At 32.2% G+C, this 51008-nt stretch overlaps 2 protein-coding genes across 10 annotated transcripts; both read right to left on the bottom strand.

Annotated features, from left to right (window-relative positions):
- Window positions 1-14352: 14352 nt before the first annotated feature.
- Window positions 14353-23144, bottom strand: LOC103498249 (uncharacterized). 6 transcript variants are annotated; one of them, XM_051080605.1, is made up of 10 exons: window positions 23126-23144; window positions 22764-22983; window positions 22607-22678; window positions 19629-22519; window positions 19303-19424; window positions 18418-18529; window positions 16767-16981; window positions 16225-16349; window positions 15960-16130; window positions 14353-14557 (listed from the first exon to the last, which is right to left on the bottom strand). In XM_051080605.1, exon 4 carries the CDS (start codon window positions 22420-22422, stop codon window positions 19702-19704), a length of 2721 nt encoding a protein of 906 aa, XP_050936562.1. In that variant the 5' UTR covers window positions 22423-22519; window positions 22607-22678; window positions 22764-22983; window positions 23126-23144; the 3' UTR covers window positions 14353-14557; window positions 15960-16130; window positions 16225-16349; window positions 16767-16981; window positions 18418-18529; window positions 19303-19424; window positions 19629-19701. The 6 variants fall into 6 exon arrangements, with proteins under 6 accessions (XP_050936562.1, XP_008459007.2, XP_016902363.2 ...); XM_008460785.3 differs by lacking the exon at window positions 23126-23144 and having other exon boundaries at window positions 22764-23107; XM_017046874.2 differs by lacking the exon at window positions 23126-23144 and having other exon boundaries at window positions 16500-16981; window positions 22764-23070.
- Window positions 23145-33251: 10107 nt separating this feature from the next.
- On the bottom strand, window positions 33252-44206 carry LOC103498248 (calcium permeable stress-gated cation channel 1-like). Of its 4 annotated transcripts, XM_008460783.3 has the most exons (13): window positions 43865-44206; window positions 43505-43724; window positions 42640-42988; window positions 39642-39800; window positions 38829-38964; window positions 37609-37710; window positions 37214-37333; window positions 37042-37122; window positions 36097-36437; window positions 35751-35996; window positions 34887-35211; window positions 34474-34707; window positions 33252-33816 (listed from the first exon to the last, which is right to left on the bottom strand). In XM_008460783.3, exons 3-13 carry the CDS (start codon window positions 42951-42953, stop codon window positions 33553-33555), a joined length of 2322 nt encoding a protein of 773 aa, XP_008459005.2. In that variant the 5' UTR covers window positions 42954-42988; window positions 43505-43724; window positions 43865-44206; the 3' UTR covers window positions 33252-33552. The 4 variants fall into 4 exon arrangements, with proteins under 4 accessions (XP_008459005.2, XP_008459006.2, XP_050936558.1 ...); XM_008460784.3 differs by lacking the exon at window positions 43505-43724 and having other exon boundaries at window positions 43865-44051; XM_051080601.1 differs by having other exon boundaries at window positions 43505-43877.
- Window positions 44207-51008: the final 6802 nt, after the last annotated feature.

Below are 51008 nucleotides of genomic sequence, written 5' to 3'. Positions count from 1 at the left end.
AGATATTCCAAATACACATTTCCACGTTGGTCATCTTCTTTAATTTAAGATTAAGATATTTTCTTAAAATTGACTAAAAAGTATCTAGATCTAATTGCTTCTGTTCTAGCCGTAAGTATTTTTAACCTTTAAAAAAGTTTAATCAGTATTAATGTAACTTAAAAAATATTTTTTAAACAAAATATATTAAGTACTAACGGTATAAAAAGAACAATAAAATCTAAGATAATTTTCTATAATTTAGTTAGAAAACAAGATCTTTATTAGCTAAAATTAAAATATTCAGATAAGATTGATAGGAACTCAAAGATTGACTCAATTGAATAATTTAATAAAAAAAATTACATACTTAATTAAACATAATTCAATATCAAGATTTATTCAACGTTTCTTTTCCAACCCACAACCGTTGAAGTTGAACTAAAAGAAGAATATACTAAAATAATTTTAATTTATTCCTTTTTGCAAAACAAATCCCTTATTATAGATTAATTTAATTAAAAAGTTAAAAATAAAAAGAGGGATTAATTAAAGACTTTAAATTTTTTATTTTTTTATAGGGAGAAGTTTGGGAGATTATGGAAAGGAGTTTGTACACTTAAATAGGGTGTTATATGTGGGAATTATGGATAGGAGTTTGTTTAGAGATTATGGATAAATGGGATGTTATGAAAACCCTAAAACTAGGACTACCATAACATGTGCCTCAAACAAGGGATTGGGTTATACCACTCCAATCCTTCCAACACCCACCTAAAACAGCTCCTTTCATTATTTTATATACTTAAAATCAGTTCAGAAGCATATTCAATAAATTTAAAATCTGAATTTTATTTTAAAATGTCTACGATGATATTTTAATTTCTATTATTTGCTTGTTTATTTGTGGATATTTTTAAAATGACATAACAAAGTATTACTTAATTTGAATATTGTCAGATGCATTACATTAAAATCTAATCACTTAAATTTTAAAATAGCATCTACCATCTATTAATATATCTAGCTTTTAATTATCAGATAATTTATTTCATTATCGATTGACTTTATAATTATTAGTTAAATTACATATTGGTAAACTAATGAATAAGAACTACTAACAAGATTATAAATATACATGTATACATATTATTTTTTATTAAAGTAACTAATGCTATATGTTTGGTTACTAAAAATTCAAATTTTAATTTTAATTTTTTCTAAAGTTTGAAAATAATTTTAGAAAGATTTCAAGTAGAGTTAAATATTGGTCGATATTATAGAAGGTGATGCTTTAATAAAATATTATAAAGTTTTGGTCAAAACTTTATTATCTAGATCCACCTAATCACTAGTTCGAATTCCTTGCTATAATAAAATGAAAAGAAAAAAGGAAGTTGATCTGTATCTATTGGACCATCAAGGTATGAATCAAAAACTTTAATGATTAGCCAGCAGAGTGTTATGATATAAAAATAAAGTTAGCTATCATATGATAACTAAATTATTATTGTTTTATTCATTTATAGGTTATTAAAAAATAAGTGATTTTTTTTAAAATAATAATAATAACAACAAATTTTGACAATGATTCAATGTTAAGTTATACAATGTCATTATAAGCTTTACTATATAATTAAAATATTATCTATTCAAATTATCTTCGGATATTATATAAAAATAAAGAAATGATAATTATTTCTATCCATAATACTTAGGATGGAGAAATTGAATTATACAAGATTTTTCCCAATTATATATATATAATAAGTGATAGATTTTAGACATGCATAGCGGAAATCAGATATGAGTTTCACTCTAATTACTAAGACTAACATACATAGTTTTAAACCCTAAATTAATTGAAATTAGGGTTTTGAGTATACTTACATTTGAAACTCTGATTGTTGCTGGAACCATCACTAAGGTTGACCTGCTATCCTCTGGACTTAAAACCGAGTTATGAGGCCCATTGGATGAAGAAAACGAGAGAGAGAAAATGATAGAAATAAAGAAGAATTGGACCCTTCTTTTCTTTTATAATTAAGTGAGAAAAAAGAACTAGAAATGCAATTTCATAAGAGAGCCCAAAACTCCAATCCATGAACTTGAAAAGCCCTGTTTATAAGAAAATTACATGCAATATCAAAGTCAAACAACTCAAAATCCACTTTCTTTAGTACACTTTTTGTCTTCATCAAATGTCAACACATAGCCCACTAGTGTTAGTGGAATGATCCAACGAATTGTTGGATTTTTCCACTAACTTTGGTCAAAGGGCAAAATGGTCATTTGGTCAAAAGTCAAACTTTAACTTTTCCAAACTAAAAGTTAACATTTTGACTTTTTACCATTTTATCCATCTTTACTAATTTCGACCTTCCGAGCATGAATCCGCATTTATTTTCTCAGGATTCAAATCACATTTAAATATATTGACGGTCAAAGTTTGACTTTTGGTTTGACTTTTCAAAGTCAAAAGTCAACATTTTGACTTTTTACAACTTTGATTATTTCCATCATTTTTTAGCTTTCGAGTATGAATCCACATTCATATATTTAATATTTAAATCCCAATTAATGAATCCGCATTCATATATTTAATATTTAAATCCCAATTACACATAAAACTCTATCTCTAATTTTGATAACCGATGGTTATATCACATATACTTGTCGATTTCTCTCTCTTCACCTAATCGAACAATTCAGCTCATTCCATCATACTATTATAAGCTTAATCTATATGAGCTAGCAGGGGAGCCTAATGAACCTATAGATTATGGGCTCTAACATTCCAAGATTAACTGGCTAAACTCTTTTAGACCGAGATAATCAACATTAGTTAACTAACGGGTCATTTCATTAAAGTTTCGTAGCTGCACTCCTCTCACTATAGATATATTTGTGTCCATATGATATAATCATGATCAGTAAATTAATCATTCACAAGTTGTTTGTAACCTTGACTGAGTCAAAATATCGTTTTACCACCGAGACTACATCTTGCTCCATAAGTCCCACTGATCTACTATTGAACAATTAGTTTAAGGTTCAACCTATGAACCGAATCACTTTCGGGCCAATGAAAAGGTGGATCCCTTTGTTCAAGACTTGGATTCAGTCCTTAAGGGAATAACCTATCTACTAACCCTGAAGTGAGTAGAAGTGAATTCTGTCTTGCACCCTATATCTCCAGCTATTCACCTGGTTTTACCTCTAAAATGGAAGGCTTATTGAGCCAGCGCAAATGAGTTGCCATCACTTATGTAGATCAAAGGATAAACTTGTGTAAACATGAGTTCATAGTTAGCTTAAGATTAAGATTAAGTTACCTAGGTCATCAATAATAAAATAGTCAGTTTTAAATAGTAAACGACGTTATAATATAAAAGTGACTATTTCATGGTTTAGTCCTATCTAAACTCTTTACATAGTATAGGATGCCCCCACTTTTATGTCTCTACATGAACAATTCAAGATCACATTATTTGTACTAACTATAAAGCGGGTCGCATCCATAGTGTCCTTAAAATAAGGTGTCCAATCTTATTTGTATATTATAGACTGTTTAGGCTACATACTCGAAATTGATCCACGTTTATGTTTCTACATAAAGTTCAAGTTTACTCAAAATAGCCTCGGAACTTTAGTTTATTGGATTTAAGATTATAGTATTTAATTTCACTAATAATTTCTCAATAACGACCTTATTGAATAGAATATGATTACAAACTACGAGTTTTAGGATATTAATTCCAACAAATTAAACTCTAGCTTGGACTAAAACTCCTTGTAGGATAAAACAAAGTTGAATTTAACCATGAGAGAGAAAATACAAATGAGTACAATAAACATATGAATATAATAAACTAGGGCACATGCCCAATAAGTCTCCCACTTGTCCTAGTTTACAAACATCGTAGACCTAAACTCTGTAGGTGACCATCGAACACTTAGTCGTGAGGGCTTTTGTAAAAGGATTCACTATGTTTTACTCGGAAGGTATCTGGCTTACTACAACGTCACCACAATGTACAACTTTTCTGATAAGATGGTACTTGCGTTCGATATGCTTTCTCTATTTATGGCTTCTAGGTTCTCTTGAATTTGCAATTACACCACTATTGTCACAATATAAAGTGACTGGCAGACGTATATTTGGAATAACTTCTACATCTGTCAAGAATTTTCTTAGCCAAATTGCTTCCTTTGTCACTTCGTAAGCTGCTACGTATTCAGCTTCCATTGTGGAATCGACTATACAAGTTTTCTTTACGCTTCTCCACATTACTACTTCATTTATAGTGAATATTGATCCTGATATAGACTTTCTAACATCTTTATTAGTTTGGAAATCAAAATCAATGTATCCAGTAAGGATCATATTCTTAGTACCATGCACAAGCATGTAATATTGTGTTCTTCTAAGATATTTTAGAATATTCTTAATGGTCGTCTAGTGATCACGTCCGAGGTTGGACAAATACCGACTGACCATCCTTACTGAGTAGCAAATGTCAAGTCTCATACATAATATTGCGTACATTAAACTCCCAACAATAGAAGCATAAGAAATATTTCTTATATTCTCAACCTCTTAAGGTGTCTTAGGACATTTCTTTGACAAAAGAATTCCACATTTGTATGGCAATAGACCCTTTTTGGGAGTCTACATCTTATATCTAAACAACATTTTGTCTATATAAGATGCTTGAGACATGACCAATGTTTTGTTTTTACGGTTCCAAATAATTTCTCGATGTCATTAAGATAACTCACATCATTCTCAATGAGTAGAATATCTTTGACATACAAAACTAAGAATGCTATAGAGGAATTGACGATTTTTTTGTAAACACGAGGCTCGTCAACATTTTTCTCAAAGCCATAAGACTTGCTCAAGGCTTGTCAACATTTTGCTTCAAATCATAAATGGATTTTTTAAGCTTACAAACCTTTTGTTCTTGACCTTGTTTTATAAACTCATCTGGTTGATCCATATAGATACTCTCATCAATATTGTCATTCAAAAATGTTGTCTTGACATCCATCTGCCAAATTTCATAATCATAAAAAGTGGTGATGGATAAGAGTATTCTAATTGACTCAAGCATGAAAACGGGAGAGAAAGTTTCTTCGTAGTCCACTCCATCTCTCTGGGTATAACCCTTTGATACAAGTCGAGCCTTAAAAGTCTATACTTTATCGATTTGGTCTCGTTTTCTTTTGTAGATCCATTTACAACCAATTGGTTTTACGTTATTAGGTTATCTACTAAAGTCCAGTACATTGACTCCATTTTGAGGTCCATGGCTTTGATCCATTGGTCATGGTCCATATCATCTATTGCTTGTTTATAGGTTAATGGATCCTCTATGTCATCATTAGGTATAACGATATGAGTTTCAATTAAACCCAAGTAGCAATCAGGATGATGAACAACCCTTCCACTACGTCGAGGTTCTCTCAACTCTTGAGAAGGATGTGATTGACTAAATTCCTAGTTTTATCAACTACTTTAGTGGATGAACTAGGTTTATTTGTAACATTTTTGGAAATCTCATTTAATACTAGTTCACTATGAGTTTGATGATCCCTAATGTGGTTTTCCTCTGAGAATGTGGCATTTTTCAATACAAATACTTTATTTTCTTGAGGATCATAAAACAGACCACCTCTTGATTTCTTTGGATAACCTATGAATAGACATAATTTTGAACGATGTTCTAATTTCTTAGGATTTTGTTCCAACACATGTGCTGAACATCCCCAAATTCTAAAGTGACATAAGCTTCCTTCACGCCCTTTCAAAAGCTCATAATGTATTTCTGAAACACTTGTAGAGGGAACGTTATTCAAAATATAGACATGTGTCTCTAAAGCATGCATATCCCCAAAAAGAATCTGCCAATTGAACAAAACTCATCATAAAGTGAATCATGTCTAATAGTGTTTTATTTCTTCTTTATGGTACATCATTCTGCTGAGGCATACTAGGTGTAAAGAGTTGTGACTAGATTCTGTGTTTTATCAAATAGTCTTGGAATCTTAAGTCCATGTACTCTTTACCTCGATCTAATCGAAGTATCTTTATTGTTTTACCTAATTCGTTCTCAACTTCAGCCTTATATTCTTTGAACTTTTCAAGAGAATCATACATGTGATGCATTAGGTAAACTTGACCGTACCTCGAATAATCATCAATAAAACTACTGAAATTTCGTACCCTTTCGAGCTTGGACATTCATTGGTCCACAAAGGTCCAAATGTACGGGCTCTAAAGGTACTTTGGCTCTAAGACCTTTTCCACTAAAAAATCTCTTTGATAATTTTTCCTTCAAGACAAGATTCACATAGAGGTGAAGGGTTATCTTCTAACTAATTTAGAAATCCACTTTTAACTAATCACCCAATCCTATTGAGATTTATGTGACCAAGTCTTAAGTGCCATAAATAGGCGTTAGAAGAAATTTTCTGTCTTTTATTCTGAGTTTCAGTTGTTCTAAACATTTCAGTATTTAAGACAAAGTTTGTTCTAATTGGTTTTAACTTATATAAGTTGTTTTCAAGTATAGCAAAACATATTTGAATACCTTTACAAAAAATGAATGCTTCATTAATTTCCAAAGATATTTTATACATATGTTCCAAGATACAAGAGATAGATATCAAGTTCCTCTTCATTTGAGGTACATACAAAACATTTTTAAGTAGTAGATATCTGTCTTTAAAAAATAACTTCAGATCTCCCACTTCTTCAGCTGAGACTACCTCTTCTGTTCCAACCTTGAGAGTAATCTCGTCTTCTGCAAGCCTCTTTCAAGAACTAGTTTCCTAAAATGAGAAGCAAATATGGTTAGTGGCTCCTGAATCTAATATTCAAGTTGAAGTATCATATTCCACTAAGTATGTTTCAACAACTAGTAAATCGTATTTACCCTGTGCCGCTTTCTCTGTTTTCTTCTCAGCAAGGTACTTTGGGCAATTCCTTTTCCAATGTTCATCCTAGTTGCAATGGAAACATTTTCCTTTATCTATACCTTTTTTTTCCTTGCTCGTCATGGAAGTCTTCCTCTTTTCCTTCTTCTTCATTTGAGCTTTAGGTTTTGAGGGTCCAACTTTGTTTTTAAAGACGATCCTCTTAAAAAACTTTAAACTTCTTTTAGGTGGTAGCAACATTTACTTCCACTTCTTTTTCCTTACTTAAAGTAAGAGCTTTGAACCGTTAAAGCTCATTAAGAAGAGTGGTTAAGTTGAACTCTATCTTATTTAGTGATGCACTTGTTTGAAACTGTATGAAACTCTTCAGAAGAGATTGAAAGATAAAGCTAACCTGTTTAGCCTCATCAATAGGCTCACCATTCACCTCAGCGATGTTAAAGTGCATCACCATGTCTAGGACATGTTCTCTAATAAAGGCCCCTTCCTTCATCCGCTTTGTGTAAATGTGTTTAATTACTTCATCTCTTAGAGAGTATGATGGTTGCTCAAACATCTCCCTTAATGAGTCCATAATTGCTTTAGTCGTGGCTAAGGATTCATGTTCCTTTCCTCCGACATAAGACCACCAGGGAGAGATTTCTCAACCCCTTCATTGGACAGACTTGCTTTAGTAACAATTTCTTGGTATTTCAGGAGGACTTCGGCGAAGGCTTGCTTTCCAGACATGATTAGTACGAAAGATAGGGGAAATGAAATGAAGTTTAAAGCTTGGAAAATGAAAACTTACGAATTTCACCAAAGAAGATGATTGGAAATTGGAAAGCTTGAAGGCTTGAAGGATTTGTTAAGCTAAAAAGTTCCAAAATCAGGTTTAAGGAGGGTTTAAATAGGCGTGGTTAACTGTGGTTAAGGTTTGGCTTACCACGTGGTTAGCATCATGCATTTTATTTGAGATGTGACGTTCTGACATAACGGTTCGTTTCTCAAGGGTGACGTAATCATTACTTTTAAAAATTTTAATTTTTAAAAGAACTGAAGTGTTTTATATTCATTGAAACCCTAATTACTTCAAATGAAACCCTACACTCAATCACACCTTGCGAGAAGATCAAAACGCCTAATACATTTTGACACGAACCCTTCTCGCGAGGTGGCTTCATCGCGAAAAACTATATTTAGCCTAAAGATTTTGCGAGATAACTCACGCTTCCTACTTGTCAAAAATTATAACAAAATTAAACTACGAAAATAATTAAAAGTATAATATTTACAAAAATTAAATATACAAAATTTATGGATGCAAATTATAATAAAGATAGGGAAAATTATACGTTTCAAATGCATCCTTGCGTTCAGGTTCTTAGGCAAGGAAGAATTGTGGTCTCATCATGTATTGCTTTGCATAGCCTTCCTAACCGCATTATTTTCTCCTGAACTTCCTTAATCATTTGTTGCATGACTTTCTGCATCACGATCGTTCATCGCAATAAGGCTCTGCCCCCCAATTGTTCATTGCAATGTTTAAATGACCGTTCATCGCAATAAGCCTATAGACAGCTTCATGTATGTTATGCTCTACCACTAGGCTAGACATTTGGTATACAGTGGGAATAGTCAGTAGGTATCATTCCAACCTAGGGTTAAGACAACGGTTAAAATTATTCTCAAGTATCTTAGAAGAACGAGAGACTATATGCTTATGTATGAAGCTAAGGATTTGATTCTTATAAGATACACTAACTCTGATTTTCATACTGGTAAGGATTCTAGGAAATCCATGTCAGGATTAGTGTTCACCTTGAACAGGGGAGCTAGGGTATGGTGTAGCATCAAGCAAGGATGAATTGCAGACTCTACCATGGAGGCTAAATACATTGCTACTTGTGAAGCAGCAAAAGAAGCAGTTTGGCTCAGGAAGTTCCTATATAATTTAGAAGTTGTTCTAAAGAACTTCGCAGCCACAAACGAAAGAAACACATAGAGAGGAAGTATCACCTTATACGGGAGATTGTGCAACGAGGGGATGTGATCGTAACCAAGATCGCTTCGAAGCACAACATTACTGATCCATTTACAAAGACTCTCACGACTAAAGTGTTCGAGAGTTATCTAGAAAATCTAGTTCTGCGAGATATGTATATTAGGTAATCTAGAGCAAGTGGGAGATATATAAAGGGTAATGAGATTAATATATATTGGTTGTAATTTGAAATGTTCAAATTTACTCTGAGAATTAATATAATGTATGTCTTTTATTAAACTTTATTATATAAATTTAATTTTGGATATGATTCAAAATTAATTTATGAGAGGATAAAATATTTGAATGTGTTCAAATATTAACTTAATGTGAATTAGATTATATCAAAACTATAGGCTAAAATTTATATGATATATATTAAAACTATAGATTATGAGAGAAATTTATATTTGAATATATTCAAATTTGGATTAAATTAAGGACATTTACTTTAGCAATTAACTAATTGGAGAAATAATTAATAGTTTAGTTTAATTTTATTTAATTAAATTAATATTATAGGTTATGTGAGAGATATTCATCTAAATATGATTTAAATGAAATATTAATTAAATATGATTTACTTAATTATTTAATTTAAATTAAATTAATAGGTGCTTGTTTGTTTATTTGCATAAGCAATTGCTTGTAGATATGTCATGTTAAGGCTTTAATTGAGCTACTATCACGCGACTACAATAAATGTATACGATAAAAGGTGAAGTCTTATTCATGCGTTGCAAAACCTCTAATGATATGCGTGTAATACAAGTTTTCCTCTCTATCGCCCAAGTATAAGCAAAGAGAGGTTTCTTGGTAGGTCTAGGATCGAACACAGGGAATTAATGTTCCTAATGATCTGATCGCTTAACTAAACTCATACGGTATAATCTATACAATATGAATATATTAACAATATAATTTAACCTAGTTATCTACACTAAGTTGCCTTTGGCGCTACAAGGTGAACATGGCGATAGAGTGAAATGGAGAGGGAACTCAGTTTGCAGGCATGGTAGGAAAGAATGCTTAATTAACTAATCGCAATGAATTGTGCATTAATAGTTCAAGACGATACAAAGCTTATATTAACTTCGAAATTAAGGCGAGCGACCTTTAGGCGCCTTCACCATAGTTGCTCGCCTCTCGGGATCCAAAAAACTATGATTTATATCTAATAATCAGCTTGTTTTTATTATCTGTAATTTACCGTTAATTAAGGCGGACAACCTCTCGATGCTTTCGCCCCACACATTAACATCTCTGCAACTTATGCGAAGGATAATCCGACGATAAGATTGTATTGCTACAATCTCCTCGTCACTTGCTTAGTTAACTGCTTGCTTTCACTTGTCAGGTGATTGCGATCAATGGATTGTCTCTCTCAAACATAGAATGTGTTGACACTTGCGTATAACTAAGCAAAACTTATAAAACATACAATCAGATTCTCTAGTATAAAAAACACATTTCATTACTCATGAACTAATTAAACAGATTAAACATGGATAATAGAAGATCAATGGGAGAATGATAGAAGAAATGCAGTGCTATTAATAACATATCGATAGGCCTCTCAGTCATAGACTACATATTACAAAGCAATACAACAAAAATAGAAAATGAAATACAAAGAAGTATGTCAAGCCTCAGAGTATGATTTCTCATAATCCTTGACTCTAATTTTTGCTTGTTCATGAGGGAAAAATGGTAGGGGAAGAATTCTCTCTCTCTTTTTGCTCTAAGCTCTCATCTAAAACTCAAGGGAGAAAGAAAGGAAGAGTATGAACTTGCTTTCCGACCAAAGATTGCACACCCAATTCTGAAGCAGAGGCTTCTATTTATATGTGAATGATGATGTTGACAAGTAATTTCACACGTCATTAATGCTTTTGAAAAGTTGCATTGGCGCTACACAAGCGACCTTTTGTCCTTTTTCTGACATTCATGCCAACCAAATTTGTCTGCTAGTGCATCAGATCATCTAGCTTGATTGCTTGTCATAGAGTTGGTCGGACACATCTCCTTGCGTAACGTACTATCTCCAAGCTCTACTTCTTTTTGCTTACTATTCTACGATAAATAATATAAAACAGAGATGAAATTCTTTTGTAGCATGCAATATACAAGTTGATCAAATTCTATACTTTTTCCCATGTTTTCTTCCCTTCTTATGCAATAAGGTCTCATTATTTTACATAAAAGACTAAAATAACTTGTATTTCTATAAGTTTTCACCAAATTTAAAATAATGTTTGTCCTCAAGCATCATCCTAGGATTTTAAACCTTATCCCTTTGGCATTCTTCATTAAACTTCTCAGGATGCGTTTCTGATTTATCTCGCATTCTAGCATTTTGTCCTTTCCTCACCTACTTTAAACTTGAAAATATTTCTAGATTCTAAACGTGGCAAGCTTAAGTCTCAAAACTTCCTTGTTCATTTTCAAAAAATCTTATTTTCAATTTTTACAAAATGGTTGTTGTTTTGAAAATTTTTGGTTTTTTTCTTTTTTTTTTTTCACAACAAAACTCCGTTTATTATTTATTTGCATTAGGTGTTGAGAGGAAAACCATAGGTACTCTATGTGAGTCTGTTCCTCTCCTCAACTACAACTCTTATCACCACTTATTTACTTTCTCTCAGACTTTGAAGCTTTTCTTCTTTATTACTTTTGTGAGAGGTGGCAACATTGGAGTTATTATTTCAATTAAATTTAGAATTTAAAAAATAAGTTAGTTTTTGTTATTTTCAATTTTTTAAGTTTTAATCACTTGAAAACAAAAAGTTCTTTTATTTTTCAAATGCTTTAGCTCGGACCTTGCACATTCTCAAATTTAAAACGCGGCAAGGTGCTCATTGTGAAAAAGTGAATAATAAGATGAACTTAGAAAAACTTACAAAAGATATTTAAGGTAAAGCTTGCTCGCCTAAAGACTACCAAAAATATTTTCTAAGTCCATTTCACTAAAGAAAGTTTTCTTCGCTAAAGACAAGTTAAATTAAAGTTTGCATCATTCTCGTCATGGAAATTATCCTTGCAAAAAACAAAAGATATAACTCAAAGAATACAAAAAATGAAACAAGCGACTATAAAAACGTAAAGCATAATATAGAAGAAATATGAACTTGTATAAATTTGATTAACGAAGTACATAAACATATTCCAAAAGAATATAAATGATTCACAAAGCAAAACAAAATTACAAGAGAACACCCCCAAATTTAGTTATTCTGGTGGGGATCAGGTTCTCCAGGAGCTTAACGGATTGGAGGGAAGGGTGTTATCACGGGCGGGATGACAAGTTGAGGAACACAATGCACAAACACTACATGAGTATATTTCATTTGGGCTTGAAACTACCTGTCGTGTCGCTCCCTCATTTGGTATGATAATTCGAACTGTGCGAGGATGAAATCAATGAGGTTGGAGATCACAGATGATAATTGTGTATTGTGGAGGACAAGTTGGAAACCGTGACAGACAACTGGGTTACCGTGGAGGACAATTGAGATATTTGCTCTTGCATCGCCACATTTTCCTCGAAGAGGCTTAGGAGCTTAGTAGTTGTATCATTATTGTTTGCCACAAGGTATAAAATTGCAGCTCCATTACCTATTTGGAAATTATCATGCATGGACGGTGCAACATTAGTTTTGATGTAATCGCGAAGGCCCCCTTTATTTTTGGAAAAAGTTTCATGCCATCAAAATCCTTTGGCGCCGAGCTTGTCTGCATGATTCATCAAGGAAGGTTATTTTTTCTTAATGAGTGGGTCATAAACAATTACTCACATCTCCACATTGTGTGGGTTATCAATCTCAACCACGTCCTTGTTTGCTTCGTCCCCTTCTGATAAGTCAACTACTGGGACGTGTTCAAGTCTAGGTGCACGGAGTCTTTTTTTATTGGACTTTTGGTGGGAGGGTGAGTGGCTACACAGCACAGAACCTCGTAGGGAAGGAGAGGTTTTGGATGTATGGTCTTTTGGGATGGGAGAGAGGTCCTTGTTGCGGAGGGATGTGGAATGAGAAGGTGAGGAAAATAGGTTATGTAGTTAGTTCACTAAAACTCAATACCTCATTGAGCACTAACACTTAGAGGACTTTAGTAGGCTCAATGTCAACATCTCATGCAACCACAAAGTCCACTATGAGTTAGTGAAATTACAACTTTAGTCAAAGGGTAAAATGGTCTTTTCACCATTTTAGACAAAGTTAAACTTTGACTTCTCACACCAAAAGTCAACATTTTGACTTTTTAACATTTTATTTGTCTTGACTAATTTCAACCTTCCAAGCATGAATCTGCATTCATTTTTTCAAAATTCAAATCATATTTGAATTTTTAAAGTCGATCAAAATTTGACTTTTCAAAGTTAAAAGTCAACATTCTGACTTTTTACAACTTTGATCATTTCCATCATTTTTTTAGCTTCTGAATATAAATCTAGATTCATATTCTTGATATTCAAATCACATTTAAATATAAATTAAAACTCTATCTTTTAAGTAGTAATCGATAACTATATTCATATACTTGTTGCTTTCCTTTCCTAATTCGAACCAATCCAACATACTTTTTTAAATTTATTCCATGTGAGCTAATAGGGGAACCTAATGAACCTATAGATCATGGATTCCAACTATTCGAGATTAACTGACTAAATCCTTTTATACCGAGTTAATCAATATTTGTTAACTAACGAGTCATTCTACTAAATTCTCGTAATTGCACAACCTCGTTTATAGATATATTTGTTTCGATATGATATAACCATGACTAGTATATTAATCCTTCACATGTTGTTTGTGGGTCAAGATACCGTTTTACCCTCAAGATTCCATGTTGTTCCTTAAGTTCCATTGATCCAATATTGATCAATTGGTTTAAGGTATAACCAATAAACTAAATCTTTCTCATATCGAAAATGTGTTTGTGTGACATTGGACCACCAAGAGATTGTCTACCTTAAATAAAGTGTATTCCCTTAACTCAATTGAAATTATAAAGTGTATTCCCTTGACTTGAAGTTGAAATAGTTGTGTATTGTCTTAATTTCAAGTTGAAATTGTTATATGTACCGCCAGAGAAAATCTCCTTTTCATCTTTCATCGTAGTATAGTAACTTTCCTTCGTTATTTTTAAAGTCTAAAAGCAAAGTTACTTTGATGGCATCCATAATCCTTCACAGCCATGTCACCTTTCATACCACACCACCATTAGTGTAAATAATAGGTTTAGTTTAGAAACTTGATACTGTGAATATCGTTTAAATACAACATAAGAACAAAAATATGCGTTATAATCTGATAACTTGAAAATCCATTTGTTAGACCTTGATCTATCTAAAAACCTTTCGCTTACACTTAGCAAGAGAGAGAAACTTATACTCAATAGACATATCATTAGGTTTAAATGTACATTGCACCTTTTATTGCATATGCATAGTCTTGTCGCCCAACTAGAGTTGCATACATAGAATGTCAATAACAAACTTGCAATAAAACGGAACATGAAATACAAACAAACAAGCAAGGTTGACATATATTAAACTGACTCCAGCTTAATTGTGTTTGTAGTCAAGACACTATGAATTAATAATCCATCAACCTACAAAAAAAAACGAAGTAAAAAGGAGTTAGTGAAATTATTCAAGTAAAGAAATAAAGAAATAAGATAATTGCTTCTTCAGTGTATGTTACCTAAACAAATGAACAAGGGTCTTAGATCAATAAAAAAAGTTAGATCAATAAAGAAACAGTTGGGAATTTATGCGAGATATAAATAAATGTGGAATGAAATAAATTATATCTAAAACTTAGACTTCACGAGTTAGAGTCAAATAAATAATCACAACAAATAATAAAGAGTAGGAAAAAATGAGAACATTGAGAAATATACAGGTGCACTCTAAAATTGAGAATACATCTAGTCCTCCGAAAATGCAGGTTCTACTATGATGGAGATTGCATAGAAACCCTCGAATTCGCTTATAAATCTTTCTTTCCAAGATCAGTACCACAACTCGTCAACTTGAAACAATAAGAGAAACACCCAGCTGACAACAAAAATGAACACTGCATTTTTTAATAATCACTCACTGTAACACTAAAATTGAAGAAATAAAAAGAGATTTTTTCAGAGGCTCACGTCTTTTTTCTTCTCTATTGGCAAAATTAAGCTCACGGTTCCAATTCTTCAACAATAAATGTGTCACGACGCAAAATGGATTTTCTTTCCAACTTAGTTCTTTATATAGATGAGTTAACCGCCACCATTTTCTTCCTTTAAAGAAAAAGGACCTCTTATTTCTACCAATAATAATTATTAAAAGAAAATGTAAGGTCAACTCCCACAAGACCAATCACAAATATAGGTTAGTTTTGATCCTCTAACTATTTGAGTGTGCTTTTATTTGAAATTAACCACAGAAGTGATCAATACTAGAAAAAAAATCTATGTTCATTTTAGAACACAACAAAAGACACCAACCAAAACCACAACCATGTAATTGATACTTGAGAAATAATGAAAGAATATAAGGGCATACACAAAAAAAAAAAAAAAAAACAAACCCACTAAAACACCCCAACTAAAAAAAGGGGTTCCAACTAAATCATTTGTTCCTGTTGATTTTGAGTTGATTTTGAGCCCTGACACTATTAAAAAAAGCCACAATATGGTTAAGGATCAAGGACTCCTCTTTCCCAGAGCATAATAACATAGTATCATCCGCATATTGAAGATGCAATAAGGCCACTTCATTCCCACCAACCCTAAATGGTTCGATTAGGTTTCCTTCCACCCCGTGAAAATGGGCCGACTTAAGACATCCACAACGGGAGACAAAGCATCCCCTTGTCTTAAGACATTAATTGTTCTCTTGTAAATTCCATTAAGCACGTTCAACTTTTCTTAGTACACACCAACAAATTTAATAGGAAACTCTTACATCATGCTTGAGGATCAGACCAGTATTCCAAGAAGAGGAAAGAAAATAACGCAAACTTACCAATCTGAAAATTACACTCTTTCCATGGTTGTCAGCATTCTCAGGGACATCCTTAAAACGCTGATGGGAAAATTACTACAAGGGTGGAATCAACAAACAGCAGCATGTTAGCGTGATTTGGAGGTGAGTTGAATGCCACATCGTCCAATATCATCAATTCGTCTCTTCAATCTGAAAAAAAAATGTGAGAAATCTTTATTATAATGAGAAACAATTAGAAGAAACTTAATGGAAGAATTACTAAATGTAACTTGAGTTTACATACCTTCATGAAGGCCACCTCTTCCATATGCATTCACCATGATGTTGTATGAAGCTATATCTGGATCACATCACATATGTTGCATGAGTGAAAATATTTCTGTAGCTCCATATGGAAAACCAGCACGACTGCAAATGACCAAGACGGTATATTTTTTAATAAAGAAAAAATTACATCGAAGGGCTATCATGGTCATCTAAAATTTTCTAACACAAGAAAACATAAAGCCTAAGCACAAAACATCAAATTTATAAGCAATTGTTCTACATTGTTCTTACCCACAGCATGATGCATTAAAAACGTAGAGGTGATTTGTTCTTGCAAAACAAAAAATAAAGGTACAAGGACTGTCAAATATTACAATTGTTAGAAGAAAAAAATTAAATCTCTATTGCCTACTAAAGCTCACTAGTTATCGATGTCCATATGCCAGCCAGACCTTCAAAGTACTGACTGACTATTTTGAAGTGACAACTGCATATTCGCTTTACTTTCAAGAATGAAGACTATATCTACAAGATCGTACCAGATCAGTTTTACTTTACCTCTATCACTCCATGAGAGCATTATAAGCATAGAAATCAAGTTCGTAACCAGCTTGTTGCATTTGCTCAAATATTTCTTCTGTTTCATCACAAAGTCCCTCTCTAGCAAGTGCCTTTACTAAGCTGTAAAGCTGCAGATGTTAGGTTTGCACCTTTGACTTCTCATTTCATCAAATATCTTTAATGCCATATAGGACTTACTTTCCTGCATAAACCTATGACCTATGATTATTAGACTAGGAGAGAAAATATTAAAAATCAAAACTAATTTGAAATCCACATAAATACTACAGTAGATTCCAGTGCTTTTATTCAGGATTGTCAATATCTTTGCAGAAGCTTCAGGCCTTAAGATAACTAAACTTATTGTGGCTGGTATGGTGTATTCATCCTTCCATTCAAAAGTCGGGCAAGTGATTGAGGATTTTGGATGCCCAAAAGGAGACTTCTCTTTTTAATATTCGGAGTTTTCATTGCTAGATACTCCTAAGCCAAAGGAATTTTCACATCTGGTGATGAAAATGATTTCTTGTAGGCTTGACAACTGAAGCGTGCTTGGCTCGTTACAAGAGAGCAGATTATTTCAAGTAATTGGTTCTCTCAAAGTTATCTACTCATTCCTTTTCTCCGTAACTAGTTGGTTCTCCTGAAGTTTCCTACTTATTCCTATTTTTCATTCCAACGTGCACAACAATATTGTCTTTGGAATTGAGAAAAAAAATTAGAAACTTCATACACAAAGTTATGTAGGACCAAGTTTGGATGGTGTGTTGCGAATTAACTGGAGAATGATGTCTCTTCCATTTGAAAGGGATGGCCCTGGGATTTCCCACCACCTTATGCACAAAAATATGACACTTTTTCTTGGTGGATTTGGAGATTTTCTTTGGAAGAGTAGACATTATGGCCAATCTCAATATTGGTCCTCTCATAATGCTACGTGAGACCTGAGGTTGAGAGGAGTTTTAAAGGATGAAGAAATTGAAGAGTGGATTCCTATCAGATAAACTGATATGTCCTATTACAACACTGACTGGCAATCCCACCGTAAGATTTTTTTGTTAAAAATGTAGAAGATTGCTTCTTCCATTGGACTCAATTTAAGCATGCGTTCAAGAGACCTGAATTGAGCTTTGGTTAAACCAGACACGATGGATATGCAACGGTTGTGGTTTGACGAATTGACATCATATGCCATGATAAGGTTCATTCACCAAATCATCATATATCCCTGGTCCCAACCAAAAACCAGATGATCTTCCCAGAACTAGTTATTAACTCAAAATGCTTTTTCCTTATTCTTTTCATTTTCATGAAAAGTGAAGAAGAAAATATAAATATATCAAAATTGAACAAAGAAGACCAGTTATCCCAGTTGCTAAACTAACTATGTATAAATAGATTCAGAAAATGAGAAGGAAAGAAGAAATACCAAATATTTGCATAAAGTATAGCAAAAAAAAAAACAATAATAAATATTAAAGAAACTAAAATGATAAAGTATCGTCCAGAAATCATTGAAACCCCTAAACAGAATTTAAACGCTTCAGTAGGCTAGATATTATTTGATCCATCGTACCTGTACTAAAGCAATCAAACAACAAAATTCAAATACTGATAAAAGAGTTCTTAACAACCTGTTTAGGCTCACCTTTCCATACACGTTTATTGACATTATGTAAATATCTGTAGAGGGTTGACACTTGGCAGCCATCTCTCTTCATCCTCTGAAAGATCTCTACCGCTTTAACATTGTTTCCACCCTTTACCAATCCATCAGTATAAGCATTGCACACAATTGCACCGGTAAGTTGACAATGACATAAATTCAAAATTTTCTTTGTTTCTGTTAATTTATCTTGCAAGGCAAGCATTCAGTTTCTCATGCACCTTATAGCAATATTGTCTTATTACTTTATAAGCATCATTAATATGTTTAAAACGGTAAAAAAAATATATAATGATAACTGAAAAGAAAATAACAGTATCATATAAGTAATGCCTGCTGGTTAGTCACAAAGTGGAAATAGTGCACTTTTCCCCTAAAACTAAAGTTAGCAACTCGTGGGGCATATCTTTTGGAATCCTGAAATAGAAATCAGAAAAATAGCAATTGGGAATTCACAATTGGTCCTTCTTACCCTTCATCCCAAAAATCGCATATCCATATGAGGTTTCATTTTCATACTCTCATCATGATCACTACAATTGTAAGGTAAATGTGTTCCTATTTCCTACATCCATAAGCTCTTAAACCATGGCTTGTATTTACATTACAAAGGGATTTTTGTAACCTTGCACTGAAATGAACAGTAAATTTGAAGCAGAAATTATTCAAACAGAGCCGTTTAGCTAATACAAACACAGCAACCAACATGATTAGCAGCTCTTTATTTTTTGAAACAAAAACTAGTTCCCAAGTTTTTTTTATTTTACAAGAACCACTACTCTCATTGAGAAAAAAAAATAAAAGGACGAGTTCCCAGTGATGGGATAACTTTTAAAGGTTAAAGTTATTGTATATTGGAAATAGTACCTTTTATGGATGCCAAATTGTAGCCTTTTCTATGACTCGAGTCAGTAGTTGTCGAGGTAGTTCCACACTTTCTTGGTCCTCCAGTCTTCATCACTTTTGGAAAACATGTTTTCATCATATACCTGTGAAAACAAATCCTTTAGAACAGAAGAACTAGAGAAATGATTTGTAATTACACATTAGAGCTTGACACCCAAATGTTGTAGGATCAAACGGGTTGTCCCGTGAGATTAATCAAAAAGCGCATAAGTTGGCCCTGACAATCCGGATATTAAAAAAAAAATACTAATTAGTAGGAATTTTGTTCCTTGCATGTATTCAAATACCTGTTCACTTGTTCTCACAACTTATCAGATTCTATACATGAAGCTCTAAAGATTCAAAGCAGACTGATGTCCATCAAATCTTAGATCGAAATTCCTTGTATGCATCAAACCCATCTTCCCATTTCAACAGTTGCCTTTTCAACATATCATATGCCTTCAATTCTTTTGACCCAAAGTCCATCAAGGGAGCGTTGAATTCCAACTCAACAGGGCAGAGACCATTGTAGAGTTCTCTACTAGCATTGTTCTCAGATTTCTCACTGGATGCCTCCTTTCCTTCTAACTTGAATATTAATGAATCAAATACATTGGCACAATTAGTCAAGTTTCCTTGTGTGTTATACAAAGTACGGGAATTGAAGGCAAATGGATGAAATGAAACAAAATTCTTTGGCTTCTGAGACTCGGCAGAAACATACTCTCGATCATCACCAAGAGAGACAGCAGGACCATCATCAACCTTTGGCTCAAAAGGTGACACAGCCATCTCACCAGCTGCAGACCTAATTTCATCATATTGCTCACGAAATTCTGCTTCTAATGAAAATTTTCCTACCCCTTCTTCCTCCAACTTTGAACATCCATTACGAAACTCGTGAAGTACGAGCAGAATGGGAAGAGGAAGTACTGGACCTACAATATTTTCAGTTCGTGGCACCTTATGTGACCACTTATTACTGCGGTTTGATGGGTCCCTTAGCATAAAAGGAGGCAACTGATGAAGGCTAGGAACACTTAGAAATTCAATGGATACTGTATTCTTGTTCTCAAGGAACTCAGAATAACTAGAGAAGGAAAAATGCAAAAGTTCCATGGGTAAGCTTGCCCACAACTTTCTGAAAGCGATCTCCTGTATACTTGAAGGCAAACTAATGTCATTGAACACAACAGCAAGTGCTGGAGTCGACCTCAAACGATCAAACCCACAAGCTTTTATCTTCTCACACAAAACTTCGTGAACTTCGAGACTCAAAGATTGCTCACATAAAGAATCCTTACTATACTTCCTCATGAAAGAATCCACAACTTCATCTAACTTATCATTTAAATATCCCATTAGGTAGTCAAAATTGAAGTAGATATATCTTCTGGTAAATCTATATTTATCATCAAGTAACCATCCATATAGCAAATAATCGTTAAGATTCAATGATTCTTTATGAACTACATCTATTTTCTTCAATGAGTTCCAAGATGCTTGATAAGTCTGTGCTTCAAGAACCCCAGATGACATAAGCCTTACAAGTGTAAAACTGCCGTATTCATTTTGTCCTGTAAATGGTAGAGAGAGATTATTATCCAAGATGCTAAAGCCCAACACTATTTCCTTCTTTTGTTGCCACTCTACCCATTCACAAATTGCATCCTTCAAAGATTCTTGTCTTGTAAGGCAACTACTGCATGGACACTCTCGACCAGATAATATGAGGTTTGAAGGACGCTCCCAAGCATAAAGTGACTGGAAATATTTTGAACTTCTTGAAGAAATAGATTGATCAAGAGCTGGTGGAGAAGGTCCATAACAAAATGTGTTAAACTCACTACTCCAAAAGGATCCCAGTACAATGCAATAACCTGACTCAGAAGCTACTTTATACATACTATTGCCTGGACTAGATCTTAACTCAGACAAGCTAAAAACATTCACATAGCTTGGGTCATCGAGACCGTGCGTCCATTGCAACACCGGTGACAGTGGTTTTCGTATGTCACAAAGAAGTAAGAGACGATTTGAAGCAACGGAGAAATAAAAACCATCAGAGCCTGCTTTAGAAAATGCAAGGAATTGTTCCTTTTCTCCCAGAGAACTGGGGAGTGTCTCTATCTTCATTAAGCAAGAAATACTACACTCATTCTCCCTTAAATCAACCAAAAAAACAGCATCAGAACGTGCAACAATTAAGATTCTTGGATGCCAACTAAAATCACAACTCAACCACTTCACTTTTTTCGAGCAATCTAAACCATCCCATGACACTTTCAACTTGATTCCTTTCAAATTAGCATTTGCATTGTAATTTTTAGCCTTCAACAGAGGCTCCATGTCAAACAAGAACAAACTGCCGTCTTCCAATAAAACCACACTTTCTTCAGACAAATGAGGATTCCAACAAGCATGAACAACAGAACATGTCTTAAAAACCTTGCTACCCATATGAACCAAACTAACACTTGGCCGACGAATCGAACCAATTGCATGATTTTTCACAATAAACCATTCAACAGAATACATAGTATAAGCCAACAGAAACCCAATATCTACACAAGAATCATCAACAAAACCCAAAGTAGGGTTCACAGCAATCCCAAAAATCTGATAATTCAGTTCACTTTCAACACTAAAAACATCATTACTGCAATCAGATTGAACGTCCAAACCTGAACCATTACTAGAAACCACCAAGAACCCAACATGGTCAGAATTAGGCCCAGTGGGAAAAAACACAACAACACTGCTCGAATTGGGACATGGAAGGCATTGGAGGCGATTGTAGCGTAGAACGGAAGGTGGATCACTGCAGCATTGCTGCTCACCAAAGAGTGAAGCAACAGAGGAAGAAGTTGAAGGAACAACTGACGAAGAAGTGAGAAGAAATCTAGGGAGATTGAGAACTGAAGGAGGAGAAAGAGAGGGCAATAAAGACTGCGACGAAAAGAGGCGGGTAAGAGAGGTTGGAACAGGGTTGAAGACGAGTGGGCCGATTGAATTTTTGACGGAAGAACCAGAGATTAAGAGGGGAGACTTGAAAACGGTACCAATCGGGAAAAGGGACTTCCATTCTTCTTCAGACATAATGGAAATTATAAAGCTTTGGAAGTTGCAGAAGCCTCCGAAATCGAAGGTCGGAACATGGAGGAACCGCCGCCACTCCTTGAGGAAGACGAAAAACCTATGCACAATTCCATAATAAGGGTTAGAACCCCGAATTCCAGCCATCGATGTTAAATTTCAAGGGTTTCAAAGCCTTGACACTTACTAAAACAAATCAAACGCCCTCTATCTTGCTGGAGAGTGGCACTGATCCCTTCAAAGCTTAGAATCCAAACCTCTAAAATCATGGATAAAGCAGTATTTAGGCCAAAACATTCAATGTGAAACAAAATTTTTAAAAAGGAAATAACTAAAAGCCTTACCCAAAGTTCCTATTCCGGTGATGGCGGGCCGAAGGCAACGGTAAGCTGCACTGTAGAAGAGGTGCTAGAGAGAGAGGAAAACTCAACATCAGTGGCCGGCGTTCGGTGAAAATGTTCGGCGGCGTCAACTGAGGCGTCCGGCAGCCGCTGTGATCGGTGATAGACGGCGACGACTTCCGTGGGGGGCCTGAGTTTCTTTTCCTTCAAATTTGAACTCGACCTAAATTTGAGAGGGTTAAGCGTTAAACTTCCCATTTTCCTTCCAAAATCTCAAATCTTCAATTTTTTTAAACTTTTTTTATAAAATAAAAACCAAATAAACCTAAAGAGGAAGGAAAAAAAAGAAGAAGAAGAAAGACTACCTATGTTTTTAGGATTGTTTTTTAAAAATTTGAGTTTTAGAATAAAATGGAATATGAAAAGTCGAAAATATTTCTACATATAAACATTTTCTTTTGGGTAAAATGCATTTTTGTCTCTTCATATCTCTCTAAATTTCAAAATAAACACTTTGGTTCCCACGTTTGCTAAATAATTCTAAATGGTCCATTTAATTTAACAGATGCTTATTAGACCGATAAGGTTTGACGTGGACATTTATTTTGATAATGGGTAAATTATATTGAATTAGTTAGAAAATAAATTAAAATAAGAAAACTTTCATAAATGTAATAAAATACTTTGTAACAAAGCTTAGCCATTTTTTAAATAAAGGTTTGTCTTTCCATCTTTCCATTGTATTTCTTCTTTTCCTTTTTTTTAAGTTGTTTAAATTTGGGTAACCAAATCTAAACTACCGTATACAAAAAATAGAAAAATCTAAAAGATTGTGTATAAAGAATTTTGAAAAAAATCATCTACATTGGAGTAGCCAAATGTAAACAATCATGTGTAAAAAAATAAACGATCGTGTATAAGGAATCTTGAAAAAAAATAATTTAGATTGATGTAACCAAATGTGAACAATTATGTAAAAAGAAAGTAAACAATCATGAAAAAAAATCATGTATAAAGAATTTGTAAAAAATCATTTAGAATAGCCAAATGTAAACGATCTTGTAAAAATAAGTAAACGTGTAGTGAAAAGAATCTTGAAAAAAATCATTTAGATTGGAGTACCCAAATTTAACGTGTAAAAAAAATTACTAAAAGAATTAAAAAAATCGTGTAACAAATTTTGAAAAAAAAATCAAATCTAAACAATCGTATAACCAAATTTAAACGTAACCAAATTAAACGAGTAACAAAATTAAATGATATAATTGAAAAGATAAATTGTAACCATATCTAAACGATCGCGTACCAAATAATAACCAAATCTAAACGATCGCAAATATATTAAGTGCACGTTGTTGACGAGATATTTTTGGTATTTTACACCGTGAGCCTCGGGGCTTTTTCCGTTTTCGAAATTATTCTGTACAGTTTAAATATTTTACTACTTTGTTATATTTTTGAAAAGACCGCTTAAAATATTGAAAGCTTTAAAATAAACCTATAACTTAAAAAAAAATTATCTTTTTATTTAAGTTGGTAAAAAAGAAAATACATTTTTTTAGTCTTGGTGCTTTGATCTAGTTATTGTTGAGTTAATCTTCACAAATTTTATAGTTTTTCATGAACTCCTTCGAAGAATCTTGGTCCATGCAGATGATGAATCTCGGCCGATATTTATGACTTTGTTTCGAGTTTCATTGAAGGAGTCCCGAGATCATATAAGTTTCACATGCATTTTGCAAGGTAATCTCGGGACCGATTTTCCCTGAGATTTGATCGATATTACCATATACAATGCATGCAAAACCCTAATCTCGTGGCATCCTGATGCAATCTTGCCCAACTTTTATTGTTTATTCATATAATTTCGATCGAGAATGCCTCGATAATTTTCCAAGATTCATCACAAAATATTGATTTACGTGTGTTTCTTTTTCATGTTGTTCGACACTGCACTTAACAAAAGCAGTGTCAAACATTAAAAAAAAAAAAAAAAAAAAAAAAAAAAAAACCAAACAAGCATACACCTAAGCAACTACACATGTTCAAGAAAACAATTTTTGGTCATTTCTAAAAAATTGAAAACCAACTTCAAAGGTTCATTCCTCTACCCGAATTGTTCTACTAAGAAAAAGTTAGTGTTTTTTAAAATTTTGGCTAAATTATAAAAAATACTCCTCAGTTTTGCATTTTTGCTTAAAAAACACCCTATAAAACTTTCAAATTTTGTTAAAAAAATATCATTACCATTTTTTTATGGAAACCATTAAAGTTTTTTGTTTAAAAAAATACCAAAAATTGATCTTCCTTACAAGAGGCATTTGCAAGAAAAAAATACACGTAAATCAATATTCTGTGATGAATCTCGAGTAAATATCGGAACATTCTCGGTCGAGATTGCATGTATAAGCAATAGAACTCGAGTAAGATTGCACTGGTATGCCACGAGATTAGAGTTTTGCATGTTTTCTATGTGGTAATCTCGGTCAAATCTCGGGAAAAATCAGCCCCAAGATTACCCTGCAAAATGCATGTGAAACTCATATGATCTTAGGACTCTTTCAACGAAGCTCAGGGCAAAATCATAAATCTTGGTCGAGATTCATCATCTACTCGAACTAAGATTTATACAAAAAAAAAATTGATAAGATTTATACAAAAAAAAATTGATAAGATTTATACAAAAAAAAAAAATTGATATTCTTCGAAGGAGTTCACGAAAAACTATATCAATCTTGTTTAACTCAACAATAACTAAGCTAGAGCACCAAGACTCAAAAATGTATTTTCTCTTTTACCAAAAAGTTAAATAAAAAAGATAAAGATTTTAAAGTTATAGGTATATTTTAAAGCTTTTATTTTAATTTTTTCGAACTAATTCAATATAGTTTATACATCATCAAATATAACTAATGTCCATGTCAACAATTAACGGTTCAGTAAGCATTCTGTTAAATTAAAGTTAACCCAAGGACTATTTAATAGTATTTAGCAAATGTGGGAGACCAAAGTATCTATTTCGAAACTTTAGAGACCAAATAGACATAAACTTCAAACCTCATGAACCAAAAGTGCATTTTACCCTCTTTATTTCAATTGAATGACTAAGGAAACTTAGCCTTAATCATGAGATATTATCTAAAAGGATAAGTGCCTAGCAGCGAAATAATTAAACAGAACCATTACTCAATTTAATTTGGGATTTAAAAATACTAGTACATTAGCAAAAGAAAATTTATATAGCTAAGCATGCTTATACAGAGAAGAAAGACAAAGAAGAGTAAAAGGCACTTACGTTCATTGACGACTCTGTATCTGTCAATCGCCAAATTGAGGCACCACTGCTTGAAAATCTTCCTATTCTTTTAGTTGAAATTTTGGTTTGTGAGAACCAAAATTGGAGAAGGGAAAAAGGCAGAGAAGAGATCGAGAGAATTTTTTACAATATGCAGAGTTTCCCAAAACACTTCTACTGCTCAACTCTGATATCTCCCTCGGAAGTTGAGAGAAAATGAGAACGTGGGAAAACCACCCACGTTTCCTATTAATTTAATAACTTAATATTAAAATAATTATTAATTTAATTTAATCAAATAATTAATTAAATCATATTAATTATTTAAATGAATATATCTCACATAACCTATAGTTTTAATTTAATTAAATAAAATTAAACTAAACTTTTAATTAATTTCCAAAATTAAACATTTTATATCTAATTTAATCCAAATATGAATCGTATTAAATATAAATTTCTCTCGTAACATATAGTTTTAATGTGTATCATGTGCACATTAAATTTTTACATATAGTTTTAATATGAATCTAATTCACATTAAATTAATATTTGAATTCATTCAAATATTTTATTCTTTCATAAATTATTTTTGAATCATATCCAAATAAAATTTATATAATAAAGTTTAATTAAAATATAAAATATATATTATAATGTATCACCATACATTATATTAATTCCCAAAGTAAATTTGAATATTTCAAATTACAACCAATACATAAATCTCATTACCTTTTACAGGTTAGAAAGGTGACCTAATGGACCTACAGATCAGAAGCTACAACGATATGAGATTAATTGACTAAACTTAGTAACTACATTAATCGATATTCGTTAACTGTGTGTACGTACACTCCACAAAAGACTTACAGTTGAACTTTTCTCACTGTAGACATAGTTAGAGGTTGTTTGAGCTTAGTATTAACACTGTGGGGTTGGGTTTGGATAACCCTAACCCACGTTTGGGCCTCATGCATTTTATGGAAACCCTAGTTTTAGAGTTTCCATAATACTCGTTTTACCCCTTTAACCCCACATTCTTCCTTCCTCAAACTTGTCGAATTTTCTTCTTTTTTTCTCCCCTTCAACCCGTGTTTAGTCTCTTCAATCTGTGTTCCCCCTTCCTTAAATCCTTCTACAAACCATCTTCAACTTATTCTCCACCCTTCCCTTTTTCTCCCTCAACTCCTTTATACATGATATGCAAAAAAAATTTAGTCGATCCGTATGTTTGTGAGAGCTTCGCCATTCGTTTTCTGGTCGAATTTTTTTTCCATTAGATCTAAAACCCCCTTCTGTTCTCTTTGAAATCCATCTCTAAAACAGTTCCACATTCTCTCTCACTCTTCGAAACTGTGATTCGTTTTTGTTGAAGGTTTTGCTCCAATGGTGTTGCCTCGGAGACTTTTTGGTTTTCCCTTTTAGGTTTTGTTGAACGGTTAGGACAATTCCTTGCCTCTGAAACCCTGCCTTGCATGTTCGATGAGTTTTCTCAATGAACATACAAGTCCTTCATTGTTGCCCTTTGGAATTCTCCTTGTCGCTTGACTTCTCTTTTGTTGAGGTCTTTTCCTTGTCGATCGGTGTTTTCCTTCACTGAGTTAGGACGGTGCTACACATTCCTTATTATGGCAATAGGTGATTTTCGAGCATGGTAGGGAGGTAATTCTTGATTTGAATTTTCTTTATTTTCGGAAGCCGATGATGAGGTCTACGATTCTGATTTCAATTTATTCTTTTAGCATATTTAAGTTTGTTTGCTCTTTTTATATGTTATTTTAAATTTTCATACTCTCTGTGCAAGTTGAGATCTATTGTTTTAATTTCTTTTTGCTTCTTATTTGTTTAGGTTTGTATTTTGCTATGTTTCTATGTTTGTATGTACAATAGTTTCTGTTGAGGTTGTTCTTTCGTTTCGATGAGGATTATACCTGTTGGAGACTATTCATTTTGAACTTGTGCTGCCTCTGTTTTTGTAATTTTCATTCACTTGGATTTACTTGTTTATTTCAATATCTGTACAATGACTGGTCTTTTGGGGAATCCATTTGGCCGCTGTCTCTGTTCCTTATTGATTGTTTTGTCTCTTCAATCCTTATGACAATTGATGTTTTGTAGATCTATTATTTTAATTGATGTTTCACTACTAGAAATTCGGTTCAAATTATTGAACGAATTTCTTTCCTTTGAGGATATTTTTTTTCTAAAATCATTTACATTTTTATGCTTACTATTAACGACCTTCGTTTTTATTTTGATTTTTGGATACATTCGTCAACGTACACGATACATATTGTTTATGGTTTCTTTTTATTTTTTTCAATTACTCGACTCATTTAGAATAGTCGGTGCTCACGTTGCTGTGTTGTTTCCTAATTTTCGTTTTCTTTTGCAGGACATCGACCTTCATAATACCCTTGTAAGAGGTACTACAGATTAGCCATTTGTAGTATATTTTTTATTTTCTTGTCGTTTCATTTCGTTTATGATTAAGACAGTGTAATTTCAATTGAATTGTTCCCAACAAACTATCGATTTTGTAATTTGACTTCTTTTGGTCTTGTATTTAGCTGTTGCACTATAAAACGAACATTTCTAGTATCCTTTTATTGTATGCACGCTAAAATTGCATCACTCTAATTTTTTTCTCGCACCTTTAAGTCTGTATTTGTTTCTTACAATCTACTTAGATTGCATTTCATGACTACTTGCCATGCAAAGATACTTGCCACATTAGTTGAAGAAAATTAGGAACCACATATTTTTTTACAAAAGTGACTATGTTCATTTTCAATAAAAACCATACCCGCGAATTTAATGACAAAAAAATTGGAACTAAACAAATTATCACATTACACTAAAAAAATCATGCTCCCGCTAATATGTTTACAAATCATACTAAGAAAAATTCTCCAAACTACTATCAATGGTTATTTTAACACATCTTAAGCCAACCATTTTTTTTTCACATTACAAAACAGAGGTCTAAGACTATTTATATGTTTTCAAAGTTAATCGCCACTGAGTTCATAATAATTTTTTTAGTGCAATTTTGACGTGAGCGATGTGAGTTCAATAATTGACATGGTTAATTCGAGCCACATAGCATACACTATTTTTATATTTCTAATTGTTCTTAGTATTACTTATTCCAAATTAGGATTTTTGCAAGAGTTGTAAATATTTTTTAAAATGTATATCACCATTCATGTGTAACACATGTGTTGTAGGTGTAATAACATTCTAATTACACACGTTCACAGTGGTTACCTCCCAATGGACTCACAAAATATTGCTGCAATCCTAACTGTATTTACAGTTTCCCAATGTCAGTTACTGTTAACGTTGGAGGCACTTATGAACGACAATAAGCAGTTAACACATACATCATATGACATTAGGCAGAGAATTAGGTAGCTAGCATACTTTCGTATGATCCACGCGTCAGACCTAGTATGCCGCCATAGTACTTGAATGGAAAGGCGAACATTTTTATTTTATGCCACTTACTAAGGATTATTTTTGCTGGTATTTCGTCGACAGAAATTGTCGATGCGGAGGAAATGGTTGCAATGTTCTTGCACGTCCTAGCGCATCACATGAAAAATCAAGTCATCTAAAGGGACTTTGTTCGGTTCTTCACTCAAAGTTGCTTTTTCAGACTGCACAATTCATGGTATCCAAAACAGTTAACAAGACATAAATTTAGATTTACCAAGTTCTATATTGATCATACTACCCAATGAGAGCTTGGTTTTCGATTTAAGAATAAAAAACCACAAAAAGTTTCTATTTGGTAAAAAATGACTTATAATAAAATTAATACAATTTGTTAACAAATTATTTCGAAATTGGTCAACTGTGTTTACTAGTTTAATAACATTAGACATAGAAAAAAAATTTGCAATAAAAGGGGTTCGACGCTTTCATAAAAAAAAATGCAATAATAATTTCTTTCGTATATGTACAATGTGAATTAAAAAAAAATGACTATTAAAAAAAAATATTCATAACTCAACCCACATAACTCTTCCCCCAAACACATCTTATCATAAAATCCCCATAAACCTACCCACATAACTCTTCCCTCAAACACATCTTATTCATAACATTATCATAACTCTTCCCACATAACTCTTCCTACATAACTCTTCCCCCAAACACCTCTTATCATAAAACTAAGTTTCTAAACCATTCCCCCAAACAAGGGTTATGATAAAACTAGATTTATCATAACACTAGTTTTATCATAACACCAACCCTTCCATAACTCAACCCTTTCCCCAAACGCACCCTTAGTTCCTCACAAGTGTTTGTAACACCAGTTGGGTCAAATTATCATTTACCCCTTGGTTACTTCTAGTCCTTAAATACCAGTAGTCCCCTAATGAACAACTTGTTTATGGTCCAACCACTAAACATAAACCCCTCTCGTGCCATAGAGAGGGTAGGCCCTTTGTTCAAATCTCGAAAACATTATTTAAGGGAACACTCATTTACTTACCTTAAAGTCGAGAAGGAGTGAATTTCATCTTATGTGATTATGTTCCCAACTCTCCATTCGGTCTTGTCCCAAAAAATGATAAGCATATCGAGTCATTAATCTGGTCACTCTCACTGTACGAATCAACGGTCAATCCCTTACGAACATGAGTTCATAATACACTTAGGATTAAGACTAAGTTACCTAGATCATCTTAATGAAATAGAAACCCGACTAGTTAACGGAGTTACATCTGGTGGTTACTATTTTGTGGTCCAGTTTTATACAAATTCATTGCATAGGATACCATTACTCGCATGTCACCTACACGAATGCATTGGATCATTGTGTTTGTATCAAATACAAAGTGAGTCGTATCTATAGTGTTACCAGGTTAAGGTATCCAACCTTATCCCTGTATTATAGACCATTTAAGTTGTAGCTCGAACGTCGATTCCTATATGTCTCTACATACTGTTCAAGACTCATTAAACAGGTTAGAATGTTAGTTCATTGGATTTAGATTATTAAGACAAAACAAATAATATAATCAATAACACTTATTGAAATTATAATAATAACAATTTATTAATAATAATCAATGGATTATATTTACTATCTACGAGTTTTAGAACACAAAACCCCAACATTATCAACTTCAGTTCGCAAGAAATTGTCTTTTGATTTGTACGGATAAGACTAGTTAGAATGCCGACTCATAAGCCTACCATCTTAGGGACAAGATCAAGCAGGGAGTTGGAACATAATCACATAAGATTAAATTCACTCTTTTCCAACTTTAGAGTATATAGATGACTAAAAAATTATTTGTACTATAGATATCAAATAATCACAAACAAATACATGCTTTAAATATCTTTATCTTCTTTTTCTTTATTTTATTTTCTTTTTTCATGATAAGAAGATAAAAAAAATTTCTTTTTCATAATAAGAAAATAAAATAATTTTCTTCAATCTCTAAAACTTATTTGTTTTCCCCCAATTAAATTTATTTTAATATCTATATAACATACTAATTTGATCACTTTGGTGACAAACAAATTATTCCTAACATATAGATATCGAATAACATAATTCAAGTGATTCTAATAGCAAAATTTGCAAAAATATTATTATTGCAAATAATTTTATCAAACTCTCATTCAATATAGACGGCATAATTTAAATCACCAGGATAAATGAATTATTTAAAAGATAATATATGCATAACGCATAAAATATAATCAATACATAATCATTATTTTTTAAAAAAAATTATTGTCAATCTATCAAATCTTTCCTTCCAACTATCCATCTTGATTCAAATTCACAATCGATAATAAAAAAGAAATCTTTAATTCAAATGATAATCGATAATTAAAGAATCTTGATTTAAATTTAAGAAAACATGCAGCGAAAACATAAAAACAAATTATTAATCATCCATGTAAAATCACAAGTTCTCAATCAAGGCTTTAATACCATATGTAAACTGTAGTTTCATGATTTTACAATAAGACCCTAACATTGTATATAACAATAAGTGTCGAGATCTTTGAATTGTATTTCTCCCACTTGACCTTCCTTTAAAACTTAATTTAGGGTTCTTGGGAAGAATAAACTGGTAGTGAAAGGACTAATCCTAAGACTCTATTTATAGACACCACCTAGCTGTTTAAAAGGGAATTGTCTTTTAACCTTAGAATCCAATAAAATAATAGACTCGAAAGAGGTAAATAGCATATAATACAATTGAATCACATTAATAATAATATTATATTTAAAATAAATCTAACATAGATTTTCGTGTGATAACAAATTTAAGATAAGAAATATAAAAAAAAAAAGAGAGAGAGAATTTTGTCGTGTTTGTAAAATTCTAAGATCATATGTCATATTTACTCTATATTATTCACATTAAAGCTACCCACCCACAATTTCCCTTTATTATTATTATTTTCTTTGAACACATATCCAATTTTATTAATAGAATATTTCATTACACTAAATTAAATATGGCACTTTTCGAAATATTAAAATTCTATATCATGTGAGAAATAGAACGTAGGCCATAATTCTTTTTTTATTTTTATTTTTTCTCTCAGTTTTTGATATTCTTCAAATCCAAACCCTCAATTCTACCATCAGGACAAATTTTCTGTTATTATTAGGGACAGGTGAGGGTTAGGATGGAACCGAATTTGGTCCTTGGTTTGACCCTTCTCCCCTAACCTGATCGGGTCGGTGTCTGCACGTTTTTTTTGCCAACCCTAAAGTCAAAGGGAGAAAATAAGAAAGACAGTTTCATCTATTCTACCACTTCTACTCCCCTTCCTTCCATAATCTCCTCTCTTTCTTTTACATTGTCCTTTTTTCTTCTTCTTTTGTTATTTAAATTAATCCCTCTGTGGTATAAAAGCAAATAAAGGATTTTGATTTTGAAAAATAGTAATTTTTGCTCCATATAAAAATAAAAATAAAGTAGTAATTTTTGGAACATGTACGATTTCTTAGTTTATCTCCTAATTATTTTTCTAAACTCTCCTTCTCGCTTTCTCCGTTTTTTTATATTAATGTTCTCGTTTTAAAATCTTTTCTAAAGGGTTATAAATTAAATCCACTACTTTAACCTATACAATTATAGTCTGTGAAAAGTGCATCTTTTCCTAATAGGAAACCTCATTCACAATGGACATTAGCAGAGAGATGCTTGCTACAAAAAAGAGTTCATAGTTATACATTGAAAGCTAACCAAAAAATATGAAATTACACAAAAGGCTCCAACAAGACATAATTTAATATTTATCATCCTCCTTACTATTAAGAAACCAACTAAATTTAAAGAAGAGAAAAAAAAAAAATACAATAACAAACTTTTCTAGTTGGTTACTCTAAATTCTACAACTTTTTCTCATTCAATTTACAACATCATTTCTCCACAACATAACATTTTATTTAACAGTAAAAAATGTACAGAGAGATGTGAATCCTATGTACCTTTGATTTAGTTTTTAAGGTTGATGGCTGTCTCTCCGAACCTCAGGCAAAGATGGTGACGAAGGAGCACTTGCTTTACTCGGCAACGGGGTGTTTCTTCTTGATTGGCGTTTCGTCGCTACCAACACACTTTCTGTTTCAAATGCTTCATTTGACTCGACTTCGTCGTCATCTTCACTTTCCTTGAAAACCGGATGGGCATATGCAGCGTGCAAGTACCCTTTCAAATTCAGGTTTGGTTCCCTTGCACGTTCCAAAGTGTCCTTCATCATTGCTTCCTATATTCCCAACATTACAACTCAAAACTTATAACTTTTTCTTTACTTGAAACATAAATTCATATAGAAGGGTAAACAAATTACAACACAAACAAAATGATTTTGGTATCTCCAAAGAGGTTCTACAAAATATTCTAGGGCATTGACTTTCTAAGAGTATAAAAATACTTTCTTAAATATTTTAAAAGTCATTCCAAACATGTTCTTAAACTCATTTTATAGTTTAAAACAAATAATATACCTACAAACCAAACACATCACGATCTAGTTTTTTTTATAACCCATCCCCTCGTGCACGATCTAACTTAGGTTACAAAATTAAACTTCCACAAACCCCTACATATAGTAAGACCGTGAGCCAAATGTCCCTTTATGGTTTAGAGAAACCAACCCCAAACTCAAGTAGAACTGTCTGAAATCTTTCACTACTAAGTTGGATATGATACAATATAATTTGGAAACAAAAGAAGGAACATAACTAGGCTATCAAGGATGAACATAACTCATAACGACCTATTTTTGCAACATAAGAATTGGGTAAATTTTCTTTCATCGATCTTAAGATTTTCAAATTTTCATTTCCAGGAAGGCAGGAAAAAATCACTATTTCTCTACCCCCTAAGCTATTTCTATATCTATCTAAAACTTTAGACGAACCTGTATGGGATACCGGATAAATGCAGGTTCATAGCGGCCTTTGCAGTATAGATGGAATGATATGGTGATTACTGGAAGTGCAATTAGAAAAGGGGTTGATTGGGCAGCTTTCTTTGTACTTAGTAGTCCCATTAGAACCACCTGTGAGAAAATCAATGCATAAATGATTCGCCCATGAACATCAGGCCAGAATGCTGCGGCACTCTCATATTCCTGGTTGTAGACATTTATGATCTGCAAAATTTGGAAGGGTGTATTATATAAATATAAAACATTCAGTAGATATATACATAAATACAAAGCAGATGAATCAAGACACATGTGTCTCGAACAATAATCCATGCAAAAAATGTAAAACAGAAAAAAGGTTTAGAAACTCATATTCAGCTTCTTGCATAAGAGTTTAAACTAACCTGATGCCGGAATACAACAAAGCCGAGGGCAAAGAAGACTATGATGAAAGGAAGCAGAAGTGGTGTCACAGTTGCATATACAAGACCTAATAGAAAATATAACTGAATTCGAGGTTCTCCTGTGTTGAAACCGAGACTTCCTGGATCCATTGCCTCTTCCCTATCCTTCTCAGTCTTTACTAAGAAAAAGTTCTTTAAGTGGAACATTATCAAAGGCTTCAACATCAAAATCTCCCCAGCAATGCCAGCCCATCCATCAACCATGATATAAGTTATAAAGAAGGTTGCCTTCATTGGTATCGCCACACCAATTGTCTTGGGAATTCTACAGTAAAGCAAAGGATGAGTTTGTAAAGATGGGAAACATCAATTCAGACACAAAAATAGATTTAGAGTAAAGAAAATCGATGGGGAAACAAGATATTTCATCGAAATAATGAAATGAGTCTAATGCTCAAAATATAAGATAGGAAACATAACAAAAACTGAATGAAATATGAAACTCCAAGAACATTCCAAGACTAAATTAAAAACTAACAAATAGAAGAAGAAATAAATGCTTTCCAACTGAAACAAAAGTCTTGAATAAAGTAATCTTAGAGAGTAACATCAGCAGAGTGAGGAGGAAGTCTTGGGATAAATACTTGTGCATCTTGGGATAAATATTTATGCATACATAACTACATACGAAAATGTATGCGCTCAAAACCACATGACCAGAAAAATAACGGCCAAAACAAATTGAAAGCTGATCACCCAATTCCTTGTTGAAAATACATACAAAAAAAGATGATCAACTATAATGGATCATAATGGACTAATTTTAAGGGAGAAGAGTACGATCAATTTATGAAAGTATCTTACTGATCAGCAGACTGCTTGATAAAAGAATTCAGTTGTTCAAAAGCAGCTCCTGCAATTACACTGCCAAGAAACACATTCACAAAGTTGAAAATGTAGTAACGAGCTGCTGCTCTCCTTTCTAGAGATGATAGAGATGTAAATCCTTCAAATTTAGCCATTATCATCAATATTGTAGGCAGAAAAATGAGAAAAATCTTCAACACGATTCCAGGAAGAAAACCTTGGACAAATGACTTAATAAAGTCCCTGTAAAAAAGAAAGGGGTAAATGAAAAAAATTGAATAATAATGTTTAATTGTCATAAAAAATCAATGCAGGATTTAAATGATCCAAGGGTGAGAAATACCTTTCAATAATGGGTTTCAGGACTGGGAGCAACTTCTCAATCCCCTCAATGCTTGCAAGAGATTGTACAAACGATATGGGAATCATGAAGAAGAAGGTAAGAAAGAAGAATGCAACGCCCATAATTAGCTTTCTAACAGTAAGTGAAACATATGGAATTGCAAGATTTTCCCAATATACATCACGTGGCTCTGGAGCCCATTCTGTCAACCAAAGAGTTGGATTTCTAGATTGCTGAGTTTGTGCACAAACAGCTGCACCCCAACGCGACTTAAATGAAACAAAAGCTGCTGGCATTATAGATTTTGGATCATTGGAAATCCTTTTTCTTTCCGAAGCTATCTGGACAGTACAAAAAGACCTCAGCAAATATAGTGGAAAAGTTATAAAAATCATAGGACAAAATGTAATATTAACTGCTATCACATATATTATTATGGCATTTACATATATAACTAAGATTCAGAGACCTATTAGTATATTTTCTGTTTGTTGTAGATTAGGTTTACTTTGATGTATACTGATACAATAATGACTTTCCTGTACGAACTAAATCGAGTGTTCTATCAATATTAAAGAACATTGAAGACCCAAAAGAGCATGAACCGTTGATGAATTCCGATCCAATTTCCTACATAGTTCCTAGGTTGCTGTCAAGTCATCACTAATTCATCTCCTATAATCAAGAGAATATAACTTAATTGGCAAAAGAAACAAAAGGATTAGTTAACCTCAATATTTGAAATAATGAACTACAAATATTGATCAACTAGCCACTCAATCTATATGCGGCTGCTCAGCCTGATTACTTTTTAACTTGTTATGATTTTAAACTCCTACAGTTTGACATGGCTCTATCCAACCATGCATGGATAGGTATCAATGATCACTACAATACATATATATGCAAAAATTTCAAGGAAGAATCTGGATAAGAATTACATACTTCTGTGGACAGCTTCTCAATCTCTGCTGTCTGAAATTCAATTGCGTCCACCTTCTTTCCCCAGAGTCCAAGAAAACCAGTCTAGTGACAGTACAAATTTCAGGATTAAGATAATAAAAACCAACATACGCTGGAGAAGACACTTTAAGAGATATGCTTCTTGAATAGTTACCTTCATGAGAGGCCTAACTGTAGAATTTCTTGAATACTTGAGTTGGTAGAAGTCAAGCCAGTTCTGTGCTTTCTTCTTCTTCTTGACCAGTTTGGCTAATGCGTTTGCATCACGTACCACCTGCAGATATTTTCTTAAGATGAGGAAAGGATGGCAACAGAATCATTTCAAGAAACTTGGACCTTTAGCCTAACAGTATCAAAACATTTTAAAATCATAAAAAAATCTCTTTGGAACTTCAAGAGCTGAACTTGAGACAAAAACAGTTGTATTTTGGATTGCCTATCCCATAATTATGTATCTTTTTCTTTTTCCTCTTTGAGAGTGTATGTCTTAAAAGAAATGAGAGAGAAGGAAGAAAAAGAAAGGCACCACTAGTATTGGCAAAATCGAACCTGATGAGTAAGATAGTGATCTGGATGGTTCACTAAGAAAAAGTGCTCAACAAGCTCGCTGACTGATTCATCTGGATCTGGCGGGACATTTCTTACAAGAACCTGCCAAAAATGAAACAAACAAGTAAGGTCACATCATAGAATGATACTTGTGATGTGGTCTATAAAAATGAACCACGCTGTTTGAAGAACACTTCCAATTTGTCAAAACTTAAAGATTTCCTGGACAAGTCTTCTAGAAGTAGAAGATATACTCCCAAACCCTCTGACCATTACTGTTTAACATATCTCTGCCTTTTACCGTCTTAAACATATTCCTTCTTTCTAACACACGGTCAATCGTGTTCGTCTATAAAATTTACCAAAAGGATGATTAGGAGTCAACTAAAGAGAACGGACTAGGAATTAGAATAGAAACTTCTACTGGCCGAGTAAAATGAAGTACATACAAGAAGACATCAGAGTTCTCATACTAGAATATACAAGCACTGACACAAACACGAGAAGACATCAGAGTTAAGTGCCCAAAAAGGGATTTCGTAGCCCAATTCTATTCCAAACCTCCTCCCTGTCTCCCATTAAAACCCACCAAAAAATAACATTTACTCACAATTTTCCAAGCTCCAACAACAATGGCAGCAACCACATTCCTCCCAATAGTTTTAATTTCTAAGCCTCCACTTGTTAGAAGGATAGGGAACATGATAAAGAAAATCAGCCACATCAAATATTGGGCATCCTAATCAAGAACAGTAGGCTGCTAACTGTAAGAAGTTCTCTATGATCTTCTAGCAAAGAGTGTGGAAGAAGCTCCCATAGTCACAAGGAACACAACATTTTAAACTGAGGCGCACAAGGGGATGTCTCCAGTCTACTACATCATGTTACTGCTATGCATCTTTGAAAATTTTCAGTAATCTATCCGTTTAAACCATTTTCAATGGTGTTTAAAGAGAATATGAAAAGCCTTCGAGGTTAAAATATCAAAAGAAAAGGATGAATTTACAACCCATGAAAACTGAAAGCAACTTAATGACTTTACATGAAGGCTTAACCCAATAAACCCAAAAAACCCAATTAAACTTGGCACTAGAAGAGAGAAATAAAATCTTATTTCACAACAAACTGGTTAAAAGAGATGCAATAAAGGTAACCAATTTGTACGGAAAAAAAAAAAAAAAAGAATAATCAAACGTAAAAAAGGTCATATCTAATCTCACCGTAAACTGATCTGGACGGCGCTTTTCAGATGCAAGAAATTGTAATCTCAGTGAAGCAATCTTCTCATACTCCTTCATCAGTACGTAGCATGTCCACACGGTAAATGCATAAGCCATCACGAGATGACTCCAAAACCTTCATTATAGAACAAGAAGTAAAATATGAAACAATGCTCAACATTAGAGAAAAGAAAGGATTTAAGAGCACCACTGCAGTATTCAAGTGGAGAGTGAACAAGCTTAATCAAACTTCTTTCATTTACTTGAAATTGTTGCTTGAGGGCAGACAACCAAACAGATGTACCTGACGTAACTTTCTGACAGATTCTGATTCATTTAAAGTTCTCTGAATCGATAACCAATCTAGACCTTTACAAGATTGATTATACGATCATGCTTCCAATGCACTAGGCCATTTTTTAATCAAACAAGACAAACCATTTTGGCCTGTTTTATTAACAGAATATAAAGAAATTAAGAAAGACGTAACTGCATATTCTATTGATCATACAAGCAAGTTGAGAGGGGGGTTGAAATTTGAAAACTGATGCAGTAGTTAAAAGCAATGCAAATAAATTGTAGTTACCATTAGGACTATGGACTACTTCATGAAAAAACACTAGTAATTTAATTGGTAAAGTATACTACTAATGATTATTAACAGAAGAAAAGGACACAGAAGTTTAATAGGATATCAACAACATAACAACGCAAAAAGAAAATTCTATCAACTGTCACTGAATCCATGGTCCACACACAATAATTAATAAAATGTTCCAATAAAGCTATTAAAAGAAAGAAGCCTTTTGGCACCTTTGTGATTTGGCAGGGATGTTTGATATTGAAAGCTTGTCAATATCACTAGCAGTCACATTAGCCGTCACTACAGCAATACTCACATTATCATCGGTATAATTAACTGGCACCAGTACAGCCCATGCAAGGAATGCTATTGGGACAAAGATCTTAAGCCTGCAATGAAGGTAATAAGATATGATAACCAATAAACTAAGTAACTTATGACTAATGAATTTTAAAGAAGTATTAGAGAGAGAGAGAGAGAGAGAAAGAGAGAGAGAGCAAGAGTCTGATATCAACCAGAAGAACAATACTGAACTTTAACAAAGTTTATTCTTTTCTTTCCTATATTAGGTATTTTCTCTATATGCTTAGAGAACCTCATTTTGCTAAATTATTGAAGTTCCCTAAGCCTACTGGTGGTTAATTACTGTCATCAGTTACCTTTTCCTTCCAGGCATTGAAATTGCAATCAACAAATTTGGTGGCTGTTAACAAATCCCATCACTTACTTTTTTCCTTCCATACACTACAATTTCCATCTACAAACTTATTGATGATACAATTGGGAAGATAAAGTGGCCTTGTCTCATCTTCATTTTGTTGACAATATAGTTCTCTGCTCAGGAAAGAAGGAATCTTTTGTTAACCAAATCAAATTTTATCGTTCTTTAGGTTATTTTTAAGTCTCAATATCAAATCTTGTACCTAAATTTTGATCTTATCGAGTTAAGAAGATGGGCAACCTTTGTGGGATATGAAGTTGGAGCCTTTTAATAATTTTTGGGACCCTGTCATAGGAGAAATATAAAAGAGACTCACATCTTGGAGACGTTTGTTTCCCCAAAATACTGGAGGCTAATCTTATACAGTTGGTTCTAAGTGACATCTTGGTTTACTTTATGTTTATTCCCTAGTGCAATTAGAAAGGCAATCAAGAAATTGATGAGGAATTTCTTACGAGTAGGGGTTGATGAGGGGAAATGATAGCACATGGTTAGTTGAGAGGTGGTGTCTAAGTCGGTGGACTTTGGGAGCTAGGCATAGATGACATAAGGAAGAGGCCCAGTAAGCCAATTGGCCTCACAGATGACATCATGAATTTGACCTAACGCTACCAAGTCACTTTGCAAGTACAGTCCTTATCCTTATCAAAGTTATCTTTTTCAATGAACAGTTGACAGGATTAGAGGCTCTTCCAAAAACCTGTGAGAAGCTATTTTGATTGAGCTTCCTTTTTCTTTTTGAGTTTGTTCAATGTGTTAAGGGAGGTAGGAGACACTTTGGGGAGGATGGTTGTTGGGGGATAACCTCACTACTCCAAGTTTCCCAACGAGGAACCATTTTGACTTATTCAGTGGTTTGATCCTTTCTGAAAGCTGTCCTTCCACATCTTTGAGATCCATCATCCATTCAACGATAGAGAAGAGATGTATGTTCTAGCTCTGATCTTTGCATAGGAGTCTCACTTCAACCGCAGCAAGGGGATAGTCACCTTGAGCTCTTGTCTATCCCAAAGGCTTTTCTCCAACATCTCCTTCTTTCCGTGTTTGTCTGTTCCTCCTTAATGAGTAGTTCTATTTTTTTTCTCTGAAAGGAAGGTGAAGATTCTTAAGAATATTAAGTTCTTCATTTAGCAGGTTATATACAAAAGAGTTAATACCTTAGATCAGGACTCAAGGAGGAGGCTCACTTTGGTTGGGTTACTTTCTCATATTTTGCAAGAGAGCAGTGGAAGAGCAAAATGATCATATCCTCTACAGATGTCATTTGTAATATGAAGTTGATCTGAAGGCATTTGTTTTTCACTATGCCAGTTTCAGAGTTTTAGAGAGAGGATTGAGGAGCTCTTTCCCAGCTTTTTCATGAGAAATGGCAATTTTTGTAACAAGTTGAGGTGTGCTATTTTGTGGGGTCATTGAAACAGGACTCAAGAAGAAAAATAGAATTCTTAGGGGTTGTGAGACATCTTCGAGCATGTTTGGTCCCTTGACAAGGCCTTCTTGTTACTCTACTCTTTAGGTCTTATCTTACTGGATTGGAGTTCATTTCTATAGTTCAGCTCCCTTTTGTGGACTCTTCTCTTTTTTGTCTACCTTATATTCTTTCATTTTCTTTTCTCAATAAAAGTTTAGTTATTCAATAAATAAAATAAAATAAAAAAACAAAAGTCATTGTATACGCTACTAAATTTAACATAGTACAAAAACATTATGTTTCCCTACAACAACCTATTTTATCTTATGCATATTTGTTGTCGTAACATAAAGTTATGCATATTCAATAATATCTTTCATAAGAACCCAAAACACTCTGAAATTGTTTACAAGAATATGCAAAATAAGATAAAAGGAAAAGAATAAAAATTGATATTGTCTAGTTCAATAAGCAAGAGAAAATGCATAACTAAGCCACTAATACACCAAAATAGAAGTGCCTAAAACAGCAACAAACCAACCCAACTAAAACCACTTGAATTGGTCAAGGTATATAAGTTTGAGTATATTGATTTTGGTTCAAATAATGTGAATAACTTTAATTAGAAATGTATCTAACTATATTGATTTTGGTTCAAATAATGTGAATAACTTTAATTAGAAATGTATCTAACTATTTTTGTTATTATAAAGTTACTTGCACATAAATTTATTAGTTCTATACCTTGTAGCATTAGTTTTCTTTAAAATAAAATAGGGCACTAAATCGCTCTCTTTAAGTCCATGTGTGAAGGCAGGTATTAGATTTTTTTTTTCATTATCTTCTACAAAATTTTAATTAGATGATTTTATAAACAATCCAAATCAACCCACATTACATAATTGGTTTGGGAACCTAACTAGTAAAACTTAGGGACAATTTACACCTCAATGATTTAAATTGAGAACAAAATATCTATATTCACCTAATTCAAGACGTGGTTGGGTTCCTATACAAAGTAGTCATTAACATACATAGGCAGGAAAGTGTATATGATAATTAAAATAGAAGACATAACATAAGGTTCGCTGCATACCCTATCAAGTATATCCGCAAGTAAACAGCAGAGTCCAGTCCTGCATGGTCAATGAGCTCAGGTTCTGGCATTCTGATGGCTTCGGGCATCCAATTCAAGAACTTCAGATATGACCTAAAGTCCAAGTTGACAAACCTACGTACAAAGGCACCTGCGTGTGTTGGGCTGCTCCTTAAACCCTTCAAATACCACTTTGAAAAGTACACCCGATCATTGAAAGGCTGGAGCCTTAAAACGGCAAAAACCAAAAGGAAGATGAATGCAGTGAGAATATTGATAGCTGCAGAAACCCCAATATCTTGCAAAGTAGCCATTTCCTTATAGCTCCTCCGCAAGCAATTTAATTATCCTGAAATAAAAATTAGAACAGATTCGTCACCGAAATGATGGAAATAAATCGTCTGCAAAGTTCCAATCTCTACTAAAAGTGCCGATAAACTAATAAATTAGAGTATCAAAACCCCCCTCAACTCACCGATTGATTAGATGAAAGTCATCAACTAAGATAATACACATCTAATGAACATTAAACAAAAACTTAATATTCTCAAAAATTGGAAAGGAACCCAATTAGGAGGAAAGAATTAGTATTACTGTAGATAAATTCAACTAGCGACACGAAATTTGACTAAAGGAGTTCAAATTAGCCAGAGATGATGTAATCAAAGGCTTCTCCAGGCACGGATCCCCATAAAGAGTAAAGAATTGGGTAGAATGAAAGGAAACAAAAGTACCAAGAGATTTCAGCACAAAATCATACTGAAATAGAAACAAATTTGACTGCTGCATACTATTAAATCCATCCCGATTCACATGAAATGTTCACAAAGAAGAACACAAAAACGAGAAGAACAGAAGTCCTTACTCCGTATTAGTCTCCAATCAGCTCCAGAGTCTTAAACAAGGCAAAATACAGAAAAATAGGGAAGAAGAAGAGAGGCTTCAGATTGCTTCAAAGACGAATCAAACAAAAGAAGATTCTCCAACTTGTTTTACAGGAAAACTAAGAGGATACGCTACTAAGTTCCTTTCTCTTCGTCATCTACTTGCTTATTGGAAATGATCAAACGGACAAGGAATTGCGTCTGGAAATAACAAGAAATCACGTGAAAAAAAACAATCAAAAATAGGAGAATATCAGAATCTCTCTCAAAGGAAAACCAAAAAAAGCATAGCTATAGTTAATGAGATTAAAGGAAAGCAAAAGGAATAGAGAGAGAAAAACCTTAGGGGGAGTGAAATGGTGATGAACAGTGGGCCGGTGAGATCCACATCGATGTGAAGAAGATTTTAACGACGGGGGGTTTTCGTTTTCATTTCTGGAAGTAATCAACTACTGAAGTTCAATTATTTTTGTTTTTTCTCTTTTTTCTCTTTTTCTCTTTTTCTTTTTTCTTTTTTTAATAAGCTGGAAAGTGGAAGATTCCGGAAACGGAGCTTTCGATGTCGGCAAATCGCCACGAGATATAGTCTCTGTAACGGCTATTTTTCGGTCGTAAATTTTCTTCCACTTTCTTTTTTCTTTCTTTCTTTCTTTCTTTTTCTTTTTCCCCCTAAGAATACATAATATTCTACTTAGTTTCTTAGGTCTTCTATTGGTTTTTTTATATATATAATTTTCAAGAATTAATAAATGACCAAATGTACTATGTAACTTTCTCCTTTTCTTTTATAAGGATTTTATATATTTGGTAAGTAATCCTCATAGTCCTAACAATAATAAGAATTATTATTTACATAATTAATTCCTTTTATTTTTTAAAAAATAGTAATATGGAGAAGGTATTTAATTTTTTAGTGATTTTTTTATCAAGAATAAATAGTCTGTGTTTTTTTATTATGTATGAAAAAAACTCTTTTTTTTTTTTTTTTTTTTTTATGTAACCTTATCTTTTTAAATGAGATCTGAGAAGAGAAAAAAAAAAACCTCTAATCAACGAAGAATACCTATTAAAAAAGAAGTTATAGAATTAAATTTGAACCTAACTCCCAACTTTTAAAACACATGGGAACACTTTTCTTGTCAATTAAGCTCCTCTCACACTCTTGTACCAAATAAGATATTACTAAGAAATGGGAAAATGTACACCAAACCCTATTTAATTATTTTATTATTGGATTACATCGTGGAAAAAGAGATTTATCACAAACAATCAATTTTTGGGTTGAGTAATTTTCATATATATATATATATATATATATATAACAAAACTAAAAATATTTAAAAACCGTATAACTAATGAAACTATTATAACTTGAGTTAATTATTTTATAAATTTTAAAGTTTTACCTCCATGATTTATTATTTCTTCGTCTCTCATCTTCTACGTCATTTTTTTTATAAAAACAGTATTTTTTTTCTTATTTTTTTAATTGTCGAGTATTGCATCATTTTGTTCTTATTATTCTTTTTTTTTTCACTACACGATCATATATCACAATATCTAAACAATCAGTTGTTTATCTCATATAGACAAAAATAGATCATTGTCACTAATAGATTCTTTATATTTGGTACAAGATTGTTTAGATTAAGTACAAAGATCATTTAGATTTGGTACAAGATTATTAAGATTAGGTATAAGATCGTTTAAACCTTTTTACATTAAAGTAGCATCTCGTTCATAAAAATTGTGAAATTAAATAAAACTAAACTACTAAAATGGAGATTTTTTTATTAATTGAGAGAAAATGATGGTGAATAAGTTTTTAAAAGCAATTTAAAGAAGAGACATATTGATAAAATTTTCGTGGTTCATTCAAATAGTCACGTCTCTTTTTCAAATCGATTATTTTTTTAAACAAACAAGTTCTTTGATGAAATAAAAGCAACTCCGTACAAATTGACACTACTATTTATTTCAAAAAGATTAAAACTTTTTAAACTTAAACCAAGTATGGTTGGATGTAGTTCGTATTTTATTCATATATATTCTAACATATTAAACATAATTAATTAGAAGGTCAATAACATTGCACCTTTGTCGCTTAAAATACGTTTCTGATCAATTCTCACAAAATTATTGTGATATAATTTCATGATATAATTTCATCGATTAATCATTTAAGAAAATGTAAAGACAAAATGATAATGCAGAGAAAGATTCCCTAAATCCTAATTTTAATTAGGGTTCAATATTCAACAGAATTTGAAAATACAAAAAGTGAAAACTTAAAGTTAGGAATTAAAATTTTATTATTAATTATATTACAAAAATGGGAGAATATGTGATTTGTGTCCTCTGGTCTTTCAAATTTGAAAGTTTTCAAAATTATATTAATCATTAAACCAAAAATTTTAGTATTCATAAAAGTTTACGGATTTTATTAGACATCAAACATAAATTTATATTTAATTAATTAATTAATTAATTTTTAAAAAATGTCAAAAATCTATTAGACGCAAAATTAAAAATATACTTTCATATTAAACATGTAATTTAAGTTTAGCTGTTTTTCCTAATTGATTAAAAAACACTTTTAGTTCTTAGACTTTCATAAAAAAATAACCTTAAACGTAAAAAATGAATGATTTAGTTATTATGCTCTCAAATTTATAACAATTTACTTCCTTGAACTTAGGAACAATTTAATGTTCTTTAAAATTTATAATAATTTAGTAAAAAATCTATTCAAACTTGAGAGTTAGATGTATTACATAACAACATGTTCTTGATGGTTTATAAAAAAAAAAAGAAAAAAAAAGAAAAAGGATTCCAGATGAGTCTATTGATCTGTAAATGGAAAAACTTTGATTAAATCTTAGTAATATATTTTGTATAGCAAAGAGTAGGTACATTGCTACAGATTAGAAAATACAAAAAGTAAATGGTTAGTTATTAAAGTTGAAGATCCAAATGATTGGAAATTTGAAAATAGGTTAAGTAAATAGTGAGAGAGCATAATTCAAAAAATAAAAATTTATGTTTCTGGGAAAGCTTAAAGAAGGAAAAGTGATTTTTTAAAATAATAGTAATTATTTTAATGATTTTTGTATAAACTACGAAAAGAAGCCTTTCAACTTACGCTATAAATATCCGCATGGAGAGAGGAGAGGAGAGGAGAGGGACCAATAATCCAAAGAAGGATAATAGATTTTGTCGGGTTATATTATTTTATTTATAATAAATATTATATAATGGTGGATGTGCGGTGTACATCACGCTCCCCTCGTGCCTTCCGCGTGGCGGGCGTGTTGGAGAGGTTAGTGGGCGGCAACATTTTGACACCCCTGGAGCCAGTTGGACCAGACCGGCCCGAACCGGCAAATCGAATAAAAAGACAAAACGCTTTCAACCTTACGCATTACCGACCATAGTCTGCCGTGTGGCACCTCCTTTTTGGAATTTTGCTCGTGGTTAAGGTGTGACGGTTATGGGGTAGGTAGATATAGATATACGTACTATATTTTATGTTTATACTTCGGACTTTTCTAAAAGTTTCTAACTGGTCCTTTTATTTTTTTTCAAAATTTCCATAAAGTACTACTTTGACAGTTTCACTTTAGTGTATTTTTTTTTATTTCCCTTTTTCGAAACATTTTTCATAATAGTCACTTTGAAATATTTGTTTTTATATTAATATATCACCCTTCCATTACTCGAAACTATAATTAATGAATATGTCCATTTAAACTCTTACAATACAATTATTCGTAATTGAATATTTTCACTAAACTAGGAAGATAATTCTATATTAGAATGCTATTTACATGTCTCTTTTGTTCTTGTGTTTTTCATAAATTTTCATTTTACCCTTTTGTTGAGTAGTTATGACTTTGCCAGTGTAGGTTGTCCGTTTGAAAGAGTGAAGAATATGATTCTTCCTATTTTAGTTTACAAAATAAATACATGTGTTTAAATATAAAGTCTTAAGTTAAATAAATGCAATTGATATTGATGAGACATGAATTTTTAAGATAGAATGCAATAGATGTCAATTGGATGCATCTATTTAGGTAAAAGAGGTTACACACATTGAATTGGAGCGTTGATTCTTCCAACAAAATAAATATTTCATCTACATTTTTGAAAAAAAAATAATGAAAACCAAACACTTAAAAGAAAATAAAAATGGATTTTTCGTAAATAAGAAAAAAAATTATTTACACTCTATAGAAAAAACTCACTGAAGACAAAATTAATTAACTCCTCAAGAGTAAATATTTTGTCCATTTTTCTATTTTTCATAACTAAAAAGAGATAATTTAATTGAATGAAAATAATAATTAATACAATAAAATAATGCATTATTTTGTGTATGTGACTTTACAAAGTAGATATATAACAACGTTAGGATAAAAATTATTGCATTATATAAATATAATAATACCACATTAATTCGACAATTAAATCCCTATAACGAATTTTCTATTTTTGTACTCGAAGGTTTTTTCTTTTTTTAAACTATGAAAACATCAAAATAAAATTGTTACATTATCTATATTATCTATCTTTTAAAAGTTAATAATAACTACCACAAAATTGTTTAATATATATTTATTACATCCTAAACAATCACTATTTAAAAAAAAATCAAACTATAGAATTCATGAGTATTTATACGCGTTTGTTGATTAGTATATAGAAAAGTGTTGGCAATAAAACTATAAAAAATGTAAAGCTTAGAAACTAAACTAGTGAAATGGCCAAAGTTGTTTTTTTTATATAGAAAAAACCCACAAAATCAAAGTTTAATGAATAAAGCAAAGTACTTCAAAGATATTTTCGTTGCAATTGATTTGATCATCAATTAGTGTAAACTCCTATTAAAAATTTCATAATTATAATAAGTTTTGAATAAAAATAAAAAAGATTGAAATGAAATGATGATATTGGTTTAAAGTTCTCCGATCACTTGTTATCGAAAAAAAAGAGAAAATTTTTAAAAAAATCTCAAATCACAAGACTGGACCAATGAAAGTAATGGAGGAAGGATAATGTTATTTCCATTAGTGACAAAACCATTTGGCTTCATTCTAATGTGCAGAAGAAAGTCTCCCCTAACTAAAGGGAGAATTATGAGTGGTCTTAATTAAAGTTGTCCACTTCCAAACATTAATAAAGGGTCCCGATTTATCATATCTAATTAATAAAAAAAAAAAAACCCAATTCAATGAAAATCAAATAGTGATAAGTAGATAAATTAGATAGAATAACACGTTTTTAATTGTGATGAACATTTTAGACATTTGAATATTTCAATTAAGTTGAGCTTAAAGTTTTTGTCATTTTTATAAAATCATAAAACATGGTATAGGGCTTAATTTCATCAAATCAACAATCTTGTAATAACCTTAAAAAATAATACTAAAAAGTAAAAAGAAGAAAAGGTGCAATCTTTGAGAAATTTATGAGTTGTTAGGTCATGTGTTTAAATTTGGATGAGACTGGATTTGTAATCTGGACTCTATGTCCGAGCGATAGGCTTTTCATTCCAAAGGTTCAAATAACAAAAACTTCCTTCCACCGCTTTTTTTCTCCAATTTTCTTTTTTCCCTTCACAAAAATCATTTTTCTCTCTCTATCTCTGTTCTTTTTCTCAATTTTATTGATTACAATTGTTTTGGACTAAAATTTGCAATTTCTCTATTTTCTCTTCCAGAATTTCTTCATTCTTCTTCATCTTTCATTTTCGTTTTTTCTTCTTGGTCCAAGATCTAAAAGATATTGATACACGAGATCTAAAGTATTTTTTTTTATTTCACGTTATGGGCTTGTGGACTTTTTCTTTTTCAAAATTGTTCTATACAGTGTAAATATTTTCATGTTTTATTCTATTTTTGAAAAAAAAACTCTTTAAATTATTTATTTTATAAAGAAAGACATTTTATTTTTTAAATCAAGTAAAAAAAAGAAAAAAATATTTATATATTCATTTTAAGCCTTAATATTGCAATTGGTAGAACCTTTTAATACGTTGTTCTATTTCTAACCACTCTTTATATTAAAACTAGTCTTTCTACATGTGCTATGAATATATGGTATTTTAATTTTTTTTATAAATAAAATGTAGCAAAATCAAATTAATTGAATGAAAGTATGAAACAACCCTTTCAATGGATTTACTTTAAAAACAAACTATTTTTAGGTTTTGTTGATTTGAGTCTTCGTTACAACAAATTTGAGCTTCCATGACCCATGAATAGTCGTAATGGTTCAACTTTTCAAACTAAGTTGAGATCATTGCTTTAAAATAAATAAAAAACATTTCATTTTCTTGAAAAAGGAAAAACGCAAACTCTTTATTAAATAATTTTAAAATGATTATTTGTAGATCAAATTTAGCAAAACAGTAAAAATACTATAAAAACATAATCTTCGTTTGAGTCCTATCTAAATTTTAAAGAAACTAAAAATGAATAACCATCAAGTTCAAAATAAATGCTAATAGTCATCCTAAAAACATGTAACAAAAAGCAAAAGCAAAACTGTGAAGTCCTCATATAGCATGTTATGGGCCCTTTTAGCTATCACTCGTCGACTTTCCGTTTCTTCTACCTTTGCCTAAAATATTAAACATAGAAAAATGATACTAGTAAGGGACTCACTAGCTACTGGTCTTGCTAGGTGAACTGTTAACTTCCCATTGGGAGGTACCCCTATCATAACAATCTCGTGATCCCAAAAGAACACATGTGGCTAGTCATCCTATAGGAACACTCATCAGTCTAGTGATCTTGTTAGACCACACATGAATCATGATATACTGGTGGTTCAATTGAACACACAAAATCATAGATGTGAAGGTGGTGATCCCGAGAGACACTATACATATAGGTACACATCATAATAGCCAAAGCTAACAGACACCAATAGTCCAAAAAAAACATGCAATAGTCAACATAAATATGGCATGAAACATCAATTATAATAGTCCATAATCATGTAATCCATCAAACATATACATGATATAAGATCAGTCAAAAACTCCTACAATTCATCTATGCATTTTAGTACTATTAATGCATAATTAGTCAATACATGCATGCTTTTAGATTTTCAGTCGAAGATCCAATAGTAGTATCTCTTACCTGAGATTAACTAAAAAAAATATTCCTTTGCTGATAGTATTTTTTTTTTCAATTAATTCGGTCATAAACATAAAGCAAAAATTTTCCTTTGTACACCACATATACTTCATAATTTATACATTACATATATTATTCAGTATATAAGATGATATATTGTATAAATCGTCTTGTTCATAACGTAACAAATATACTGTAATTTATTTCAAGAAATTACGAATATATGTTGAATATATTGTGTTGTATATATCAAATGTGTCTTGTTTTCTTTTTTTTTTCTTTGAGTGTTAATTGTTGCTTTCATTTATCAAGAGTATAATTTTTGGATTTTTAGAGAAAC

Source organism: Cucumis melo, chromosome 12 (assembly GCF_025177605.1).
Source record: "Cucumis melo cultivar AY chromosome 12, USDA_Cmelo_AY_1.0, whole genome shotgun sequence".
NCBI classification, from domain to species: domain Eukaryota; kingdom Viridiplantae; phylum Streptophyta; class Magnoliopsida; order Cucurbitales; family Cucurbitaceae; genus Cucumis; species Cucumis melo.
The sequence above is the reverse complement of the archived record's forward strand: the minus strand, read 5'-3'. Positions and strand labels throughout refer to the sequence as shown.

Coding starts and splice junctions, on each gene's coding strand:
- LOC103498248 (XM_008460783.3), bottom strand. CDS start 42,953: ATGGCTACTTTGCAAGATATTGGGGTTTCTGCAGCTATCAATATTCTC. Junction 39,801..42,639: donor TTGCGGATATACTTGATAGG/GTATGCAGCGAA, acceptor CCTTCATTGCAG/GCTTAAGATCTTTGTCCCAA. Junction 36,438..37,041: donor TTGAGAAGCTGTCCACAGAA/GTATGTAATTCT, acceptor TGTACTGTCCAG/ATAGCTTCGGAAAGAAAAAG.
- LOC103498249 (XM_051080605.1), bottom strand. CDS start 22,422: ATGTCTGAAGAAGAATGGAAGTCCCTTTTCCCGATTGGTACCGTTTTC.